Here is a 72089-nt window from a genome sequence, read left to right as displayed (position 1 = left end):
AAAGATGCTTGTAATGATTTCAATTTTTTTTGAATTTTACCAAGGCTAGATTTTTGGCCCAGAATGTGATCTATTCTGGAGAAGGTTCCGTGTGCACTTGAGAAAAGGGTGAAATTCATTGTTTTGGTGTGAATTGTCCTATAGATATCATTTAGGTCTAACTGGTCTATTGTATCAGTTAAAATTTGTGTTTCCTTGTTAATTTTCTGTTTAGTTGATCTATTCATAGGTGTGAGTTCGGTATTAAAGTCTCCCACTATTGTTGTGTTATTGTTAATTTCCCCTTTCATACTTGTTAGTATTTGTCATACATATTGTGGTGCTCCTATTTTGGGTGCACATATATTTATAATTGTTATATCTTTTTCTTGGATTGTTGTGTTGATCATTATGTAGTGTCCATCTTTGTCTCTTTTCACAGCCTTTGTTTTAAAGTCTATTTTGTCTGATATGAGTATTGCTACTCCTGTTTTCTTTTGGTCTCTATTTTCATGGAATAACTTTTTCCAGTGCTTCACTTTCAGTCTGTATGTGTCCCTTGTTTCGAGGTGGGTCTCTTGTAGACAACGTATATAGTGGTCTTGTTTTTATATCCATTCAGCCAGTCTTTGTCTTTTGGTTGGGGCATTCAACCCATTTACATTTAAGGTAATTATTGATAAGTATGATCCCGTTGCCATTTACTTTATTGTTTTGGGTTTGAGTTTATACACCCTTTCTGTGTTTCCTGTCTGGAGAAGATCCTTTAGCTTTTGTAGGAGAGCTGGTTTGGTGGTGCTGAATTCTCTCAGCCTTTGTTTGTCTGTAAAGGTTTTGATTTCTCCTTCATATTTGAATGATATCCTTGCTGCGTACAGTAATCTGGGCCATAGGTTTTTCTGTTTCATCACTTTAAGTATGTCCTGCCATTCTCTTCTGGCCTGAAGAGTTTCTATTGAAAGATCAGCTGTTATCCTAATGGAAATCCCCTTGTGTGTTATTTGTTGTTTTTCACTTGCTGCTTTTAATATTTGTTCTTTGTGTTTGATCTTTGTTAATGTGATTAATATGTGTCTTGGGGTGTTTTGCCTTGGGTTTATCCTGTTTGGGACTCTCTGGGTTTCTTGGACTTGGGTGGCTATTTCCTTCCCCATTTTAGGCAAGTTTTCAACTATTATCTCCTCAAGTATTTTCTCATAGTCTTTCTTTTTGTCTTCTTTTTCTGGGACTCCTGTGATTCAAATGTTGGGGCATTTAACATTGTCCCAGAGGTCTCTGAGTTTGTCCTCATTTCTTTTAATTCTTTTTTCTTTTTTCCTCTCTGTTCCATTTATTTCTACCATTCTATCTTCTACCTCCCTTATCCTATCTTTTGCCTCCATTATTCTACTGTTGGTTCCCTCCAGAGTGTTTTTTATCTCATTTATTGCTTTATTCATTATGCATTTATTCTTTTTTATTTCTTCTAGGTCCTTGTTAAACCTTTCTTGCATATTCTCAGTTCTTGTCTCCAGACTATTTATCTGTAACTCCTATTTGTTTTCAAGGTTTTGGATCATTTTCACTATCATTATTTGGAATTCTTTATCAGGTAGATTCCCTATCTCTTCCTCTTTTGTTTGGTTTGGTGGGCATTTATCCTGTTCCTTTACCTGCTGGGTATTTCTCTCCCTTTTCATCTTGTTTATATTGCTGTGTTTGGGGTGGCCTTTCTGTATTCTGGCAGTTTGAGGTTCCTCTTTATTGTGGAGGTTCCTCGCTGTGGGTGGGGTTGGACGGGTGGCTTGTCAAGGTTTCCTGGTTAGGGAAGCTTGTGTCAGTGTTCTGGTGGGTGGAGCTGGATTTCCTCTTTTTGGAGTGCAATGGAGTGTCCAATAATGACTTATGAGATGCCAATGGGTTTGGTGTGACTTTGGGCAGCCTGTATATTGAAGCTCAGGTCTATGTTCCTGTGTTGCTGGAGAATTTGTGTGGTATGTCTTGCTCTGGAACTTGTTGGCCCTTGGGTGGTACTTGGTTTCAGTGTAGGTATAGAGGTGTTTGATGAGGTCCTATCAATTAATGTTCCCTGGGTTCAGGAATTCTCAGATGTCTCATTATTTGGACTAAGCCTCCTGCTTCTGGTTTTCAGTCTTATTCTTACAGCAGCCTCAAGACTTCTCCATCTATACAGCACCAATGATAAAACATCTAGGTTAAAGACGAAAAGTTTCTCCACAGTGAGGGACACCCGGAGAGGTGCACAGAGTTACATGGAGAAGAGAAGAGGGAAGAGGGAGATAGAGGTGACCAGGAGGAGAAGAGGGGGAATCAAAAGGGATGAGAGCAAGCTAGCCAGTAATCACTTCCCTAGGTGTTCTCCACATTCTGAGTCCCTCAGAGATGTTCAAGGAGTTACACAGAAAAGAGAAGAGGTATAAAGGAGACAGAGGTAGCCAGGAGGATAAGAAGGGAAATCAAAAGAGAGAGACAGTTCCAGCCAGTGATCAGTTCCCTAAGTGTTCTCCACAGCCAGGAACACACAAAGAGATTCACAGAGTTGGGTAGAGAAGAAAAGGGGGTGGGGGGAGATAGAGGTGACCTGGTGGAGAAAAAGGAGAGTCCAAAGGGGGAGAGAGCAATCAGGCCAGTGATGTCGCTCCCAAGTAAAAATGGGTATTGAAGATTGGGTTCTTAAAGGTACAAAGTTGATAACAAATACCAAAAAGCAAAGATTAAAAATCTACAGTAGAGGTCAGATTTTCAAAAATACAATATTAAAAAAACAAAACAAAGTCAAAAATTATAAAATATTTATATATATATATATGAAGTTTGCTTTAAAAAGGGCATCTTTTTTGTAAGGTAATAGTAGGTTATAAAAATAAAGATTAAAGGAGTAATAGGGGACTTAAAAGTAAAAAATATTAAATTTAAAAAATGATAACAATAAAAATATATCTAGGATTTTCTCTGGAGCTGTTGCAGACAGTGTGGGATCAATTCATTTTCAGATAGTTCCTTGGTCCAGCTTTTACTTCTCAAGTTCTATAGTCCCCTTCCTATGTAGTCGGTGCTAACTTCAGGGTTTTAATCTATTGCACCTGTCACTTCCAAAGTGGTTCCCTCTGTTTATTTTAGCTTCTTCTGTTTGCTGGTCTCTTCAGTGTCTAATTTCTGCCCTGACACAAGGGGGGCTGTGGTGGTCACTTTTTTTAGGCTCACTTGTTCAGTCGTGTTGTGGGGAGGGAGGAACACAGCAGACAAATATCACTGGCGTGTGATTACAGTGATTCAGCCACACTGGGTTTGCCCCCGCTCATGGCATGTGTGCTTTCCCAGTCTACACTGCTCAGACTCTAGGTTGCTCTGCAGGGAACTGTCTGATGCGGTCCCTGGTTTGCATGCACTTCCTAGGTCTATAAGCCATTCAGGTTCAGGTTCTCGGGTACTCCACAAAGGCGCAGACTTGGTTGGGCCTGCATTTGTGCCCGTCCCCAGTCTGAGCAGCTCAGGTGACCAGGTTCTTGGCTAGCACTGTCGCCCCCAGTTGAAGGCTGCAACTTATCGCCTCCTCTGTCCCAGCTGCTGGGTTTTCTGGGTATACAACGGGCACGCCTTCTCAGGTGTGCCACGTGTCTCTTCTGGGGAGATGATCTCTGGCTGCGACCCTCCTGGTGGATGCCGACTGTCCAGAATCCCAGAAGTCTTGGTTAGCAATGAAGTCTGCTTGCAGTTTGGTATAGGATGTCTCTCTGGGGCCGCTATTGCCCCCTTCCGGCTCTGGCTGTCCTCGCCTGCCTGTCTCCAGTGGGGATGGGCCAGTCCACAGCTGGCTAGCTCTGCTCAGTCCTTTGTTCTGTGAGCGGGCCTGGTGATGTCTTAGGTTAGGGCTTTTCGTGGGATAGCTATCCCACAGTCTGGGTTGCTATATCAAGCTAGTTCCCTCAGATGGCCCTCAGAGCATTCAGGCCTGGTCCTTACCCTAAGCAATGCAGCCTGCACCTCCCTGTCCAGACCCCGCTTGCTAGAGGGATATGCGAGTGTCTGGGCTGCTGCTCTGCTGGGAGTTGCTGTTAGGCATGTAATCTGTGGGGTTTAATTATTTATTTATTTTCCCTCCAGGTTATTTTGGCCTCTGAGATTCCAAGGCTCACCACAGACCCGCTGGAAAGAGTGTTTCCTGTTGTTTGGAAACTTCTCTGTTTTTTAAGACTCCCTTCCCTGGATGGATCTCCATCCCTACCTCTTTTGTGTCTCTTTTTATCTTTTATACTTTGTCCTATCTCCTTTTGAAGTCTGCCTTTCTGGGTGCATGATGTCCTCAATCAGCATTCAGAAGATGTTTTGTGGAATTTGCTCGGTGTTCAAATGTACTTTCGATGAATTTGTTGGGGAGAAAGTGGTCTCCCCATCCTATTCCTCCATCATCTTAGGACCGCCCCCTCCCATTTATTTATTTTTGTTTTTGTTCTGTGTGCTTTTGATTTCATATGCAAGAACTCATTGCTAAAAACATTGTGAAGGTTTTTCTTTATTACTTTTTTCAAGGAGTTTTATGGTTTCTGATCTTATGTTAAGTCTTTAATCCATTTGAGTTGGCTTTTGTATATGATGCCAATGAGACCATCCAATTTCAATTTTTTTTTTTTTTTTGGCTGTGGATATCCAATTTTTCTAATACTATTTGTGGAAGTGACTGTTCTTTTCCCATTGTGTATTCTTAAAACCCTCATCAAAGATAAATTGAATGTATATATGTGAGTTTATTTCTGCTCTCTCTTTCCTGTTCCACTGGTGTATAAATCTGTCTTTATGCCAGTAGCATACTGTTCTAATTATTGTAGTGTCATATAATTTGAAATCAGGAAGTGTGATGCCTCCAGCCTTATTCTTTTTCAAGATTGATTTTCTGTTTGTGGTATTATGTGGGTTCATGTTAATTGTAGAATTATTTTTTTTCAATTTCTGTAAAAATATGCCATTGGGATTTTGTTAAGAATTGCAATAATCTGTAAATTGCTTAGGGCAGTATGAACATTTTAACGATATTAAGTCTTTCAATTCATGAACATGATATGTCTTCCCATTTGTTTGGTCATCTTTTCCTTGCTCCTGATGTTTGAAGAAAATCAAACCTTTCATCTTTTCACCATTGTGTATGATGTTAGTTGTGGGCTTTTTGTATATCATCTTTTTGATGTTGGGGTGCTTTCCAGTTCTAGTTTTTTGAGAGTTTTTTCACAAAATGGTGTTAAATTTTATCAAAAGTTTTACTGGCATCCATCAAGATGATCATGTGATATTTATCCTTTATTCTGTAAATGTGATGCATTGCATCAGTTAATTTGCATTTGTTGAGGATTTTGCATCTCTAATCATCAGGAATATTGGCCTGTATTTTTTTCGTGTAATGTTTTTTGCTGTGCTTTGGAGCAGGATAATGCTGCTGTCATAAAATGAGTTTGAAAGTGTTTTTTCTTCAATTTTTTGAGAAAGAGTTCGAGAAGGGTAGGTGATGATTTCTCTGTATTGTGCATTAAAATTAACTAATGAAGTCATGTGGTCCTGGCCCTTTCTTTGTTGGGGAGCTTTTGATTACTGATTCAACTCCCGTACTAGTTATAGGTGTGTTCAGACTTTCTATTTCTTAGTCTTTTATTCAGACTTGATTCATGTTGATTTTGGCAGAAAACAACAAAATTCTGTAAAGCAATTATCTTTCCATTAAAAACTAAATTAATTAAAAAATAAAAATAAAAAACTGATGTGGAAAAAAAAAGATCCAGTCTTGGAAGATTGTTTTTAGGAATTTCCCCATTTTTCTAGAGTATTCAGTTTGTTGGTATATAACTGTTTATAGCAGTTTCATAATTTTTTGAAACTATGTGTTTTTTTGTGGTACCAGTTGTAATGTCTCTTCTTTTATTTCTTGTTTATTTGAGTCTTCTTTTTTTCTTAGTTGACCAAAGTTTTATCAATTTGTTAATATTTTTAAAAACCAACTCAATTTCATTGATTTTTTTCTTGCTGTTTTTCTATTTTATATTTTATTTCTGCTCTAATATTTATTATTTCCTTCCTTCTGCTAATTTTGGTCTTTGTTCTTTTTCTAGCTCATTGAGATGTAAAGTTAGGTTGTGTATTTAGGATGTCTCTTTTTTTAATGTAGGTGCTTATCATTATGAATTTCACTTCTGGTGCTGTCTTTACTGCACCTCAAAAGTATCAGTATGTTTCATTTTCTTTTGTCTTATGTTTTAATTTCTTCTTTGACTTTTTCTTTGACTTAATTTTTGTTCAAGACTGTGTTGGTTAAATTCCACATACTTTGAATTTTCGAGTTTTATTTCTTTTAAAAATTTATTCCAATTTTATTGAGATATAAGAGATATAACACATTGTGTAATTTTAAGGTATTATAGCATAATGACTTGATTTTAATATATTGTGAAATGATTACCACAATAGGTTAAGTTAATGTCCAACATTTCATGTAGAAACAAAAATATGAAAAATACAATATTTTTTCCTTGGGATGAAAAGTCTTAGTGTCTACTCTGCAAGCAGTTTTAAATTATGCTATATATCACTATTACCTTTAGTCATCATGTTGTAGATTGCATGCCAGTACTCATTTATTAACTAGAAGTTTGTTAATTTGGGACCTCCTTAGCCCAGTTCTTCCACTCTGCCAATTTCTATTTCTGGTAACCACAAATCTAACTTCTTTCTATGAGTTGTTGTTGTTGTTGTTGTTTTTCTTAGATTCTACTTATAAGAGAGATCATAAAGTATTTGTATTTCTCTTTTCCTAATTGTTTTACTTAGCAAAATCCCCTCAACGTCCATTCACGTTGCCATGAATAGTAGGATTTCTTTCCTTTTGATGGCTAAATATTATTCCATTATATATAGATACACCAAAACTTTTTTATATCTTCATTCATCAGTGAACACTTAGGTTGCTTTCATATCCTTGTTATTATAAGCAATGCTGCTACTACTATGGGAGTCTAGATATCTTTAGTTCAGTTCAGTTCAGTCGCTCAGTCATGTTCAACTCTTTGTGACCTTATGGACTACAAAAGGTCAGGCCACCCTATCCATACAAACTCCTGGAGTTTAATCTAACTCATGCCCATTGAGTCAGTGATGCCATCCAACCATCTCATCCTCTGTCGTCCCCTTCTCCTCTCGCCCTTAATCTTTCCCAGCATCAGGGTCTTTTCAAATGAGTCATTTCTTCACATCAGGTGGTCAAAGTATTGGAGTTTCAGCTTCAGCATCAGTCCTTCCAATGAATATTCAGGACTGATTTCTTTAGGATAGACTGGTTGTATCTCCTTGCAGTCCAAGGAACTCTCAAGAGTCTTCTCCAACAGCACAGATCAAAAGCATCAATTCTTAGGCTCTAAGCTTTCTTTATAGTCCAACTCTCATATCTGTACATGACTACTGGAAAAACCATAGCTTTGACTAGATGGACCTTTATTGGCAAAGTAGTGTCTCTGCTTTTTAATATGTTGTCTACATTGGTCATAACTTTTCTTCCAAGGAACACCCATCTTTTAATTTCCTGGCTGCACTCACCATCTACAGTGATATTGGAGCCCAAGAAAATAAAGTCTGACACTGTTTCCATTGTTTCCCATCTATTTGTCATGAAGTGATGGGACTAGATGCCATGATCTTAGTTTTCTGAATGTTGAGCTTTAAGCCAAATTTTTCACACTCCTCTTTCAATTTCATCAAGACACTCCTTAGTTCTTGCTTTCTGACATAAGGGTGGTGTCATCTGCATATCTGAGGTTATTGATATTTCTCCCGGCAATCTTGATTTCAGCTTGTGCTTCATCCAGTCCAGCATTTCTCATGATGTAATCTTCATATAAGTTAAATAAGCAGAGTGACAATATACAGCCTTGACGTACTTCTTTTCCTATTTGGAACCAGTCTGTTGTTCCATGTCCAGTTCTAACTGTTGCTTCCTGACCTGCATACAGAATTCTCAAGAGGCAGGCCAGGTGGTCTGGTATGCCCATCTCTTTCAGAATTTTCCACAGTTTATTGTGATCCACACAGTCAAAGGCTTTGGCATAGTCAATAAAGCAGAAATAGATGTTTTTCTGGAACTCTCTTGCTTTTTTGATGATCCAGCGGATATTGGCAATTTGATCTCTGGTTCTATGCCTTTTCTAAGGCCACCTTGAACATCTGTAAGCTCACGGTTCATGTACTATTGAAGTCTGGCTTGGAAAATTTTGAGCATTACTTTACTAGCATGTGAGATGAGTGCAATTGTGTGGTAGTTTGAGCATTTTTTGGCATTGCCTTTCTTTGGGATTGGAATGAAAACTGACATTTTCCAGTCCTGTGGCCACTTCTGAGTTTTCCAAATTTGCTGGCATATTTGAGTGCAGCATTTTCACAGCATCATCTTTTCGGATTTGGAATAGCTGAACTGGAATTCCATCACCTCCACTACAATTTTTCCTAATAGCCATCACATTTCTACTCTTTGACCTAGAGATTGTACTCCTTCTACCACTACCCTGAGCCTCACAATCAACCAACCTAAACACAATACTCACCATAGCCCTCTTCCTGATCCTTCTACTGGCTGTAAGCCTAGCCTATGAATGAACTCAAAAATGACTACACTGAACCGAGTATGGTATGTAGTTTAAAACAAAATAAATGATTTTGACTCATTAGATTATGATTAAACTCATAATTACCAAATGTCCTTAGTATACATAAACATTATAATAGCATTCACAGTATCTCTTTAAGGACTATTAATATACCGATCCCACCTAATATCATCTGTGCCTAGAAGGAATAATATCCCTATTCGTTATAGCCACCCTAATAATCTTAAACTCACATTTTACCCTAGCTAGTATAATACCTATTATCTTGCTAGTCTTTGTGGCCTGTGAAGCATCACTAGGCTTATCCCTACTAGTTATAGTATCATACACATATGGTGCTGATTATGTACAAAACCTTAATCTACTCCAATGTTAAAATATATTATTCCCACAGTAATACTCATACCCCTAACCTGATTATCAAAAGGCAATATAATCTGCATTAATTCTACAACCCATAGCCTGCTAATCAGCTTCACAAGCCTATTCCTCATAAATCAATTTAGCGATAACAGCTTCAACTTTTCACTAGTTTTCTTCTCCGATTCTTTATCAACACCACTATTAATCCTAACCATGTGACTTCTTCCCCAAATATTAATAGTTAGCCAACATCACCTATCAAAAGAAAATTTAGCCTGAAAAAAACTATTTATCACTATACTAATCTTACTACAATTATTCCTAATCATAACCCTCACCACCATAGAGCCGATCCTCTTTTATATTCTATTTGAAGCAACGCTAGTCCCAACACTTATTATTATCACCTGATGAGGAAACCAAACAGAGCACCTAAACGCTGGCCTCTACTTATTTTATACACTAGCAGGTTCCCTCCCACTGCTGGTTACATTAGTCTACATCCAAAACATGGTAGTTTACATCCTAAACTTCTTAATACTTCAATACTGAGTACAACCAATATCTAATTCCTGGTCAAATGTCTTTATGTGATTAGCATGAATAATAGCTTTCATAGTAAAAATACCACTGTATGGCCTCCACCTTTGACTACCCAAAGCTCATGTAGAAGCCCCCATTGCAGGCTCTATAGTTCTTGCAGCAGTCCTACTAAAACTAGGGGGATATGGCATACTATGAATTACATTACTCCTAAACCCAGTAACCGACTTTATAGCATACCCATTTATCATACTTTCCCTATGGGGTATAATCATAACTAGCTCAACTTGTCTTTGCCAAATGGACCTAAAGTCACTCATTGCATACTCCTCTGTCAGCCACATAGCACTTTTTATTGTAGTCATTCTTATCCAAACACCTTGAAGCTATATAGGAGCTACAGCCCTAATAATTGCCCACGGTCTTACATCCTCCATACTTTTCTGCCTAGCAAACTCTAACTACGATCGAATTTACAGCCGAACAATAATCCTAGCCCGAGGCCTACAGACATTCCTCCCACTAATGGCCACCTGATGACTCTTAGCAAGCTTAACTAATCTGGCTTTACCCAACAATTAACCTGACCGGGAGCTATTTGTAGTGATATCAACTTTTTCATGATCCAACATCACATTTATTCTAATAGGAGCAAATACAGTAATTATTGCCCTATACTCCCTGTACATGCTAATCACAACACAACGAGACAAATACACTCACCATATCAACAATATTACACCCTCCTTCACGCGAGAAAATGCTCTCATGTCACTACACATTTTACCCCTATAACTACTATCCCTAAATCCAAAAATTATTCTAGGACCGTTGTACTGTAAATATAGTTTAAAAAAAATAGATTGTGAATCTAATAATAGAAGTAAAATAAGAATACCTTCTTATTTACCAAAAAAGTATGCAAGAACTGCTAATTCTATGCCCCTATGTCTAACAACATGGCTTTTTCAAACTTTTAAAGGATGGTGGTTATCCATTGGTCTTAGGAACCAAAAAATTGGTGCAACTCCAGATAAAAGTAATAGACCTATTCTCTTCCTTTACATTGACCACCCTATATTTACTAACCATACCCATTATAATAACAAGCTCTGACACCTACAAAACCTCCAATTACCCACTTTATGTAAAAACAACCATCTCATGCACCTTCATTACTAGTATAATTCCCACAATAATATTTATCCACACAGGCCAAGAGATAATCATTTCAAACTGACACTGACTAACTATCCAAACCCTTAAACTATCACTTAGCTTCAAAATAGATTATTGCTCAATAATATTTGTCCCAGTAGCATTATTCGTTACATGATCTATTATAGAGTTCTCAATATGATATATACACTCAGACCCCAACATTAACCAATTCTTTAAATACCTACTCTTATTCCTCATCACCATACTTGTTACCGCAAACAACCTATTTCAATTATTCATTGGCTGAGAAGGCATCGGAATTATAGCATTCTTACTCATCGGATGATATGGAAAAGCAGATGCAAACACAGCAGCCCTACAAGCAATCCTGTATAACTGCATTGGTGACATTGGATTTATTCTAGCAATAGCATGATTCCTAACTAAACTTAACACCTTGGGACCTCCAACAAATTTTCATATTAAACCCAGACAACTCCAATCTGCCTCTAACAGGCCTTGTACTGGCTGCACCCAGAAAATCCGCCCAATTTGGCTTACATCCATGACTATCTTCCACAATAGAAGGCCCCACCCCCCGTCTCAGCACTACTCCACTCAAGCACGATAGTATAGTAGCAGGCATTTTCTTACTAATCCGCTTTTACGCACTAACAGAGAACAACAAATTTGCCCAGTCCATTATACTATGCCTAGGGGCTATCACCACGCTATTCACAGCAATATGTGCCCTCACCCAAAATGACAACAAGAAAATTGTTGCTTTCTCTACATCCAGCCAACGAGGCCTTATAATAGTAACAATTGGCATTAACCAGCCCTACCTAGCATTTCTCCATATTTGTACCCATGCCTTCTTCAAAGCCATGTTATTTATATGCTCTGGTTCTATTATTCACAGTCTAAATGACAAACAAGATATCCGAAAAATAGGAGGCCTGTTCAAAGCTATACCATTCACCACAACAGCCCTCATCATCGGCAGTCTCGCACTAACAGGAATATCTTTCCTTACTAGATTTTACTCCAAAGGTCTAATAATCAAAGCTGCCAACATGTCACATACCAATGCCTAAGCCCTTTTAGTAGTAACACTAATCGCCACATCTTTCACAGCCATCTACAGTACTTGTATTATCTTCTTTGCACTTCTAGGACAACCCCAATTCCCAACCCTAGTCATTATCAATGAAAACAGTCCCCTTCTAATTAACTCCATCAAACACCTACTAATTGGAAGCCTTTTCACAGGATTTATTATCTCTAACAATATTCCTCCAACAACAATCCCCCAAATAAACATATCTTACTATCTAAAATTAATAGCTCTAGCAGTAACAATCCTAGGCTTTATTCTAGCACTAGAAATTAGCAACACAACCCAAAACCTAAAATTTAATTATCCATCAAGTGCCTTCAAATTCTTCAACCTATTGGGATATTTTCCCACAATTATACACCACCTGACCCCTTACATAAACCTAACAATAAGCCAAAAATCAGCATCCTCCCTTCTAGACCTAATCTGATTAGAAAATATTTTACCAAAAACTACCTCGCTAATTCAAATAAAAACATCAACCATGTAACATTGGCATGGTTACAAGCCAAAAGGGCCTAATCAAACTATATTTCTTCTTCTTCCTAGTTACGATCTTCACCAGCATAATCCTATTTAATTTCCATGAGTAATTTCCATAATAACCACAACACCAATTAACAAAGATCAACCAGTTACAATAACTAGCCAAGTACCATAACTATATAAAGCTGCAATTACCATGGCCTCCTCACTAAAAACCCCAGAATCCCATGTATCATAAATTACTCAATCTCCTAAACCATTAAATTTGAATACAATTTCCACCTCTTCGTCTTTCAACACATAATAAACTATCAAAAATTCCATTAACAAACCAGTAATAAATGCCCCTAAAACAGTCTTATTAGAGACCCAAATCTCAGGATACTGTTCGGTAACCATAGCCCGTTGTATAACCAAAAACCACTATTATGCCCCCCAAATAAATTAAGAAAACCATTAAACCCAAGAAAGACCCACCAAAATTTAATATGATACTACAACCAACTTTACCACTCACAATCAACCTTAGCCCCCCATAAATAGGTGAAGGTTTTGAAGAAAACCTTACAAAACCAATCACAAAAATAATACTCAAAATAAATAAAATGTATGTTATCATTATTCTTGCATGGAATCTGACCATGACTAATGATATGAAAAACCATTGTTGTCATTCAACTACAAGAACACTAATGACCAACATTCGAAAATCCCACCCATTAATAAAAATTGTAAACAATGCATTTGTTGATCTCCCAGCCCCATCAAACATCTCATCATGATGAAATTTTGGCTCCCTGCTAGGTATCTGCCTAGTCCTAGAAATCCTAACAGGCTTATTCTTAGCAATGCACTACACATCTGACACAATAACATCTGACACAATAACAGCATTCTCTTCTGTCACCCACATTTGCCGAGACGTCAATACGGCTGAATTATCCGATATATACACGCAATGGAGCATCAATGTTTTTTATCTGCCTATTTATACATGTAGGACGAGACCTATACTACGGATCATATACCTTCCTAGAAACATGAAACATCGGAATAATTATCCTATTAGCAGTGATAGCCACAGCATTTATAGGATACATCCTATTGTGAGGACAATTATCATTTTGAGGAGCAAGAGTCATCAACAACCTCCTCTCAGCAATTCCATATATTGGTACAAGCTTAGTTGAATGGATCTGAGGGGGATTTTCAGTAGACAAAGCAACCCTTACCTGATTCTTTGCCTTCCACTTCATCCTCCCATTCATCATTGCAGCACTCACCATAGTCCACCTACTCTTTCTCCACGAAACAGGATCTAACAACCCAATGGGAATTTCATCAGATGCAGACAAAATCCCATTCCACCCCTACTATACCATTAAAGATATCCTAGGTGCCTTACTACTGAACTGAGGCACCTTACTACAATCTTAGCCCTAATACTATTAGTATTATTTGCACCTGACATACTTGGAGACCTACTTGGAGACCCAGACAACTGCACCCCAGCAAATCCACTTAACACACCCCCACACATCAAACCCGAATGATACTTCCTATTCACATATGCAATTCTACCATCAATCCATAACAAACTAGGAGGGGTCTTAGCCCTAGTTCTCTCCATCCTAATTTTAATCCTTATACCCCTACTCCACATATCTAAACAATGAAGTATGATATTCCGACCATTTAGTCAATGTTTATTCTGAATTTTAGTGGCAGACTTACTAACAATCACATGAATTGGAGGACAGCCAGTCGAACACCCATACATCATCATTGGACAACTAGCATCTATTATATATTTCCTCCTTATCCTAGTACTAATACCAGTAGCTAACATAATCGAAAACAATCTCTTAAAATGAAGACAAGTCTTTGTAGTATACTAAATACACTGGTCTTGTAAACCAGGAAAGGAGAACTAACCTCCCTAAGACTCAAGGAAGAAGCTATAGCCCCACTATCAACAACCAAAGCTGAAGTTCTATTTAAACTATTTCCTGAAACACTATTAGTATAACCCCACAAATACCAAGAATCACATTAGTATTAAAATTCCAAAACCTTCAACAACTCAACACAAATTTCGCACTTCACAGCCACACATGTTATAGTCCTGCTACCATTAATAGTACGTACATATTTTCATGCATGTTAGTGCATGAAATGCCACTTTGCACATGAGCAGGTACATAATATTAATGTAATAGCACATAACTATACATATAGTACATTATATTATATGCCCCATTAGTATAAGCAAGTGCACTCTACTATTAATAGTACATGGTACATATAGTCATTGATCATACATAGCACGTTAAGTCAAATCCGTCCTTGTCAGCATGCGTATCCTGCCCCCTAGATCACGAGCTTGGTCACCACGCCGCGTGAAACCAGCAACCTGCTTGGCAGGGATCCCTCTTCTTGCTCCGTTCCATGAATTGTGGGGGTCGCTATTTAATGAACTTTATCAGACATCTGGTTCTTTCTTCAGGGCCATCTCACCTAGAATAGCCCGTTCTTTCCCCTTAAATAAGACATCTCTATGGACTAATGGCTAATCAGCCCATGCTCACACATAACTGTGATGTCATGCATTTGGTATTTTTTAATTTTAGGGGATGCTTGGACTCAGCTATGGCCCTCTGAGGCCCTGACCTGAAGCATATATTGTAGCTGGACTTTGTTTGTAATGATGCTTCCTAAGGCCCACTTGACTTTGCATTTCAGGATGTCTGGCTCTTGGTGAGTGATCATACCATTGTGATTATCTGGATCGTGAAGATATTTTTTGCATAGTTCTTCTGTGTATTCTTGCTACCTCTTCCTAATATCTTCTGCTTTTTTTTTTTTTTTAGGTCCATACCATTTCTGTCCTTTATTGTGCCCGTCTTTGCATGAAATGTTCCCTTGGTATCTCTAATTTTCTTCAAGAGATCTCTAGTCTTTCCTATTCTATTGTTTTTCTCTATTTCTTTGCATTGATCACTAAGGAAGGCTCTCTTATCTCTCCTTGCTATTCTTTAAAATTCTGCATTCAAATGGGTATATCTTTCCTTTTCTCCTTTGCCTTTTGCTTCTCTTCTTTTCACAGCTATTTGTTAGGGCTCCTCAGAAAACCATTTTGCCTTTATTTTTCTTGGGAATAGTCTTGATACCTGCCTCCTGTACAATATCACAGACCTCCATCCATAGTTCTTCAGGTACTCTGTGTATCAGATCTAATCCCTGGAGTCTGTCACTTCCACTGTATAATCATAAGGTATTTGATTTAGGTCATGCCTGAATGGTCTAGTGGTTTTGCCTACTTCAATTTAAGTCTGAATTTGGCAATAAGAATTCATTATCTGAGCCACAGTCAGCTCCTGGTCTTATTTTGCTGACTGTATTGAGCTTCTCCATCTTTGGCTGCAAAGAATATAATCAATCTGATTTTGGTATTGACCATCTGGTAATGTCCATATGTAGAGCCTTCTCTTGTGTTTTTGGAAGAGGGTGTTTGATATGACCAGTCTGTTTTCTTGGCAAAACTCTATTAGCCTTTGCCCTGCTTCATTATGTACTTCAAGGCCAAATTTGCCTGTTACTCCAGGTATCTCTACTTCCTACATTTGCATTCCAGTCCTCTATAATGAAAGGGACATCTTTTTTGGGTGTTAGTTCTAGAAGGTCTTGTAGGTCTTCAGCTTCTTCAGCATTATTGGTCAGGACATAAACTTGGATTACTGTGATATTGAATGGTTTGCCTTGGAAATGAACAGAGATCATTCTGTCATTTTTGAGATTGCATCCAAGTACTGCATTTTGGACTCTTGTTGACTATGGTGGCCACTCCATTTCTTCTAATGGATTCTTGCCCACAGTAGTAGGTATAATGGTCATCTGAATTAAATTCACCCATTCTAGTCCATTTTAGTTCACTGATTCCTAGAATGTCGACGTTCATTCTTGCCATCTCCTGTTTGACCACTTCCAATTTGCCTTGATTCATGGACCTAACATTCCAGGTTCCTATGCAATATTGGTCTTCACAGCATTGGACCTTGCTTCCATCACCAGTCACATCCACAACTGGGTGTTGTTTTTGGTTTGGCTCCATCTCTTCATTCTTTCTGGAGTTATTTCCCCACTGATCTCCAGTAACACATTGGGCCCCTACCGACCTGGTGAGTTCATCTTTCAGTATCCTATCATTTTACCTTTTCATACTGTTCATGGTTTTCTCAAGGCAAGAATACTGAAGTGGTTTGCCATTCCCTTCTCCAGTGGACCACATTTTGTCAGAACTCTCTACCATGACCCATCCGTCTTGGGTTGCTCTACATGGCATGGCTCATAATTTCGTTGATTTGGACAAGGCTGTGGTCTATGTGATCAGATTGGCTAGTTTTCTGTGACTGTGGTTTTCAGTCTGTCTGCCCTCTGATGGAGAAGGATAAGCGGCTTGTGGAAGTTTCCTGATGGGAGAGACTGACTTGAGGGGAAAACTGGGTCTTGTTCTGATGGGCAGGTCTGTGCTCAGTAAATCTTTAATCCAATTTTCTTTTGATGGGTGGGGCTGTGCTCCCTCCCTGTTATTTACCTGGGACCAAACTGGTGGATCCTTCCCTGGTGGCTCAGATAGTAAAGCCTCTGCCTGCAATGCAGGAGACCAGGGTTCAATCCTCTGGAGAAGGAAATGGCAACCCATTCCAGTACTCATGCTTGGAAAACTCCATGGACTGAGGAGCCTGGTAGACTATAGTCCATGGGGTTGCAAAGAGTCAGACACGACTGAGCAACTTCACTTCAAACTATGGTGGAAGTGATGAAGATATTTGCAACCTCCTTCTAAAGGTCCCATGTATGCCCTGCTGTGTGCCCCCAGCCCTGCAGCATGCCACCACTGACTCACACCTCTGCTGGAGACTCCTGGACATTCTCGAGCAAGTCTGGGTCACTCTCTTGTGGGGTCACTGGTCCTTTCTCCTGGGTCCTGGTGCGCACAAGGGTCTGTGCCCTGTGCTGTGTAAGTTCTGGTGGCTCTGCTGCTGCTGCTAAGTCGCTTCAGTCATGTCCGACTCTGTGCGACCCCATAGACGGCAACCCACCAGGCTCCCCCATCCCTGGGATTCTCCAGGCAAGAACACTGGAGTGGATTGCCATTTCCTTCTCCAATGCATAAAAGTGAAAAGTGAAAGTGAAGTCGCTCAGTCGTGTCTGACTCTTCGCGACGCCATGGACTGTAGCCCACCAGGCTCCTCTGTCCATGGGATTCTCCAGGCAAGAGTACTGGAGTGGGGTGCCATTGCCTTCTCCGTCTGGTGGTTTTATGGTGGGGTTAATGGAGACCTCCTCCTAAAGGGCTTATACTGTATCCAGGTCTGCTTCAGCCAGAGCCCCGGCCCCTAAGGCAGTCCACTGCTCACCTAAACCTCTGTAGGTGACAGCCAAATACAGTTTTGTCTCATTCTCTGTGGGGTCTCTGGGTCCTGGTGCACACAGGTTTGTTTGAGTCCGCTGAGCATCTCTGGTGGTTATGGGGTTTGATTCTAAAAGCGATTTTGCCCCTTCTCCATCTTGCTAGGGCTCCTCCTTTGCCCTTGAACGTTGGGTATCTCCTCAAAGTCTCTTCAGCACCTCACAGCCACTGCTGCAGCACCTACCATCTTGTTGGAGCTTCTCTGCCCTTGGACGTGGGGTATCTCCTCATAGCCACTCCAGCACATTTTCTCCAGTCCTATGAATCTTTCCAACATCAAATACCTTTCCAGGCACTGATAGGAGTGGCAGGGTTAGGGCATTCAATGTAATTGCCCAAACCACAAGGACATTCAGTATTCTGGTTCTGAATTTCCTCTCCAAGTTTTCAGTGTCATTCCTGGTATGGTATTATTTGATTCAAGGCTGTTCTTGCTTCATTTTGGTAGGTTCTCTTGAGTTGAGCTATCTTGGCAGTTTGGGGTTCCCCAGATATCTTTTAGAAAAAGTGTTTTCATTTTCTTTTACTGTATTATCAGAAGTGGAGTTTCTGGATCATATGGCAATTCCATTTTTAATTTTTTTAAGAACCTCCACACTATTTTCCATATCGGCTGTAACAGTTCTACCAGTAATGCACAAGTGTTTTCTTCACATTCTCACCAATAATTGTTTTCATTATTTTAAGTAAAAAAAAAATCATCATTCTTACAGGTGTTAGATAATATTGGATTGTGGTTTTGACTTGCATTTCTCTTATGATTAATGACATTGAGTATCTTTTCATCTACTTTTAGACATTTATGTATCTTAGGAAAAATATCTATACAGGTCTTTTGGCCAGATTTCACAGTGGGCAAATCCTAGAATATGTGTATATATATTTTTTGCTATTTTGCATGGGTTTTAAAATAAGTTTTGAACATTAACCTCTGTCATATATGTGGTTTACAAATATTTCTTCCCATTCCTTAGGTTGTTTTTTCATTTTGTTGATCCTTTTTAACAATTGAAGTATAGTTGATTTATAATATTATGTTAGTTTCAGGTATACAGTGTAGTGATTCTGTATTTTTTACAAATTATATAGCTACTTAATATAGGCAAGGCATAAAACTATTATCTGACCTTCAACATACAACAGTGCTATTCCTAAAGAGGTCAAAATTGACAAACACAATTCTTTATGAACAAAGTCCACTATGTCCTGCCAGAAACCAGGTGTCTAAAACTGAATGCAGATGGTGTCTTCAACATAGCCACTGTGCTGAAAAGTAATGTGAAGCAAATTTAAGTTAAATTGCTTCAAAGCTTTCATACCTTGTTCCAGTCACCTTTCCCTTGATTCAGCATTCATTTATTTGCTTCAAGCCTCTAAATATTTTCCAGAGTTCTGACCAAGTTGATACTAAGAATTTGTAATTTTTTGTTTCTTTGAAGTGTTGGGACCTTGGAACTCCCTTCTATGACATTTTCACTAATGTCACCTCTTCTGATGCAGTTTTACTTACAGCATTCAAGACTCTCAAACATTGACTGTAATTTCTTATTTCTAAAACTTAAATTTTTTATTGGATAATTTACAATGGTTTGTAAAATTTACAATATTGTGTTAATTTCATGTGTACAGCAAGGTGGGTCAGTTACTCATATACATATATCCACTCTTTTTTTTTTTTTTTTTAAAGAGTCTTTTCCCATATAGGCCATTTCAGAATATTGAGTAGAGTTCCCTGTGCTATACAGCAGGTTCTTATTAGTTATCTATTTTATACATAGTAGTGTGTATATGTCAATTCTAATCTCCCAATTTAGTCTTCCCTCCTGTATCCCTGGTAAACATATTTGTTTACTACATCCATGACTCTACTTCTGTTTTGATAAATAAGTTCATTTGTATCTTTTAAAAACTCCACATATAAGCAATGTCATATGATATTTATCTTTCTGTGTCTGACTTACTTCACTTATTATGACAATCTCTAGGTCCATTCAAGTTACTGCAAATGGCTTTATTTTGTTCTTTATTATGACTAAGTAATATTACATTGCACACACACACACACACACACACACACATATATAATATATATATATATATACACACACACACCACATCTTCTTTATCCATTCCTCTGTTGATGGACATTAAGGTTGCTTCCATGTTCTGGCTGCTGTAAAGAGTGCTACCATAAGCATTGGGGTGTATGTATCTTTTTTAAATTGGAGGATAATTGCTTTACAATATTGTGTTGGTTTCTGCCATACAACAAGGTGAGTCAGTCATAACTATATATACACCCCTCCTCTTGATTCTCGTTCCCACTTCCCCCTCATCCCACCCCTCTATGTTATCACAGAGCACCAAGTTGGGTTCCCTGTGTCATACAGCAACTTCCCACCAGCTTTCCACTGTACACATGGTAGTGTACACACATCAATGCCACTCCCTCAATTTGTCCCACCCTCTCTTTCCCTCACTGTGTCCACAAGTCCATTATCTACCTCTGCATCTCTATTCCTTCTCTGCAAATAGGTTCAACAGTACCATTTTTCTAGATTGCATGTATATGCATTAATATATGATACTTGCTTTACTCTTTCTGACTTACTTTAGTCTGTATAACAGGCTCTAGGTTTATGCACATCAGTTCAATTAATTTACATTTGTTTCTTTTTATAGTTGAGTAATATTCCATTGTGTATATGTACCACAATTTCTTTATCCATTCTTCTGTTGATAGACATCTAGGTTGCTTCCATGTCCTGGATATTGTAAACAGTGCTGGAATGAACATTGGGGTACATGTGTCTTTTTGAATCGTGGTTTTCTCAGGTTATATGCCCAGTAGTGGAATTGCTGGGTCATATTGCCAACATCTGCTGGATCATCGAAAAAGCAAGAGAGTTCCAGAAAAACATTTATTTCTGTACTGACTATGCCAAAGCCTTTGACTATGTCGATCACAATAAACTGTGGAAAATTCTGAAATAGATGGGAATACCAGACCACCTGACCTGCCTCTTGAGAAACTGATATGCAGGTCAGGAGGCAACAGTTAGAACTGGACATGGAACAACAGACTGGTTCCAAATAGGAAAAGGAGTACGTCAAGGCTGTATATTGTCACCTGGCTTATTTAACTTATATGCAGAGTACATCATGAGAAGCACTGGGCTGGAAGAAGCACAAGCTGGAATCAAGATTGCCAGAAGAAATATCAATAAACTCAGATATGCAGATGACACCACCCTTGTGGCAGAAAGTGAAGAGGAACTAAAAAGCCTCTTGATGAAAGTGAAAGAGGAGAGTGAAAAAGTTGGCTTAAAGCTCAACATTCAGAAAATGAAGATCATGGCATCTGGTCTCATCACTTCATGGGAAATAGGTGGGCAAACAGTGGAAACAGTGTCAGACTTTATTTTGGGGGGCTCCAAAATCACTGCAGTGGTGATTGCAGCCATGAAAATAAAAGACGCTTACTCCTTGGAAGGAAAGTTATGACCAACCTGATAGCATATTGAAAAGCAGAGACATTACTTTGCCAACAAAGGTCCGTCTAGCCAAGGCTATGATTTTTCCAGTAGTCATGTATGGATGCGAGATTTGGACTGGGAAGAAAGCTGAGCACCAAAGAATTGATGCTTTTGAACTGTGGTGTTGGAGAAGACTCCTGAGTGTCCCTTGGACTGCAAGGAGATCCAACCAGTCCATTCTAAAGGAGATCAGCCCTGGGTGTTCTTTGGAAGGAATGATGCTAAAGCTGAAACTCCAGTACTCTGGCCACCTCATGTGAAGAGTTGACTCATTGGAAAAGACTCTGATGCTGGGAGGGATTGGGGGCAAGAGGAGAAGGGGACGACAGAGGATGAGATGGCTGGATGGCATCACTGATTGATGGAGGTGATTTTGCGTGAACTACGGGAGATGGTGATGGACAGGGAGGCCTGGTGTGCTGCGATTCATGGGGTCGCAAAGAGTCGGACACGACTGAGCGACTGAACTGAACTGAAATAATGGTAATTTTATTCCTAGTTTTTAAAGGAATCTCCATACTGTTCTCCATAGTGACTGTACCAATTTACATTCCCACCTACAGTGCAAGAAGGTTCTCTTTTCTCTACACTCTCTTCAGTATTTATTGTTTGTAGATTTTTTGATGATGGCCATTCTGAGTGGTGTGAGATGGTAGCTCATTGTAGTTTTGATATGCATTTCTCTAATAATTAGTGATGTCGAGCATCTTTTCAGGTGCTTTTTGGCCACCTGAATCTTCTTTGGAAAAATGCTTATTTAGATCTATTTGTTTTATTTTGATATTCAGCTGCGTGAGCTGTTTGTTTATTTTGGAGATTAATACCTTGCCTGTTGCTTCATTTGCAAATATTTTCTCCCATTCTGAGGGTTGTCTTTTCATTTTGTTAATGATTTTCTTTGCTGTGCAAAAGCTTTTAAGATTAATTAGGTCCCATTTGTTTAGCTTTGTCTTTATTTTCATTACTCTAGATGGTGGATCAAAAAAGATATTGCTGCAATTTATGTCAAAGTGTGTTCTGCCTATGTTTTCCTCTAAGTGTTTAATAACATCCAGTTTTACCTTTAAATCTTTAATCCATTATGAGTTTATTTCTGTGATCATGTTATGAAGTGTTCTAATTTCATTCTTTTACATATAGAGAGAGGTCCAGATTTCCCAGCACCACTTATTGAAGAAACTGTTTTTCCCTCCATTGCATATTCTTGCATCCTTCGTGATAGATTAGATGACCATAGATGTGTTAGTTTATCTCTGGGCTCTCTATCTTATTTCATTGATTTATATTTCTGTTTCTGTGCCAGTACCATAATGTTTTAACTTAGTCACTTTGTAGTGCAGTCTGAAGTCAGGGAACCTGATTGCTCCAGCTCTATTTTTCTTCCTCAAGATTGCTTTGAGTACTTGGAGTCTTTAGTGTTTCTATTTGAATTGTAAAATGCTTTCTTCTAATTCTGTGAAAAATGTCATTGGTAATTTGATAGGGATTGCATTGAATCTGTAGATTGTTTTGGATAGTATAGTCAGTTTCATAATATTGATTCTTCCAATTTAAGAACATGGCATATCTCTCCATCAGTTTGTGTCATCTTTGATTTCTTCAGTCAATGTCTTATGGTTTTCTGAGTACAGGTCTTTTGCCTCCTTAGGTAGGTTTATTCCTAAGTATTTTATTCTTTTTGATGCAATGGTAAATGGGATTGTTTCCTCACTTTCTTTCTGATCTTTCATTGTTAGTGTATAGCAATGCAAGAGATTTCTGTGCATTAATTTTGCATTCTGCAACTTTATCAAATTAATTGATGAGCTCTTGTAGAATTCTGATAGAATCTTTAGGATTTTCTATGTATAGTAACATGTCATCTGCAAACAGTGACAGTTTTACTTCTTTTTTTCCAATTCAGTTTCCTTTTATTTCCTTTTATTCTGATTGCCATGGCTAACACTTCCAAAATTATGTTGAATAATAATGACTAGAGTGGACATCCTTGTCTTGCTCCTGATCTTAGAGGAAATGCTTTCAGCTTTTAACCACTAAGAATAATATTTTTTTCTGGGTTTGTCATATATGATCTCCACTATATTGATGTAAGTTCCCTCTATGCTGATTTTCTGGAGAGGTTTTATTATAAATGGGTGTTGAATCTTGTCAAAAGCTTTTTCTGCATCTATTGAGATGATCATATGGTTTTAATTCTTCAATCTGTTAATGTGGTATATCATATTGATTGAATTGCATATATATCCTTGGGGTAAATCTTACTTACTCCTAGGGAAAGATCCTTTTAATGTATTGTTGGATTTGGTTTGCTGTATTTTGTTTACAAATTTTGCATTTATGTTTGTCAGAAATATTGGCTTGTAATTTTCTTGTGTGTGTGTGTGTGTGTGTGTGTGTGTGTGTGTGTGTGTGTGAGATGTCTTTGTTTGGTTTTGGTATCAGGGTGATGGTGGCTTTGTAGAACAAACTTGATTGTGTTTCTTCCTCCGCAAATTTTTTGGAAGAATTTGAGAGGGATAGGTGTTAGTTCTTTGCCTAATGTTTGATAGGACTCACCTGTGAAACTAGCTAGTCCTAGAATTTTCTTTGTTGGGAGCTTTTAAACCACACTTTCATTATTTGTGATTGGTTTGTTCATATTTTCTATTTCTTCCTGGTTCAGTGTTGGAAGGTTGCACTTTTCTAAGAATTTGGCCATTTCTTCTGGGTTGTCCATTTTATTGGCCTATGGTTGCTTATAGTAGTGTCTTATGGTCCTTTGTGGGCTTCCCTGGTGACTCAGTGGTAAAGAATGTGTCTGCAATGCAGGAGACACTGGTTTGATCCCTGGGTTGGGAAGATCCTCTGGGGGAGGAAATGGCAATACACTCCAGAATTCTTGTCTGGAGAATCCCATGGACAGAGGAGCCTAGTGGGCTACAGTCCATAGGGTTGCAAAGAGTTGGACGTGACTGAAGCAACTGAGCACACATGCATTATCTTTTGTATTTCTGTGTTATCAGTTGCAACTTCTCCTTTTTTATTTCTAGTTTTATTGATTTGAGTTCTTTCCAGTTTTTTACTTGCTGGGTCTGGCTAAAAGTTTATCAGTTTTGTTTATCTTCTCAAAGAACAAGTTTTCAGTTTCATATATCTTTGCTATTATTTTCTTCATCTCCATTTCATTTATTTCTGCCCAGATTTTTATGATTTCTTTCCTTCTGTTAAGTTTGAGTTTTGTTTGTTCTTCTTTCTCTAGTTGTTTTAGGTTGTTCATTCCCAAATAAATTTGTTTTGTGAGGTAAGATTTTATTGCTATAAACTTCCCTCTTGCTGCACCCCATAGGTTTTGGATCATCATGTTTTCACTGTCACTTGTCTGCAGCTACTGTTTAATTTCCTCTTTGGTGTCTTCAGTGATCCATCCATTAATTAGCAACATGTTCTTTAGCTTACATGTGCTTGTGATTTTCAGAGTTTTTTTTTTTTTTTTTTTTATTCCTGTAATTGATGTTTAATCCAATAGTATTTTGGTCAAAAAAGATGCTTGATATGATTTCAATTTTCTTAACTTTGCTAAGACTTGATTTGTGACCATGATGTGTTCTATCCTGGAGAATGTTCCATGTGCATTTGGGAAGAAAATGTATTCTGTTGCTTCTGTATGGAATGTCCTAAAAATATCAATTGAGTATATTTGTTCTAATGTGTCATTTAAGGCTTGTGTTTTCTTATTAATTTTCTCTCTGAATGATCTGCCCAGTGGTGTAAATGGGGTGTTAAAGTCCACCAGTATTATTGTGTTACTGCCAATTTCCCCTTTTGTGACTATTAGTATTTGCCTTATGTATTGAGATTCTCCTATGTTGGATGCATATATATTTACAATTGTTGTATTTTCTTCTTGGATTGATCTCTTGATCATTATGAAGTGTCCTTCACTATCTCTTATAATAATCTTTTTTAAATATAAATTTATTTAATTGGAGGCTAATTACTTTAAAATATTGTATTGGTTTTGCCATTAAATCACATGAGTCCACCACAGGTGTACATGTGTTCCCCATCCTGGACCCCCCTCCCCGCTCCCTCCCCATACCATCCCTCAGGGTCATCCCAGTGCACCAGCCCAGAGCATCCTGTATCATGCATCAAATCTGGACTGGTGATTCATTTCACATATAATAATATACATGTTTCAATGCTATTCTCCCAAATCATCCCACCCTCGCCCTCTCCCACAGAGTCCAAAAGACTGTTCTATACATCTGTGTCTCTTTTGCTGTCTCGCATACAGGGTTATCATTACCTTCTTTCTAAGTTCCATATATATGCGTTAGTATACTGTATTGGTGTTTTTCTTTCTGGCTTACTTCACTCTGCATAATAGTCTCCAGTTTCAACCACCTCATTAGAACTGATTCAAATGTATTCTTTTTAATGGCTGAGTAATACTCCATTGTGTATATGTACCACAGCTTTCTTATCCATTCATATGCTGAAAGAGACGTGTACCCCAATGTTCATCACAGCTCTGTTTACAATAGTCTTTATTTTAACATCTATCTTATCTGATATGAGTGTATATTGTCACCCTGCTTATTTAACTTATATGCAGAGTACATCATGTGAAATGCTGGGCTGGATGAAGCACAAATTGGAATCAAGATTGCTGGGAGAAATATCAATAACCTCAGACATGCAGATGATACCACCTTATGGCAGAAAGCAAAGAAGGACTAAAGATAAAGTGAAAGAGGAGAGTGAAAAAGCTGGCTTAAAATCCAACATTCAAAAAACGAAGATCATGGCATCTGGTCCCATCATGTCATGGGAAATAGATGGGGAAACAATGGAAACAGTGACAGACTTTATTTTTGAGGCTCCAAAATCACTGCAGATGGTGTCTGCAGCCATAAAATTAAAAGACGCTTGCTCCTTGGAAGAAAGCTATGACCAACCTAGACAGCATATTAAAAAGCAGAGACATTACTTTGCCAACAAAGGTCTGTCTTGTAAAAGCTATGGTTTTTCCAGTATCATGCATGTATGTGAGAGTTGGACTATGAGGAAAGCTGAGTGCCAAAGAATTGAAGCTTGTGAACTGTGGTGTTGGGGAAGACTCTTGAAAGTCTTCTTTGGACTGCAAGGGGATCAAACCAGTGAATCCCAAAGGAAATTAATCCTGGATGTTCATTGGAAGGACTAATGCTGAAGCTGAAACTCCAATATTTTGGCCACCTGATGTGAAGACTCATTGGAAAAGACTCTGATGTTGGGAAAGATTGAAGGTGTGAGGAGAAGGGGATGAAATGGTTGGATGGCATTATTGACTCGATGGACATGAATTTGAGCAAGCTCCAGGAGTTGGTGATGGATGGGGAGGCCTGGCCTGCTGCAGTCCATGGGGTCACAAAGAGTCAGACACGACTGAGCAACTGAACTTAACTGATTCCAGGTTTCTTTTCATTTCCATTCGCATGGAATATCTTCCCCCATTGCCTTACTTTCAGTCTGTATGTATCCCTATGTTTGAGATGGATCTCTTGTAAACAGCATATATACAGGTCTTATTTTTATATCCATTCAGCCAGCCTATGTGTTTTGACTTACATTTTAGGTAATTATTGGTATGTATATTCCTATTGCCATTTTCTCATTGTTTTGGATTTGTTTTTGTAGTTTTTATTTCTTCCTTTCCTTTTTTTTCCTTCTCTTTTTTAGATTTTCTTCCCTTGAGCTGTTGCTTTACTATTTATGGTAAAGCTGGTTTGGTGGTGCTGAATTCCTTTAGCTTTTCCTTGTCTGTAAAGGTTTTGATTTCTCCATTGAATCTGAATGAGAGCCTTGCTGGGTAGAGCAGTCTTGATTGTAGGTTTTTCCCCGTTATTACTTTTAATATATCCTGCCAGTCCCTTCTGGCCTTCATAGCTTCTGCTGAAATATCAGCTGATAACTTTATGGATGTTACCTTGTATGTTATTTGTTGCTTTTTCTTTGATGATTTTAGTGTTTTTTCTTATTTAATTTTTGTTTGTTTGATTAACATGTGTCTCAGTGTGTTCCTCTTGGGTTTATCCTGTAATTTCTTTCTGCACTTCCTGGAATTAGGTGAGTGTTTTATTTTCCATGTTAAGGATGTTTTTGCCTATAATTTCTTAATACATTTTTTCAAGTCCTTTCTCTTATTTTTCTTCTTCTATGACCCATGTCACTTGCATGTTGTCCCAGAGATCTCTGAAACTGTCTTCATTTCTTGTCATTTTTTTTTGTTGTTGTTCTGTCGCAGAGATTTCTGCCATTGTCTTCCTAGTCACTTGTTCATTCTTTGGCTCAGGTAATGTGCTATTGATTCCTTCTAATGTATTTTTCATTTCAGTTACAGTCTTTTTCAGCTCTTTTTTTTGTTTGCTTTTTAGCTCTTCTAGATCTTTGCTAAATTTTTTTGTATCTTTTGATCTGTGCCTGCATTCTTTTTCTCAGATCTTAGATCATCTTTTCTATTATTACTCTGAACTCTTTTTCAGATAGATTACTTTTCATCTTGCTCCTTCATCTGCTACATATTTCTCTGTCATCCCGTTTTGTCTAACTTACTGTATTTGTGGTCTCCTTTCCATCGGCCTCATGATCATAGCTCCCCCTGCTTCTGGTGTCTGCCCCATGGTAGGTGAGATTGGTCCAGAGGCTTGTATCTTTATCCCCTTGAGAGGAAATTTGATTAACATTGTGGTGATAAACTCCTGCCCTAGATATTCAGCAAGGTCTCCTCTTTGCTCTATGGTTGTCACTGCCTCATCGGGGGCCAGGCCTGCTCCCTAGTTGTTAGAGTAGAGGCCCCAGATATGTTTCTTTTTTTAAAAAATCTTTTTATTTTGTATTGGAGTATAGCCTATTAACAATTTTGTGATGGTTTCAGGTGAACAGCGAAGGGACTCAGCATTATATATATACATGTATCCATTCTTTCTCAAACTCCCTTCTCTTCCAGGCTGCCACATAACCTTGAACAGAGTTCCATTTGCTATACAGTAGGTCTTTGTTGGCTATTTATTTTAAATATAGCACTGTGTTCATCCCAAACTCCCTAACTATCCCTTACCCCCATCCTTCGCCCTGGTAACCATAAGTTTGATCTCAAGTCTGTGAGTCTCTTTCTGTTTTGTAAAGTAAGATCATATGTATCATTACTTTTTAGATTTCAAATATAAAGGATAGCATATGATATTTCTCCTTCTCAGTCTGATTTACTTCAGTCAGTATGACAATCTCTAGTTCCATCCATGTTGCTATAAATGGCATTATTTCATTTTTTAATGGCTAATATTCTATTGTGTACATGTATGACATCTTCTTTATCCATTCCTCTGTTGATGGGCATTTAGGTTGCTTCCATGTCTTGGCTATTGCAAACAGTGCTGCAATGAACATTGGGGTGCATGTATCCTTTTGGATCATGTTTCTCTCCAGATATATGCCCAGGAGTGGAATTACAGGGTCATACGGTAGGTTTATTTTTAGTTTTTAAAGGAACCTCCATACTGTTCTCCTTAGAGACTGTACCAATTTACATTCCCTCCAATAGTGTAGGAGAGTTCTCTTCTCTTCATCCCCTCTCCAGCATTTATTGTTTGTGTATATTTTGATGATAGCCATTTTGGCAGGTGTGAGGTGATATCTCATTGTAGTTTTGATATGCATTTCTCTAATAATTAGTGATGTTGAACATCTTTTCATGTGCTTCTAGGCCATCTATGTGTCTTCTTTGGAGAAATGTCTATTTAGGTCTTCTGACCATTTGACAACTGGGATATTTGTGTTTTTTTTTTTAATTAATTTATTTATTAGTTAAAGGATAATTGCTTTACAGAATTTTGCTGGTTTCTGCCAAACATCAACATGAACCAGCCATAGGCATACATATGTCCCCTCCCTCTTGAACTTCCCTTACATCTCCCTGCTTATCTCGCCCCTCTATGTTGTTACAAATCCCCTATTTGAGTTCCCTGAGTCATACAGCAAATTAATATTGGTTCTCTATTGTATATATGGTAATGTAAGTTTCCATGTTACTCTCTCCATATATCTCACCCTCTCCTTTCCCCCCACCCTGTGTCCATAAGTTTTTTTTTCTATGTCTGTGTCTCTATTGCCATCCTGAAGAAAATTTCATCAGTACCATCTTTCTAGATCCCATATATGGGGGCTTGTCTGGGGGCTCAGACGAGGAGATCCAGGTTTGACTCTTGGGTCAGGAAGATTCCCTGGAGAAGGGAATGGCAACCCACTCCAGTATTCTTGCCTGGAGAATTCCATGGACAGAGAAGCCTGGTGGGCTATAGTCCATGGGGTCACCAGTACCATCCTTCTAGATTCCGTATATATGCGTTAATATACCCTATTTATCTTTCTCTTTCTGACTTGCTTCATTCTGTATAATAGGCTCTAGGTTCATCCACATCATTGGAAATGACTCAAATACATTCCTTTTTAGGCTGAGTAATATTCCATTGTATATATGTACCACAGCTTCTTTATCCATTCATCTGTCAATGGACATCTAGGTTGCTTCCATGTTCTAGCTACTGTAAATAGTGCTGCAATGAACATTGGGGTACATGTGTCTTTTTCAATTTTGGTTTCCTCAGGGTATATGCCTAGTAGTGGGATTGCTGGATCATATGGTAGTTTTATTCCTAGTTTTTAAAGGAATCTCCACAGTGTCTTCCATAGTGGCTGTATCAATTTACATTCCCACCAATAGTGCAAGAGGATTTCCTTTTCTCCACACCCTCTCCAGCATTTATTATTTGTAGACTTTTTGAGGATGGTCATTCTGACTGCTGTGAGGTGATATCTCATTGTAATTTTGATTTGCATTTCTCTAATAATGAGTGATGTTGATCATTTTTTATGTGTTTTTTAGCCATCTGTATGTCTTCTTTGGAGAAATGTCTGTTTAGGTCCTTTTCCCACTTTTTAATTGGGTTGTTTGTTTTTCTGGTATTGACTTGTATGAGCTGCTTGTATATTTTGGAAATGAACCCTTTGTCAGATGTTTCATTTGCTATTATTTTCTCCCATTCTAAGGGTTGTCTTTTCATCTTGAATATGGTTTCCTTTGCTGTGCAAAAACTTTTAAATTTAATTAGACCCCACTTGTTTATTTTTGCTTTTGTTTCCATTACTCTGGGAGGTGAGTTATAGAGGATCTTGCTTTGATTTATGTCATTGAGTGCTCTGCCTATGTTTTCCTCTATGAGTTTTTATAGATTCTGGTCTTACATTTAGGTCTTTAATCCATTTTATCTTTGTGAATGGTGTTAAGAAGTGTTCTAATTTCACTCTTTCATACATAGGTGTCCAGTTTTCCCAGAACCACTTATTGAAGAGGCTATCTTTGCCCAATTGTATATTATTGCCTCCTTTGTCAAAAATAAGGTGCCCTAGGTGTGTGGGTTTATGTCTGGACTTTCTATCTTGTTCCATTTTTTTATATTTCTGTTTTTGTGCTTGTACCATACTGTCTTGATGACTGTAGCTTTGTAATATAGTCTGAAGTCAGAAAGCTTGATTCCTCAAGATCCATTATTCTTCCTCAAGATTGCTTTGGTTATTCAGGGTCTTTTTTGTTTCCATATAAGTTGTGAAATTTTTTGTTCTAGTTCTGTGACAAATGCCATTGGTAATTTGATAGGGGTCACATTGAATCTGTAGATTGCATTTAGTAGTATAGTCATTTTCACAAAATTGATTCTTCCAACCCAGGAACATGGAATATCTCTTCATCTGTTTATGCCATCTTTGATTTCTTTCATTAGTGTCTTGTAATTTTCTGGATACAGTTCTTTTGTCTCCTTATATAGGTTTATTCCCAGGTATTTTATTCTTTTTGTTGCAATGCTGAATGGGATTGATTCCTTAATTTCTCTTTGTGATTTTTCATTGCCAGTATATAGGAATGCAAGTGATTTCTATGTATTGATTTTGTATTCTATGACTTTGCTAAATTCATTGATTAGCTCTAGTAAATTTCTGATAGTATATTTAGGGTTTTCTATGTATAGTGTCATGTAATCTGCAAACAGTGATGATTTTACTTCTTTTCTGATCTGGATTTATTTTATTTCTTTTTCTTCTCTGATTGCCATAGCTAAGACTTCCAGAACTATGTCGAATAATAGGGATTAGAGTGGGGACCCTTGTCTTATTCCTGATCTTAGAGGGAATGCTTGCAGTTTTTCACCATTGAAAATAATGATTGCTGTGGGTTTACCATATGTGACCTTTACTATGTTGAGGTAGGTTCCTTCTTTGCCCATTTTTAAAAGAGCTTTTATCATAAATGGATGTTGAATTTTGTCAAAGGCTTTTTCTGCATCTATTGAGATTGTCATATGGGTTTTAGTTTTCAATTTGTTAATATGGTATATCACATTGATTGATTTGCTTATACTGAAGAATCCTTGCATCCTAGGGTTAAACCCAATTTGATCATGGTGTATGAGCTTTTTAATGTGTTATTGAATTCTATTTGCTAGAATTTTGTTGAGGATTTTTGCATCTATGTTCATCAATGATATTGGCCTGACATTTTCTATTTGTGTATTGTCTTTGCCTGGTTTTGGGTTGTTTTGATGCTGTTAAGCATCATGAGCTGCTTGTAAAATTTGGAGACTAATCTCTCGTTGGTCACTTCATTTGCAAATATTTTCTCCCAATCTGTGGATTGTTTCTTCATTTTGTTTATTTGTTATTTTCTTTTCTGTGCAAAAGCTTTTGAATTTAAGTATGTCCCGTTTGTTTATTTTTTTTTCCAGGTGAGTGTAAAAAGATATTGCTGCCATTTGTATCAGAGTGTGTTCCGCCTATGTTTTCCTCTAGGAGTTTTATACTGTTCAGTGTCACATTTAGTTTTTTAATCTATTTTGAGTTCATTTTTGTGTATAACATTGAAGAATGATCTAATTTCATTTTTTTGCACATAGCAGTTCAGTTTTCCCAGCACCATTTGTTGACAAGACTGTCTTTCCAACATTGTATAGTCTTACCTCTTTTGTAACAGATTAATTGACCAGAGGTTCCTGAGCTTATTTCTGGGCTTTCTACCCAGATTTGTTTCTTAGCTGTGATTCTTATTTTCATTGTGAGGTAGAAGGGATTGAAGCACTCCCATTGGGAGAGAAACCTCTCTCCTCCTTTGGAGCTGTTCACCTGTGAATGTGCTCTGTTGTGTCCCCTTTCACCCTTTGTGTGGACTCACAAAGTATACTCTTGTTGGCACTTCTCTTGGTCTTGCCATAACTGTGGATATGCTGGAAATTGGCCCTGTTGACTGTCATACATAGATTTCATCTGGATACTGGGGCAGATCCACTGAAAACAGGTCCCAGTACTGCAGTAGTCATGCAGCTGGACCCAAGGCAGGATCTATGGAGGCAGTTTGGACTCTGATCTTGCCCAATCCCTGCATGTAAGTGCCCATAGAGCCCACAACTGCTGAAGTGAGACCTGTCCTAGCTGTAAGAGCTCTTGTCCTTTTGGATGTTTCACAGGTGCTGGATTCAGGAAGCCACTAGCAGAGGTGTCATTCTGCAGTTGTGCAGCTGTGAAGAGTGATTTCAGCTCAGCTTTCTTAGTCTCACAGCCTCTGGGGTTCAGCCATGGTTTCAGCCCCTCCTCTGGGTGTATTTCCTAGTCCTTCCTGGCACAGGGGGATAAGTCTGACACATGCCAAGTGAGAAATTTCCTAGTGGAGTTATTTCCTAGTGGAGTCTGCATCATTCTGGGACAGAAGGATGGGTTTTGGAACCCACTGATGGATTTTCTAGTTGCTGAAGCAATTCGCACCCTTTTTAGGACAGCAGGGCTCATCCTGGCACCCACAGGTGGAGTTCCTATATGCAGAAGCTATTCACACCCTGCCAGGACAGTGTGGGCAGGTCCTGTGGGCTGCTGGTGGAATTCCTAGTGGCTGGATCTGTCTGTACTCTTCCGCATCAGCAGGGGTGGGTCCTGTGAGTGACTGGTGGGATTCTTCATGTGGGGAACTGTCCACGCCCTTCCAGGTCAGCAGGGGCAGGGCCTGGCCTCTGCCCATAGGTCTCAAAGAGGTGCCCAGTGCCTGCCTATGGAATCCAAGATGGTGACAGTGACTTGTTTCTGCCCCTGGAGTTCCCATGGGCAGTGTCCTGTTGCTTGGGAGCACAGATAGGGAAAGTAGTTATTATGTTGGTCCCACCCCTCTTTTAGTGCACCTCCCAATAATGGTGCCTTTCTTCTCTGGTGTGCCAAAGCTTCTTACTAGTACACTCTCAGTTGCCACGACCCAACCTCCCCAATGCAGTTTCTGCACCTAATCCTTGTCCTCTTCCTGGGACTAAACTTTAGAGCCTGAGCTTCAGCACCCAATCCCCACTCTCACTAACAGAGGAGTGTCTCAGGTTGGTCAGCACAGATGTGGTGGTGCCAATCTTCTGTGCAGGTTACTCTGCATTTGCCTTACAAAACTGGGTCCTGCTCTCTACTCTGACACTCCAAAATTCCACCTTCCATCCAGTCTAATTTCTCCACTGATGACAAGCCTTCCCAAAGATGTGGGAACCTTTCCTTCTTCACAGCTCCTTCTCCAGGGCTCAGGCCCTGTCCTGATACCTTCTTTTTCTTTTTCCCTTTATTCTATCTGGTTATGTGAAGGTTTTCTTGTCTTTTTTGACCTCTGAGATCCTCTGTTGGTACTCAGTAGCAGTTCTGTGTGAACCTTCCACTTGTAGATATGTTTTCAATGTTTCTTGAAGGGAGGCGAACTCTGTTTCCTACTCCTCTTCTGTCTTGATCTATTTCTACTAGTTTTATTTAAGGAGCCGCTTTCATTTAAGCAACCTATGCTTCAGCCAAACTCTATTTACTGTTTCATCTATATGCCCTATACTTTCCCATCTTAGTGATTTGCTTCATATTGCTTCTTTTGTTTAGAATCTGTCAATCAATAGAATCTATACATTAATGGAAGAGTTTCAAGTGGACTATGAACATATAAAAATTATACACAAAACTCTGTGAATCTGGGAATATGTGACATTCTTTTTTTTTCCGGAGGAGAGGGTCCTTAGGTTCTCAAAAGAGCCTGTGACTAAAAAAACAACAAAAGGTAGCAATTACTTGCTAAGTATCTCTGCTTTCCTCTCCCCCTTTAAATAAACAAATCCTATTCATTTTTATTGCCCAGTTTAAATTCTATCTTCTTCATAAGACCTCCCTCTTTGTATGTAAATAATCTCTTCTTTGCTTTAATTATCAAACTCAATTTATGTTTAACTTCTTAAAGTGCTTTTCAATTTCCATCATGTATTACAGTTACAAATATATTTTTAATGGAAAGAGTTTTAGAGTTGGACATATATACATTTGACTCGGTTATATAGCTTGATAATTTTGTGGACTTGAACAAGACCCTGAACATCTCTTAAGCTTTATTGGTAAGTAGTGATGATAATATCTAGGCTGTGGTATTGCTGTGAGGATTAAATTAAATATGATAAAATATGTTAAGCATCATGTTTTCCTGACAGATAGTAGATGCTCAATAAATATGAAATGTGGTATTAGCAATACATTCATCTGCAAGTAACAAAAACTTTAATAATTATAAAAATGATAGGATATTTTTGTTTACTTATCAAGAAGTTTTGAAAAGGTGGTTCTATGCTTCATTCAGTGGCTCAATGATGTCAGTCAGTTCCAACTCTTTGTGACCACATGGACTGTAGCACACCAGACTTCCCCGTCCATCACCAACTCCTGGAGTTTGCTCAAACTCATGTTCGTAGAGTCGGTGATGCCATCCAACCATCTCATCTTCTGTCGTCCCTGTCTCCTCCTGCCTTACATCTTTCCCAGGATCAGGGTTTTTTGTTTTTTTTTTTCCAATTGAGTCAATTCTTCATATCAGGTGGCCAAAGTATTGGAGCTTCAGCTTCAGCATCAGTCCTTCCAATGAACATTCAGGTCTGATTTCCTTTAGGATTGACTGGTTTGATCTCCTTGCAGTCCAAGGGACTCTCAAGAGTCTTCTCCAACACCACAGTTTGAAAGTATCAATTCTTTGGTGCTCAGCCTTCTTTATGGTCCATCTCTCACATCTGTATACGACTACTGGGAAAACCATAGCTTTGACTAGACGGACCTTTGTTGGAAAAGTGATGTCTCTGCTTTTTAATACTCTGTCTAGGTTTGTCATCAGTTCAGTTCAGTTCAGTCGCTCAGTCATGTCTGGCTCTTTGCGACCCCATGAATCGCAGCACGCCAGGCCTCCCTGTCCATCACCAACTCCCGGAGTTCACTCAGACTCACGTCCATCGAGTCAGTGATGCCATCCAGCCATCTCATCCTCTGTCATCCCCTTCTCCTTTGCCCCCAATCCCTCCCAGCATCAGAGTCTTTTCCAATGAGTCAACTCTTCACATGAGGTGGCCAAAATACTGGAGTTTCAGCTTTAGCATTATTCCTTCCAAAGAAATCCCAGGGCTGATCTCCTTCAGGATGGACTGTCACAGCTTTATATAAAAGCTTGCAGTCCTTAGTTCCTGAAGAAATCTTTCAGAATATTAAGTTCTGGACAGAGAAGTCAACTGCATTGCTGTGCTAGGTTATTTTGTGTGTGATTTCCAAAGCTTGTTTGGACTTGGTAAAAGGTCTTTGTTTTGGTCTTGATCATTGACATTTTGTACCCTTGGTTATTCTAAATGATTTATTGATGTATTTGTAGGTATTTGATCTCATGTCTTGATGAGGTCAGAATTCCCTTTTTCCTGAATGGCTCCAAATGTTGAGTACACAACTCATTTGAGCACCAGAAGTGGGATAAGCAAAAGTTGCAACTTATTTACCCACTGGAAAAAGGAAGACATGCTTTGCAAATGCAAGGAGATAGTACTTTTGGGGACACAGGTAGAGAGCCAGGGAGAGCAGCATTTCTTTGTTTTTCAAACTTTTCAAAGATTAAAAATAAAATCTTCATCAATGAAAAAACTTATTTCACCTGAGAAGCCTTCTATTATCATTCATCTCTTTGAGTTTCTATTCCTTCATATGTTAAAAAGGACCAAAGTTATTACTTACTTCATATATTGTGATGATCAGATGAGACAATGCATGTGAAAGTTATTTTAGACCACATAGTAGACTGTACAAACATTTTACATTAATTTTCTCAGCTTTAGGCCCACTACCTCTATGAAACTAATCTCAATGCAAAGTGACCTTACCCTTGTAGAGTAAGAGTGGCTTACACCACATCTTAAAATTTCTAATATCTCTTCAGAAATCCAGTGGCTCTGAGAGTAGGATAAAAAGACTGGTGTGAGTTGAAGTGTTTTCCTTTGAAATATTCATGGTGGTAGTCATCTGGAGTATAAACTTTATTCACGCAGGGCTGGTCTTCACTGGTGGGCCAGGCCTTCAGGAGATTTGTTTTATTTTTGCTGTTTAGAGAAGAATAAGGAAACAGCTTTATGCCAGCACCTAGCATTTGGGAAAAAAACAGTTAGCCCCATGTACCATGTATAGCCCCACAGGCAGTTACAGGCAAAAGAGCAGATTAATCATGAGAGTCTGAGAGGCACTGGGGCACAAGGCAGAGTTGTTTACAGCTGAATTCTGCATGAGAGTGAAGGGAGATATTCTCCCTTTGTAGAACAAAGTATAATTTTGCTGCTCTGAGAGTGCTAAGGAATCCAGAAATCCAGTGTCTTGTGGTACCTGAAAATAACTCATTTACTTATGCTGAGTCCTGGCAGTAGTGGCAGTGGGGAGGTGTTGCTTGCAAATAGCTTTAAGAGTAGTGGGCTTTACTTGTGGGTAAGGGCACTTACAAATCATCATAGGCCCTAGGCTGTGGAGTTCCCAACCACCATTACATCAAATATAATAAAATATACCCACAGTACACATGAAAGATAATTTTATTGCTTCAAAAATTATCAATGATATTTTAAATGTTACTTTTAAAGTTATTTGGCTACAATGAACTCCTTTAATTTACAATTGGCTAAGATTTCTAAGAAAACATGATGCATGAGGGCTTCCCTTGTGGCTCAATGGTAAAGAATCTGCCTGCCAATGCAGGAGATGCAGGAGACCTAGGTTCAATTCCTGGGTCAGGAAGTTCCCCTGGAGAAAGAAGTGGCAACCCACTCCAGTATTCTTGCCTGGGAAAATCCCATAGACAGAGGAGCCTGGCAGGCTACAGTCCATGGGGTCACAAAAGAATCAGACATGACTTAGCGACTAAACAGCAAGATTTCTCAGTAAACATGATGTATACTTGGGAATTCTTATAAAGTGAGAAAATATAACCTACAAATTATTTTCAAATGTAATGCAAGTTTTTATGAATATTAAAAGTAACAGTGATTGAAGTTTGCATATATTAAGTGTTTATTTCCACATTGCAGTTTTTTTCATATTTCAGAGCCAGCAAGAATAAAATGACCCTATTATGGAACTAGATACCTAAGCTGTGTGGGCACTGGTGGTGAACACATGTGAGACACTACCAAGGACTCCCAGAAGTACTTGGGAGAAATTTTCAAAGACCTGCAGTCTTGCATTATGCAGGTGTAGAAAGAGCTGATGAAAGTCAGAATGGCTGCGATCCAAAAGTCTACAAGCAATAAATGCTGAAGAGGGTGTGGAGAAAAGGGAACACTCTTACACTGTTGGTGGGAATGCAAACTAGTACAGCCACTATGGAGAACAGTGTGGAGATTCCTTAAAAAACTGGAAATAGAACTGCCTTATGATCCAGCAATCCCACTACTGGGCATACACACTGAGGAAACCAGAAGGGAAAGAGACACGTGTACCCCAATGTTCATCGCAGCACTGTTTATAATAGCCAGGACATGGAAGCAACCTAGATGTCCATCAGCAGATGAATGGGTAAGAAAGCTGTGGTACATATACACAATGGAGTATTACTCAGCCATTAAAACGAATACATTTGAATCAGCTCTAATGAGGTGGATGAAACTGGAGCCTATTATACAGAGTGAAGTAAGCCAGAAAGAAAAACACCAATACAGTATACTAACGCATATATATGGAATTTAGAAAGATGGTAACAATAACCCGGTGTACGAGACAGCAAAAGAGACACTGATGTATAGAACAGTCTTATGGACTCTGTGGGAGAGGGAGAGGGTGGGAAGATTTGGGAGAATGGCATTGAAACATGTATAATATCATGTATGAAACGAGTTGCCAGTCCAGGTTCAATGCATGATACTGGATGCTTGGGGCTGGTGCACTGGGACAACCCAGAGGGATGGTATGGGGAGGGAGGAGGGAGGAGGGTTCAGGATGGGGAACACATGTATACCTGTGGCAGATTAATTTCGATATTTGGCAAAACTAATACAATATTGTAAAGTTTAAAAATAAAATAAAAAAAAAAAAAAGAAACTTGGCTTTTTATTATATCAGGTGACCCATACTAGTACCTGTAATCAGGTGAGACTGAGAGAAACTCAAGTTAGAGATCAAAAATGTGTGCCAATGGAGTGACCTAGGAGTAAGAAGTTACCAATCAGCTCAAAAGAAACTGGGAGAGTGAAAAAAAAAAAAAAAAAAGACCAACAGATTGTGGCCTCTTATTGAAGCCTACAGTAACTTATTGCTTTTTCTCTTGGTTAGATTGGCTGCCTCAGGGAGGATTCTGGGCTAAAATTTCTCAAACCAAAAACCTAAGAGTGATCCTTGACTTCTTCACCTTCCCTTAAATCCTATATCTCATTTCTCATTAAGTTTTCTGGATTTTACCTCTAAAACATCCTGAATCCACTAACTTTTTTCCTACCTCCTCTACCAGCACTCTGGTCCAAGACACCATCATTTCTCTCCTGCACTATTTCAATAGTTTCCTAAACTGTATCCTGCTTCCAGACTTATCTACTTACATGTATATAGAAATACACATGCACATTATCAACTGTCCATCTACCACACAGCATCCACAATTATCTTTTAAAAATGTAAGCCAGTTCATGTCATTTCCTTCTTAAAATGCTCCAATGGCTTTCTATGTCGCTTGGAATAAAATCCAAATAGCCCATATATAATTTGGTCTCTGTCTATCTTACTAGCTTCATGTCCCACCACTCTCCTTGAGATCCACTATGCTCTAGCTACTGCAGTCTTCTCTTAAACCATCAAGATATTTCTTATTAAAGAGCCTCTGCACATAATCTCTCTGCCTGGAATAGTCAATCTTCCATTTACCCATGCCTGACTCTTATACTTTTGAGTCTTATACTCTTGACTCTTATACTTTGAGTCTCAGTACAACGGTCACCTCCCTCAATCTCTCTCTGATCACACTCTTTAATGTAACTCCCACATTATTCTCCTGGTACTATATTTAATTTGTAGAACTTACTATTATTATTTATAAATATTATTTACAAATATTTACTTTTATTTATAAATTTATTTATAAATATGTTCCTCATATGTTGCTTTGCTCTTTTTAATTTAATTTTATTTTTTTAAAATATAAATTTATTTATTTTAATTGGAGGTTAATTTCTTTACAATATTGTGTTGGTTTTGCCATACATCAACATGAATCTGCCACGGGTATACACGTGTTCCCCATGCTGAACCCCCCTCCACCTTAGTCACCTGAAGTAAGCTTCATGAGAGCAGAGACTGTGACTTTCTTGTCCACTCTGTTCTTAAAGCAGGTGCTCAATAAATATTTGATGAATGAATTAGTACAACATATTACATCAGGCTTGTTTACTAGTTATTTTAATTTGCATGTCTTAGCTTCACTCCCTGCATTAGAATACAAGCAGTAAAAAATTGACCCAGGCAATGTGTGAGATAGTAAAGAAGGAAGGAGACAGCTTCTGGGAAACCAATTGTCTTGCAGATGGAGTGGATGACTAGGACATCATCAAATGGCTCAGTAGGTAGCTCACAGAAGGCATACGTTTTGCCTGATTCTTCTGTGAAATTATGCTGAGGATAGGACAGAATAATGAAAAATTTTCAGGTCTCAAACAGGGTATCATCTCTATGGAAAGTTTTGACACTCACTTACATGCCCATCTAGGGAAATAAAGACTTTCTCTCTCTGCTTGATTGTTGACACACTCATTTTTGTCTTGTATTTCCAACTTGTATCTGATTCTGCCTGGTTTGGAAGTAGAAAATGAATATGATTATTGTTGTGTTTAGAACTGCTTGAAATATGCATTTCAAAACTAAATAATGACCCCACATCCTCTTCTCTGCATAGAAAGTTAAAGCCACAATGTATTTCAGCTAGTCGGGCTATTTATGGAGTTCCCAGTGCACCCCCTTTTGTGTTATTGATGAAGAAACTGAGATCCAAGGAAGAAAAGTGATTTGACCAAATCCATGTCTGTTGACTACCAAGCCAACTACATTATAAGCTCTTTAAGGAAATTTACTATTTCTATATTTTATTTTCTCAAGTGCAGAGTGTTAGGTACACAGTAGACCTTTATGTGGCCTTCCCTGGTGACTCTGTGAAAAAGAATCCCCTGCCAATGCAGGAGACTCGGGTTCGATCCTTGGGCCAGGAGTATCCCCTGGAGAAGGAAATGGCAAACCACTTCAGTATTCTTGCCTGGGAAATCCCATGGACAGAGAAGCCTGGTGGCTACAGTCCATGAGATCACAAAGAATTGGAAACAACTTAGCAACTAAACAACAACAACAGATCCTTAAGTATTTATTGGCTATCGTATGGTATGCAGTGGGCCATATTGTGAATATTTTTTTGCCCTTCAAGAAATTAGTCATGTCTTTCATTCTCTGTCTAATGTTTTTTCCTTATGAATTAAAACTATAGCCAATAAGTTAAGATAAGTGATATTGCATTTCATAAAAAGCAATATTAGGGAATTAAAATTTGTACTCGTCCTTTCATTCTGTCTTAGGATGTCTTCTCTCTTTATATCTATAACCAAAATATATTTTTTTCTTAACATAGATTACTCTAGAAAAGACAGTTGCAAAATACTATTTGTTCATTCATTTATTCATGCACTAATTCAACACATAGGTCCCAATGACATGTTGTGTATGGAAGAGAGAGATACAAATACACAATACAAGGATGTTAGGAGTGTTATAATGGAAAGGCAGGCAAATCACTATGGTAACTGTATGATCCAGTTAGGAAAACAGAAGATATTATGCGTTTTAAGAAAAAGGGAATTCATAAAGATGCTTAGTTACACTGATGTTGGAAATATGAAAGAACAAAATGAGAAAACCAGAGAACCCAGAGAATGATAACCACGAAGTCACTAGGGCTGGGGAAATAAAAGATCTATGGAGGGAAGTTATGAACAACTGTTTTTTAAATCTTTGAGAAAGAGACATGGCACACTGGACCTCTGAAGAGTAAGTGCAATTTAAAGGGTCCTAGGACTCCTGGTGGGGATGTGGCTCAGTGGGTATTGGTCCAAAGGTTGCAGCCTAATTGATGAGAAATTGATTCTGATTGTCAAGGGAAAATGACTTAGTTGCTGCTTTGAAGGTACGCAGTGAGACTGGGTGCTGGCAGTTCAGAGAGAAGCTGCTGGATGTGTTGATAGGAAATGGAAAAGAGGGGAAGGATGTTCCTTTCCCTTTTTTCTATTTCCAGGTATCACTCTAGTTGCCTTCTATCGGCACAGCCTAACTAGAGATCATTTGGCAAGGGTGTCTGGGAAGTGTGGTTTGTAGAATTTATTACAGATCAGTCTATAGAAGAGTGGGGTTGAAGCTGAGAGAAATAAATAAATAGCCAGCATAATAGTGAAGGACTAATTAAATCTGAATGAAGGAAGATAAAATTAGGCAGTATTAGAAATCAGTAATTCAGTGTGAATCACTATGAATAGGATTTTAAGAGAAAAGGAGATGGTAGGGATTGAGATGGGAAAGTATTCCAGGTGAGAGAACAGGAAGAAAAATATGCATGACTGCTGACAAGTACAAGGAATGCCAGAAGAATAGTCTGGAGGGTATGTATGTGGAGGATGAAGTGGGAGATGAATTCTAGAAAAGTTGGCAGGGGCCATGTTATTGAGGATCATGTGAGTTTAAGGTGTTCAAACCTCAGTTTTTAGGCGGTGGTTAGCTGCTCAATCATGTTCGACTCTTTGCAACCGCATGGACTGGAGCTTGCCAGGCTCCTCGGTCCATGGGGATTCTCCAGGCAAGAATACTAGAGTGGGTTGACATGCCCTACTCCAGGGGATCTTCCCAACCTAGGGATCGAACCCCGGTCTCCAGCATAGCAGGAGGATTCTTTACCCTCTGAGCCACCAGAGCAATAGTAAACTATCGAAATGCTATAAGTAAAAGATGAAAATGGGTCTGATTTGTGTTCAGTAAGATCATTCTGGTGGCAGTGTAGGAAACAGATGACATGTTATAGGGGAAAAACTGGAGGCAGATGTACTATTTTGAAGGCTGGTTGTAGTAGAGGAAAGAGAGAGGGTTAAGGAATCCAGTGGAACAGTAACACTGGGATGGAGAGCCACTATGGAAAAGCTAAGGAGAGTTTGCAAGTATTTCATGATAGAAGCAATTTTGTTCAACTTTCATCTGCCCAAATGGTTCTGAAGGTTAGAAAGTTCTTTGTTTTTCTGTGCTGAAATCTATCATTTAAGCTTCTAGCTATTGGTCCTGGTTCTATCCTTTAGACATCAAAGAATAAGTATGCTCCTTTTACATGAGTGCCCTCCATTAACTTTAAGATAGTGACATATCTAATATCTTCTGATGTGGCCAGGAACTTTAATAATCTCAAGTTTCTTGGTTACCTTGATACTGGCTTTTTGTTTGTTTTTATTCCAATTAATTTATTTTAATTGGAAGGTAATTACTTTACAATATTGTCATGACTTTTGCCATATGTCAACATGAATCGGCCACAGGTATACATGTGTCCCCACCCTCATTCTCAAACACCCTCCCACCTCCCTCCCCAACCTATCCCTCTGGGTTGTCCCAGAGCACTGGCTTTGGGTGCCTTGCTTCATGTACTGAACTCACACTGGCCATCTATTTTACATATTGTGGCTTAGCTGGTAAAGAATCTGCCTAGGTTTCTTTACCAATGTGGGAGACCTGGGTTCAATCTGTGAGTTGGGAAGATCCCCTGGAGAAGGGAAAGTCTACCCACTCAAGTATTCTGGCCTAGAGAACTCCATGGACTGTATAGTCCATGGGGGTCACAAAGAGTCAGACACGACTGAGCGACTTTCACTTCATTTCACTAATGTACATTTTGAACTAGTTATAGGCTTACAGGAAATTGGAGGTATAGTACAGAGAGGCACTGTGTACCCCTTCATCCGTCTTCCCCTAATGATTACTTCTTTCATAACTACAGTACAACATCAAAACCAAGAAATTGACATGGTACAATGTGTATATACAATTCTGTGTCATTTTGTCATAGTAGATTCCTATGACCACCATTCCAGTCAACACAGAGAACTGTTCCATCACCACAAAGATCTCCCTTGTGTTACCCTTTTAGTCATATACTCCCCCTTCCCTGCTATCCCTAAACCTTGACAATCACTAATCTGTTCTCCCACTCTAAAAGTTTGCCATTTCAAGAATATTATATAAATGGATTCATAAAATATGTACTCTTTTGAGATTGTTTTTCCACCTAGCACTGTACTCTTGAAATACATCTGAGTTGTTACATGTGTAAATAGCTTATTCCTTCTTATTGGTGAACAGTATTCCAATATTTGGGTGTAATACAATTTATTTAACCAGTCACTTATTAAAAGGTATTATGGTTGCTTCCAGCTAGCTATTGTAAGCAAAGATGCTATGATTAGGAATAAAAATGCTACAGGTTTTTCTGGGGATATAATTTTCATTTCTCTGGGATAAATCAGCAAGAATGCAATTGCTAGTGAAAGGTTGTTGTTGAATCACGCGAATACACCGGGATTCTTGGCCCCCGGAGGAGAAGAATTCAATCCGGGGCCAGAGACGAGGCTTGATCGCTCAGAGCTTTTGTGTAGTAAAGTTTTATTAAAGTATAAAGGAGATAGAGAAAGCTTCTGACATAGGCATCAGAAGGGGGCAGAAAGAGTACCCGCTTGCTAGTGTTAATAATGAGGTTATATAATCCAAAGAATGTCTGGAGGTTGTAAAGACCTCCTCCGACCTACTCCCATAATTTACATTTTAAGATAACACTGTCCTCAGGCAAGATACATCCTTGTAAAGACCAGATATGCTCCCATAATTAACTTTTTAAAATAACAGAAGGTTGAATCCAAAGACTGTCCGTAGGCAGGATACATTATTGGTATATAATCCTAAGGAATGTGGAGAAAGAAAAAAAGTTTGTCCTTTTTTCCTCCTTGAGAATTCCAGACCCCTCTCTCTTTGGGGACCCCTAGACTCCCTATCAACCTGCCTAGGAACTGACTCTCTCATTCCCCCCTTTTCTTTTAGGAGAATTATGTTGCCTAGGGAAGAGGGGCGTCGTTCTCGTTCCATAACTGCTTCCAAGCTGATAAGGGGCGCTGTCCCTAAATTGGTGAGGCAACATATTCTCCTAATCCTCATATTGAGGATATCTGATCCAGGGGCCCCAAATAGTAGCTGGAGGAAGCTACAGCAGTAGCAGGAGTTTGAGCAACCATTTGTAACTTAAAAGCTTTCATGCGGCTAGAAACAAATCCAGTTATACAATTACAGATGCAGGGAGCAAACAGGAAGAACAAAACAACCAGAATCAAAATTAAAAGTCACATTATGTCCATAGTTAGAGTACAAAGTGTTGCACCAGTCCATTTTAGGGTTGGTAGATGTCATCAGATGAAGAAGAGGCATCGCATGTGATTGTTGTCGAAGGTATTCACAGACTTGGAGAAAGTCTTTTCCTTGAAGTGGGGATGTCCACCACAGGAAGCCTTCCACTGATGAAGAGGGGAGCTCTCCGCAGACCCAGCAGTTAGACCGATTGTGGAATGCAGCATAAGAGTGAGCCCAGGACAGGAAGACATTGTCTTGAGGATCAAACTGCAGACTCAGGATTTTTGGAGTCAGCAGAAGTAGACTCACATAGATTATCAGGCCCATCCGCTGCCCTTTGTTTAACTCTAGAGCTCGGGTCAGAGCCACAAGCTCCGCTAACAGAGCACTGGTTCCCTAGGGGAGAGATTTTGCTTTCAAAACCTGTTCAGCAGTCACCACGGCGTAACCTGCTTTACGCTTTCCATCCTGAACAAAAGAACTGCCATCTGTAAATATTTCCATGTCAGGATTGTCTAATGGGGTATCCTTTAGATCCTCCCGAGCTGCATAGTTTAAAGTTAGGAATTGAGAACAATCGTGATCAGGTGTTTCATTTTCCTTCTCAGGAAGGAAAGTGGCAGGATTTAAATTTCCACAAACTTTAAGCTTAGTTACTGGTCCTTCTAACAACAATGACTGATACTTAAGAAGCCTACTGTCTGTCATCCAAATATTAACCTTAGAGTTTAAGATTCCACTCACATCATGAGAAGTCAGTACAGTAAGGTTTCGTCCATTAATTATTTTTAAAGCTTCAGGTGCTAATAAAGCCGCTGCCCCAATTACTCTTAGGCAGTGGGGCCACCCACATGAAACTACATCTAATTCTCTGCTTAGATAAGCAATAGGTTGCTGGTGAGGCCCTCGGGGTTATGTCAAAACTCCCAATGCCACACCTTTTCTTTCAGTGACAAACAAATTAAATTCTGACCCTGTGGGCAAGCTCAGAGCTGGAGCTTGCAGGAGAGCAGTCTGAAGAACCTTAAAAGCCTTTTGAGTTTCTGGAGACCAAACCAGTTTGTCGGTTTGGGCCTGCTGAGTTTCAGCTATAAGTTGATATAAAGGCCGGGCAAGTTCCCCATAACCCGGAATTCAAATGCGACAGTAACCTGTGATTCCCAAAAATCCTCTCAATTGTCTTAAAGTCATAGGTAGGGGGTGATTTAGTATAGGTTTAATTCTCTCAGGGCCTATGGCCCTAGTCCCTTCTGATATGATTAGGCCCAGATATCTAACCGATTGTTGACAAAGCTGAGCCTTTTCTCTTGATGCCTTGTAACCACAGCCTGCCAGAAAGTTTAAGAAATCTTCTGAGGCTCGCGAACAAGCTTCCTCTGTCTCAGCACAGAGCAAAATATCATCTACATATTGTAACACCACTGCTTCAGAGCTATTAAAGTTTTGTAAATCTCGTGACAAACTTTGTCCGAATAAGTGAGGACTGTCACGAAATCCCTGGGGCAAAACTGTCCAGGTTAACTGAGAAGCTGGCTGCGTAGGGTCTTCAAAGGCAAATAGGAATTGACTTTCTTCCGCCAAAGGCACTGAATAGAAGGCATCCTTTAAATCAATTACTGAGAAATATTTGGCCCGTTCAGGAATTTCAGACAATAGAGTATAAGGATTAGGCACCACGGGGTGTAAAGGAACTACAGCCTCATTTATTATTCGTAAATCTTGAACTAGTCTCCATTTACCATTTGATTTCTTTATACCCAAAATAGGAGTGTTGCAAGGACTGTTACAGGGAATTAATAGTCCCTGTTCCTTTAAATTTTCGATGATGGGTTTTAATCCTTTCTTAACTTCAGGTTTCAGTGGATACTGCTTCTTATGTGGAAATACGTGTGGGTCTTTGAGCTTAACAACTACAGGAATAGCATTTTGTGCTCGACCCACAGATTTTCCATCAGCCCATACTCTAGGATTTACATTTTGTTCAACTAAAGGGAGAGAAAGGGAGGGCTCCATATTCATGAAAACAGAGGCATGGACCTTGCTCAGTATATCCCTTCCCAAAAGGGGTGAGGGAGATTCTGGCACAATCAGAAACTCGTGTGAAAACAGCACAGAATCCCAGTTGCAAGATAAAGAATAACTGAAATAATACCTTTTGGCTCGTCCAGACAGTCCCATTACGGAAGCGGATCGGGAAGAAAGTGGGCCAGGGGCTTCAGTAAGCACAGAATAAGTTGCCCCAGTATCTAAAAGGAAATCGACGGATTGGCCCCCCACAACTATTAATACCCGGGGTTCCTCAGGTGTAATTAGGACGGGAGCTTGTGTGGGGACCCCCGGGCACCTTCAGTCCTGATTGTCTTGAGAGTCCGACCCCGGAGACCTACGCCTCTGGGGACAGTCTCTCTTCCAGTGTGGTCCTTTGCAGACCGGACATGGAGCCGGGGGCGGCTTAGATGCCTGAGGGCAATCCCGCTTGAGGTGCCCCTCCTTTCCACAGCAGTAGCAAGCCCATCCCTTTTCACCTGGGCCCCTCTGGGCATTTTTCTCAGGCTGTTTAAGAACGTTTTTCATAGCCATGGGGAAGGCTTCCGCCTTTTCCTTTGTCTTTTTTTGCCTTTCTTTCTTTTCCTCATATTCCCTACCATAATAGACTGTCTGAGCCAGTTGTAACAGAGTATCTAAAGACTGATTTGGTCCATACGCCTGTTTTAATAGCTTACGGCGGATATCTGGAGCCGACTGAGTGAGAAATCTATCCTTTAAGATCACTTTTCCCTCTTCACTTTCGGGATCAATCTCAGTGAATCTGCGAAGGCCTTCTCTCAGTCTATCTAGGAATTTACCAGGAGCTTCTTTCTCCTCCTGTTCTATATCTGCCAATTTGCCATAGTTTAAAGGCTTAGAACGCGCCTGCCTAAGTCCTTCAAGAATACATCTAACAAAATGACTCTGATCCCATCTTCCTTTAGCTGTGTTGTAGTCCCAGTCTGGTTCTATAGTTGGGACCGCCTGATTCCCAGTGGGGAGGGCCGCTATCTCGTTCTCCCTCTTCCCTACTGATTCATTACCAAGCCACTCATCTCCATAAGCAACCGCTTTTCCCAAAACTCGAGTCTTTGACTCAGGAGTCAGCGTTTGTCCCAAGATATACATCACATCCTTCCAAGTGAGGTCATAAAGCAGAGTAACACCTTTAAAAATTCTAATATATTTTCTGGGTCCTCTAAATAGTCTCCCAGATCCTCCTTGATTCTTTGTATTTTTTTGATAATAGAAAGGCTTATTAAGCTGGCATTACCAAAGAAAAAAAACCCATCGCAGTCGCAATCTGAGTAACCTTTAACCTCAGAGATGTTCTGGGAGCTAGAGCTCCATCTAGCTTCCGAACTTTCGATTCCTAGCGAGGCTAGACACTTTCTTGACTACGAATCCAAGTTTGGGACCTAAGCCACAGTACACAATAACAGTATAGATCACAAGTCCCTTGAAAGTCTATGATCCGATAGATTAGGTTAGTACTTCTAATTCCCAAGGAGTTATGAAATGGTCAAAGAGACCAAAAAGTTTGACCGAGAAAGGAGAGTTCGGTCCACACGCTTTGCCCATTTCTGGTCGGTTCCCGAAGGAGACATTGGGTGCCTCTTGGCATTGGCAGGTCGGTATAACGCCCCGACAGGTTTCTGCCATAAGCCCTATGAGATCACCGTGGAACCGCAGAGCAGAGCTCCTTACTTGTTTCACGCAGGGCATGCCATTCATTCACACAAGCACACGGTAGAGTTAGTAAAGCACAGCAGAAAACGTGTTCGCCAAGAGAACAAAGAACTAAAGCTCCAAGCATCCTTACCTTGTCCTGAAGGATCCTGGACGAGCCCCCAAGATGAAAGGTTGTTGTTGAATCACGCGAATACACCGGGATTCTTGGCCCCCGGAGGAGAAGAATTCAATCCGGGGCCAGAGACGAGGCTTGATCGCTCAGAGCTTTTGTGTAGTAAAGTTTTATTAAAGTATAAAGGAGATAGAGAAAGCTTCTGACATAGGCATCAGAAGGGGGCAGAAAGAGTACCCGCTTGCTAGTGTTAATAATGAGGTTATATAATCCAAAGAATGTCTGGAGGTTGTAAAGACCTCCTCCGACCTACTCCCATAATTTACATTTTAAGATAACACTGTCCTCAGGCAAGATACATCCTTGTAAAGACCAGGTATGCTCCCATAATTAACTTTTTAAAATAACAGAAGGTTGAATCCAAAGACTGTCCGTAGGCAGGATACATTATTGGTATATAATCCTAAGGAATGTGGAGAAAGAAAAAAAGTTTGTCCTTTTTTCCTCCTTGAGAATTCCAGACCCCTCTCTCTTTGGGGACCCCTAGACTCCCTATCAACCTGCCTAGGAACTGATTCTCTCACTAGGTTGTATGGTACTTGCACATTTAGTTTTAAAAGAAACTATCAAATTTTCACATATTGTACTATTTTATATTCACGTCAGCACTGTATACATGATCCAGTTTCTCTATATCCTTGCCAGCATTTGGTGTCATCACTATTTTTTAGTTTAGCCATTCTGATAGATATAAAGTGATATCTCATGACGGTCTTAATTTGCATTTTTGGATATGGAACAACAGACTGGTTCCAAATAGGGAAAGGAGTACGTCAAGGCTGTATATTGTCACCCTGCTTATATAACTTATATGCAGAGCACATCATGAGAAACGCTGGGCTGGATGAAGCACAAGCTGGAATCAAGATTGCTGGGAGAAACATCAATAACCTCAGATATGCAGATGACACCACCCTTATGGCAGAAAGTGAAGAGGAACTAAAAAGCTTCTTGATGAAAGTGAAAGAGGAGAGTGAAAAAGTTGGCTTAAAGCTCAACATTCAGAAAATGAAGATCATGGCATCCGGTCCCATCACTTCATGGCAAATAGACGGGGAAACAGTGGAAACAGTGTCAGACTTTATTTTTCTGGGCTCCAAAATCACTGCAGATGGTGATTGCAGCCATGAAATTAAAAGATGCTTACTCCTTGGAAGGAAAGTTATGACCAACCTAGATAACGTATTCAAAAGCAGAGACATTACTTTGCCAACAAAGGTTTGTCTAGTCAAGGCTATGGTTCTTCCTATGGTCATGTATGGATGTCAGAGTTGGACTGTGAAGAAAGCTGAGTGCCGAAGAATTGATGCTTTTGAACTGTGGTGTTGGAGAAGACTCTTGAGAGTCCCTTGGACTGCAAGGAGATTCAACCAGTCCATCCTGAAGGAGATCAGTCCTGGGTGTTCATTGGAGGGACTGTTGCTGAAGCTGAAACTCCAATACTCTGGCCACCTGATGTGAAGAGCTGACTCATTGGAAAAGACCCTGATGCTGGGAAGGATTGGGGGCAGGAGGAGAAGGGGACGACAGAGGACGAAATGGCTGGATGGCATCACTGACTCGATGGACATGAGTTTGGGTAAACTCCAGGAGTTGGTGATGGACAGGGAGGCCTGGTGTGCTGCGATTCAGGGGGTCACAGAGTCGGACACGACTGAGTGACTGAACTGAACTGATCCCACAGTTTGGGTTTCTATCTCAGGTTAGCTCCCTCAGATTATTCCTCAGGGCATGCAGGCCCGGTCCCCACACTAAGCATGCATTCCATGCCTCCCTGTTCAGGCCCTGCTTGCTGCTGGCGGACTCAAGCGTCCAGGCTACCTCTCCACTGGAAGTCGTGGCTAGGCGCATAATCTGTGGGTTCTTTTTTTTTTCCCTCCCAGTTACGTTGCTTTCCGAAATTCCAAAACTTCCCACAGACCCGCGGGTGAGAGGGTTTCCTGGTGTTTGGAAACTTCTCCTTCATGACTCCCTCCCCAGGATGGGTCTCTGTCCCTAACTCTTTTGTCTCTCTTTATATCTTTTATATTTTGTCCTACTTCCTTTTGAAGAGAATGGGCTGCCTTTCTGGGTACCTGGTGTCCTCTGCCAGCATTCAGAATTTGTTTTGTGGAATTTTCTCAGTGCTGAAATGATCTTTCAATGATTTTGTGGGGGAGAAAATGGTCTCCCCATCCTATTCCTCCACCATCTTCTGCACTCCCCCCAAAAGTCTGTTCTTTACATCTGTGTTTCTTCTTTTGCCCTGGTTGATTCTATCCTCAGCCACTGTGAGCTGGGTGACCTCCAGTCCCTTGTCTCCAGGCTTGAGAGTCTTTGGGCAGACCAAATGGAACATTCATGTACAAGGTTGCTGATATAAATCACGTAGGGGAAAAAAATTCATTTTGGTGTGGTCATCGTGTCAACTCCTAGTATTTCAGTTCAGCATGACCACATATATAAATCTCCTTTAAGGAACCAGAAAAGGGATATATGAAATAACATTTCTAAGAGGCATGGTCACTTGCTTTTATTAATAATTACTACTTGCAAAGCCTGGAAGTGCTTAAGATGTTCATATTTTTTGAACGATTGACTGGCTCCTTTATTTATACATATAAGAAAAAAAGCCAAGTGGGGAGAGGAAATCGTCTGTTGCTGCAGAAACGTGAAAGTCACATTTTTGGCACTGTTCCTTGGTTGATGTCATTCTGAGGAATGTGCTAAAGGCCATGATTTTCCAGAGGGAGCAGATATTCTTTTCATAGAAGGCTGTTTGTGGGCACTTATTGCCCTCTCTGAAGTCAGGCGAAAACCAAGTTAGGCCTTTTTCTACCATGTTTGGCAGTACCAGGTCAGGCCCACTTTGAAACAAAAGTCCAAAATCTTTGCTGGTCACTGTGCCCAGCCACTCCCTGAACCTTCTTATACCTTCTGACTATTCTCTTTAGGGGCCTCTTAGCTGCTTGGCCTTTGTTCAGGCTGCTGGTAAGGTTGATTTTCCCCTGCTGTGTGAAAGCACTAAGGGCTGCCAGGGGTGTTGTGTGTATTTAAGGGCCGTCCCTGAGCTGACTCCTGAGGTAGATCACAATGCCGCAGGTGGTGTGTTGGCTTGGGACTTGAATCCAGCTGTTTTCATTCCCTCTTACCTCCTAAATGGTCTCAAAGCAAGATGGGTTTACAGACACTACCCCTTCCTTCCTTGCTGAACCTGATCTTCATCATCTGATATGAAGCCACCCAGAGACCCTTTAGAAACTACTTGTCATGGTCTAGAAGACTTTGTTTGGGTCCATCTATCATCAAAGAAAGATTTTTGCATTACAAAATTGGTTAGAAGTTTATTGTGAGCCACACAAGGTCAGACCTCAGTTCTTATTATTTCTATCACCCCCTTAGCACATAGGCAGACATTTAAACTTCAGGATCATTCCCATCTTCTTACCTATGTTCCTACCTTAATTAAAATATGTTTTACTATATGCCTTGCACAAAACTACTCATACCTAGCTCACTTTTGTAGTCTCATCTGGTTCAGGCCCCTCTGCTTAGCTCTTAAGGTCCTCTAACATTTAACTCCAACTTTTATTTCCTGTCCCCCAGCACTCATTCTTTACAATATTTGTAGCCATTTATTCCTTTCACAAAGGAAAAGCTAATTAAGAAAAATTAATGCTCTAATGGAGACATTAAAACAAAGCACAGGGATAGCCCCCAAACAGCTGAGATCAGTTCTGTTCGAGGAAGTCAGAAAGAAAGTCTCACAGATGAGATGATGCTTAAAGGTGGATCTCTAACATTCAGAAAGAGCCCACCAAGAAAATACACTTCAGTGAGAAGTAAAAGAACAGTTTTCCAGGAGTCTGTGGGGCCCTGATCCTTTTCTTGGAAGAGGTAGCTAGAGTTTTTCTCACAGCCTTATCCTTGCAACCTGCTATAAGCTTCCTTGGAGCCAAGGAATCATATCTTATAGAGTATCAACAGTAGGGTATAGGTTCTTAGGTAATGTCTAGCTCAATCAATTTATTTTACTGATGAGGAATCTAAAAACAAACAAAAAAAAGGAAAGGTTAGTTACCTTTTAACACACAGCTAGTTAGTGGCAGAGGTAGAACTAGAGGTAGAAGGACTCCTGGACTCTCACTACAGGGCTCTTTCCACTAGATTGCTTTGTGGTGTTAGCATGTCCCAGTTGCCCCTTTGATCTCCCCTTCTGAGAGCTCCCATCAGCCTCAGTTCACTCAAGGCTGGTTCCCTTTCAAGACCAGACAGAAATGTTTGTTGCCACTAACTCTCTATATAACTTTAGAAAAACTACATTCCTTCTTTTGACCTTAGTCTTTAGTTTCCACATCTAAACATGAATGATGGTTAACTAATAGATTTCTATAGCTAGGTCTTATTTAGAGCAGCACAGAGCCAGTAGTTTGTACAGGAGCCTGACCTTTTTCGTGTATTTGCTGGAGTGGAGTATAGGGATCTGAATGGAGCTGAATGAAAGGAGTGAAAAAATGTAGTGGGGACTGAGACATTGAAGGCTTCCCATTGGCTTAAAAACAGATACATAATCCAAGTTTAGTTCTCTTATTTTTAATGTGGTAAACATGAGGCCCGAGTTGGAGTAGGGGAAGTTCTCATAGGAATTAATGAGGATATGGGCCTGGAATCCAGGTCTTCTGACTCCAGATACAATACTTTCTACCAGCCCATTCTGCCCCATTGACCTGATTATGTCCTGTCCAGTGAAGGGTTTCCCTGGTGGCCTAAACAATAAAGAATCTGCCCGCAATACGGGAGGCCCAGGTTCAATCCCGGGGTCAGGAAGATCCCCTGGAGAAAGGAATGACAATCTACTCCAGTATTCTTCCCTGGAGAATTCCATGGACAGAGGAGCCTGGCAGGCTACAGTTCATGGGGTTGCAGAGTCGGACATGACTGATCAACTAACAAGAAATCAAGCGTCTGTTACAGGGTTTAGTTTCAATGTGTACAGACTGTTCACAGATGGCCATTGTGAAGGGAGATAGTTCAGAGTTCGAGGGTGGGGAATGGTGTACTTACCTCTTCAGACCCCATTTGGGGGTTTTGAAGACTTCATTGGACTTAAACCCCAAGATGTATAAGGCTCAGGGCTTGCTTATCCCTTTTCCCCTCTCTTCTAATTGCTTCCTGTTCACTGTCTCTCCTCTCATCTCCTTTAGTTTCCATATGACTACACTCTTCTAGTCATAAACAGAAATTATCAATCACTGGGTTAGTTTACCTCTATTTTCCCACTATCCCTCAAAGGAGCAGAATATCCCACAAACCACTTTTGCCTTTGTTTTTAATTTCATGTTGCTTAAGATTAATTGATTTTCTGTTCTAGAATGCTCTGGTAGAAAAAGGAGACAAGCTGAGGCTTCTTCCTTTTTTGAAAAGAACTTGGCTTATATTATATAGGTAATGTCTCATTCATCACAATACTTCCCAGCACTTTTATTCTTTGGATTGTTTCAAGTGGTCTCCAAGCCATTAGTACTTTTTCCTGGTAGGTGAAGCATGTGCATCTGCTTTTGCTTTTTTTTGGTAGATGGGGGAGATCAGGAGTTTAGTTCTGAACATGTTGAATTTGAGAGGTCTATTTTGACATCTGAGTAGATATGTTGAATAAGCAAATGGATTTATGAGTCTGGAATTTGATAAACACTTTTGGTTGGAGATATAATTTAGGAGTCATTGGCAAACAGGTGACATTTTAAGCCATTAGAACTGATGAGATAAACTAGGGAGAGAAATGTAGAGAGAAAAAGAGTTGCATGAAAGTTCTCAGCCCATCATTTATCAAGGAACTGGGAAGCAATGGAAGCTAATCCCCTCGGAGGAAGTAGTTTTTATTTTCCCCAGATTGGTAATATTTGATTTCTAAGTGTGGTGCCATAGAAAGAATGAGGCCACTGGTTTAATGTATACCTTGGGTAAGTAACCCACATGTTCTGGATCTCAGTTTTCTCACCTGTATGAGAGGGTTAAATGTGATGATCTGATGTTCTAGACTGGTTTATCATTTCTAGTAATGGAATTGGCAAATGACTCTCAACATGTGCTATCTGTTGAGGTGACAAGCATGTGAAGGAACTGTGTAAAATGACAAATTCTATGCAAATGATGACTGCCATTGTAATTATTATGTCTTCCATATTTATTTATTTTTGGCTGCCCTAGGTCTTCATTGCTGTGCACAGGCTTCCTCTAGTTGTGGTGAGAAGGGGATACTCTCTAGTTGCAGTCCAGGGGTTTCTTGTGGTGACGGCTTCTTTTGCAGTAAAGCAAGGGCTCTAGGCTGCTTGGGCTCAGTAGTTGCAATGCATGCTCTTCAGTAGTTGCAACACATGGGCTTAGTAGTTGTGGCTACTGGGCTCTAGAGTGTGGTCTGTGTTGTGGTGCATGGGCTTAGTTGCCCCACGGCATGTGGAATCTTCCCAGACCAGGAATCAAATCTATGACCCTTGCATTGGCAGGCAGATCTTTAACCACTGGACCACCAGGGAAGTCTGTTATGTTCTCTCTCATCTGCGAGATGTTGATGTGTAAAGGGGCTTCCCAGGTGGCGTTAGTGGTAAAGAACCCATTTGCCAATGCAAGAGATACAAGAGATGCAGGTTCGATCCCTGGTTCAGGAAGATCCCCTGGAGGAGGGAATGGCAATCCACTCCAATAGCCTGGAGGGCTCCTCAGGGCGACCATGGGGTGGCCAAAAGCCAGACACAATGGAAGTGATGGAGCACACATGATCTGTAAAGATCACTGACCTAGAGTGTCTGCACACCTGAAATTTCTCTTCCAGCTCTGGCTCTAAGTCATTATGTGATCTTGAATATGATCCTTTCCTTCTCTGGTCCTCAGTTTTCACATCTATAAAATGAAGGTTTTGTTTTCTGCCAGTGATTTTTAATATTTCAAAAAACAGAGATATATTTTTCAAATGAAGTTGACATAACTTCTCTCATTGAAGAGTAGGTTGAGTGGGGGTCAAGGTTCAGGTTCACCTCAGAGGAATCTCTTGAGCCACTTCTAGAACCCCAGAACACAAAGGAGTGTAGTTTGATATTCGACAGAGTTCTCAAAGCCCTAGTTGAATTGGAAATTCTGACATTCTGTAGTTTGAGGGTACCCTTGTCGTTAGTATAAAGTTCAGAGGTTAGTGAACTTTTTCTGTAAAGGGTCAGATAGTATTTTAGGCTTTGTGAACCACTACAGTCTGTCTTCTCCTCTTCTACCTTCTCCTTTCTTTTCCTCCCTCTTCCCTCCATCTCCTATTTCCCCTCCCCTTCCTCCTCCTCCTCCCTCTTCTCCTTTTCTTTCTTCTTCAAATCCATTTAAAATATAAAAGCCATTCTTAGCTCATGGACACTAAAAAAACAAGCCATGGACAAAATCTAGCATGTGGGCCACAGGTTGACAACCCCTGGATAATCTATGGTGTGACTGCAGCACTGAGCCCCAGTGACCAGATGTACAATGGTAAGACTGTAAACTATCCTCCATCCCCAATAGGACCTACATATCTATCTATCTATCTATCTATCTTGCAATTTTCAGACTGTTCTTGGTTGGACATGCGGAAGGTGGTGGAAGGTGTAGGTCACAGGTGGAACCTGAACCTCAGGCCCATCTGGGGCCCTACTTGAAGCAAACCAGCTCCCCTCCCCTACAATCCCGTTGCCTGAGCTGGGCCCTTCCATGTGCACACAGCCTTGGGGAAGGCAGAGCTAGTAATAGTGGCCCAAGCTGGCTTTGGGCCAAGAAGTTTGGCTATTTGTTGCAGACACAGCTGGGAGGGTGTGGGGCAAAGGGGATCATCCAAATATCAAAGTCCAGGCTGAGAGGAGGAGAGGCCTAATTGAGATCAGATGTCTCTGTAGAGCAATAACACTGCCACCTGGTTATGAGCACCTTAGCTTTGCAGAACCCAAAGGGGTTTTCCAGACAGTATTTAATTTTATCTTCACTGGACTCTTGGGAAGGAGAAAAAAGGGAAGGTGGTTTAGCTGTGGTGATGAAGAAAGAATTCTGGCTTAAGAATCAGGAGCCACAGCTTGGTCACTGACCTGTGAGGTAACCTTGGACAAGTCTCTTTCTTTCCCTGGGCCTCATTTTCCTCATTTGTGAAGTGGTGGGATTGGACCAAGTCAGTGATTCTTGAAATGTGATCCCTGGATGAGCAGCAGCTGTATCACCTGGGAACTTGTTAGAAATGCCAATTCTCAGGCTCCATCCCAGACCAGAAAATCAGACACTCTCTGGGTGGGGCCAGGAAATGTGTGTTTTAACAAGCACCATTCCTCCAGGCAAGAACCACTGGACTGGAATCATCTAAGGACATTCCAGTTTAGATTATCTAATTGTGTAAGACAATGGATGTAAAAATACATTTTAAACTGTACCCCATACCTTTCAGGGATGATGGTAGTGATGATGATAAGGATGATGTTCCTGTTGACTTTATACTTCAGCAGCCAAGTTTATTCCCTAAGGCAAAACCCTATTACCCCACACCTCATCCCCTATGGAGTTTCTCTCAAGTCCTGTAAGACAGAGATGCCCTAAGGAGCTTATACACTGTGTGAGTAGGTAAATTAGACAAGGCAAACTGTTTCAGATGGTTGACAGAGATGAAGTCACAAGACAACTATTTTGAAGAGCCAGAGAATAGGCACAGCCAGTATTAGAGATCATGTGTATGTGTAGTTGGGGGAGAAATTCACTGCAATCTGGGGAGCTGTAACATTGGAGAGAACTCGTATAATGAGTAGTGAGGTCTTAAAGAATGGGGAAGATTTAAACAATTTCCACAAAGGTGGGAGGACTTTATAAGGGATGAACATGAAGGTGAGGCACACCAAAGGAAAAAAAAAGCATGTGACCTCAGCTTCTTATAGCATTAGAACTAGAAGGATCCTTATATTTATTCAGGATTCAAGGTGATTCCCTAGGTGCTGGATGTAACACCAGGTATTTCCTTATCATTCTGGAAAACATATTGAAAAAACAGTGAATATGGGTAATCTTATATGGAGGACCTAAACTCTATTCTAGAATATAAAAATTAAGTCATTCACAAACATTTATATGTTAATTTAGTAACAAATTGATTTTAACACACTTTCTAAGTGATTCAAAACTTCAGACATTCTGGTTGAATAAATGACTCACACAATTTCACTCAGAAAGTTAATGGGACTGGAAGCAATTTCTCCTAATTTTTAGTCCAGTGTGTTGCCCTTGTAATCTGTATTTGGTCTGAAATTTCTGGAATGGAGCAGTTTGCCCAAAATCCAGAGTTTAGAAGGCATATGTCTGAGGTACAGTTGGAGGGAGCTAGGGAAGTGCTAGGGAGAACCTGAAATGCCAGGCTGAGGCTTCTTAAATTTTCTCCCATAGCTAATGGGATATTTATAAAGGTTCTGGATCTGTGGCGTGGCATAACCTACAATTTAGGGATGTTACTCAAATGATGTAGTACAGCAGTACCTGCTGGATTGCAGTGGGAGTGTACTTGAAAGGAGCAATTCAACTTGTAGCCCCCAAAGTAGGCTGGAAATGCCACAGACCCACTGTCCTTCCCATTCCATCAGTACATTTTTATTTTTAACAGAAGAAACAATGTGCTGCAAAACATGGATTTTCTTCTGGTATTTCAGCCATTAATAATGGGAATATTTGGGAGCTGGAGCTTTCCTGGTCCTGGAACATAATGCTGTGGATACCTCTTCCCTAAATTGCACTCACACCAACCCTTACTAAAGCTCAGTGCTCTTCTCTGCACTCTGGTGTTGTTTTGCACTCAGATTTCTATGTATTATAAGCCAGGGTTCCAGAGTTTAGGGGATACTTCAGGCTTTCTTTCATTCCGCTCACAATTATGTAAGCCCAGAGAAGTTACTTATACATATTACTGTGCTAGTTGCATCACCCAGTCAGCTTCAGAGATACTAGCTCTAAGTTTCACAATTGACAGCTTTCAAAGCTCACTCATACCCATTATCTCATTTGGTTCTCATAAAGCCTTGTGATGTGGGCTGAGCTTATTCAACTTATAATTTAATGGGATGAAACTGAAGACCCGAGTAGGGGAAGTAACTTGTCATGCAGCCAGTAAGTAGCACAGCTCACTTATTCTGCCTTCCAAGCAATACTCTGTGCTTCCACTTGTGCTGTTGGAATTGTGGTGATCATTTTTATGAGCATTTTTAGTAAAAAACCCTAAAGAGATCAATCAGGTCCCAAGCTGTGGTATAGAAGGAAACAGAAAGTCAGGAAAACAAATTTCTCATTTCCAGTTGTGAGCCCTTCCCTCAATACCATAATCTCTCCTTTGAGTATACTGAAAAACCTTGTGGGAAAATCCATGGCTCTACCTGCTCATAGCCCTGTACTACGGTTTCTCTGGATTAGAATGTATTACAATACATAGTACTCTGGGTAATAGTACTCTGGGTTAGAATGTATTACATTTGCCTTCAGCCTGCCATGTTTCCTTCCTGCCGTTTTCTCTCCTCACCATGGGTCACTGCAACAAAAGTATGGCCAAGGGACTCCTCTTCTCTGGCCTACTGCAAGTGGTGAGGCTCACAGCCCCAGATCTTCCTTGCACAGTACAAAAAGCTAATCACTGACCAAGAGACCTGGTCACCACTAAATGTAGACAGCTTTTAAAATATGGATGGCACAGGGTCTTTGGCTGAAGTTGCGTTGGCCTGATCTTTCTGAGAGTCTGACTTGGCCCTCAGTGTGAGCCAAAGGCAACACCAACCAGAGTAGCATCAGCCTGGCTTTCAGAGTTCATACAATGTCATGCTGTCTAGATTTTCATCATGAATGTTCCCAAGACTCAGATGCAAAGAGAAATGGTTGATTTCAACTGGAAAATATTCCTGCCATCTCAACATTCTCTGGAATAACCTGCTTGCAGCTGTCATGGGGCGGCACCCTTCCTGTAAAGTGTGGCTTTTCCAAGGCTCAAACTCCAGGGATCTGGAGGGGAAGAAGAAGAGGGAGCCAGATTCTGTATACCTATGCCCCCAGCCTGGATAGTGCATGCATTTTTCAGGCCTGAAATTTGGTGGTTGTGCTTGGGGTTGGGGGTGAGGTAGAGAGGTTCATGGAACTGCCTCCTATGGGGTGGATCTCTACTTGCAGCTTGCTGCATTTCTTTAACTCACTGGCTTCCAAAAGGAAGAAGTCATTTTCTGATGGAGAGGCAGATTCCCTTGGATAGAAACTAGTTGTCTTGGGGGCAACAGACCTGGGATTAGTTCTTGGGTCTGCCATCAACTTGCATTGTGACTTTATGCAATCAGTCATCACCTCTCTGTGTTTTAGCTTCTTCCATTTAAAGTGGAGCTACCAATACAAATTCTAAATATATGGAAAGAGAACAAGAGATGAATGTGCTAGGGGAGATGAAGAAATGCTAGGAATTTGTTCATACCTCCTCCAGACCCATGGAACTAAACTAGTTGCTCTTTTTTCCTTTCCCCCTCTCCCATGGTGTTGGTAGAATGGCGGGTTATGGGAACATCTCCAAGGATTTAGATAGTCATAAGGCAAAGGGAAGAATGGTGTTATAAGCGGTGGCATAACCCAATATGAAAGTGGGGATACCCTAAAATCTTATCAAGGAGATGTTGACAGTCAGTTGGAAACAAAGTCCTATGATAATGGGAAACAAAATGTTGGGATCAGGGTAACACACAGGATGCCAGGAAGATAGAGAGTTGTTGTTATTTAGTAACTAAGTAATGTCTGACTCTTTGCGACCCCATGGACTGCAGTGCACCAGGTTTCTCTGTCCTTCACTATCTCCTGGGGTTTGCTCAAATTCATGTCCATTAAGTCAGTGACCCTATCTAACTATCTCATCCTCTGTCACTCCCTCCTCCTTTGCCTTCAGTGTTTCCCCAAAAGGTAAAGTGTAACAAAGACAAACTTTATTGCCTCTTGCCATTATGCCATGGACTTGCACTAATGCTACTCTAGAAATTGCCTTCATTAGCCGCCTGGATTGTCAGAACCTAGGCTTAGCTTTGATGTCTTTCAAGTCTATTATTTCCTTTGGACCAGAGTAGTATTTGGTTGCATATACCTGAGAGTGGGTGTCAAAGAGTAGAGAACAAACAGCTCCCGCCCTAGCATCAGGGCTTGCTTTGGGTCTACCTGTGCTCTGGTGCTCTTATCTCTGAATTACTGGCCTCCTGAGATCTACATAAGTGCCAGTATGGTAGCCACTAGCCATATGAACAGCCCTGAATTGCTTATGAGAAGGCTTGGAGAACAGTACAGATGGTTTAGGGGCAAGCAGCCCAGTACTGCTATGAGACCTCAGGGTTCATATCCTCCTGAGAGTAAAGTAAGATTTTTTTTTTCTTTACAAGGGCCCTTACATAGAGCATTTTAAAAAAGAAAGAAAGAAACCTGAAAAAATATTATTGGATTAGGCATCTTATCACCTGTTGATCACTCATTTGTGCTTGCAGTGAGTCTAAACCCATGAGTTATTCTCAGTCCTCCTGTTTCATAGCTCTTTGTACCTTAGAAAAAAGCACTCACAGCCATTGTTTCATTTGAGTCTCCCTAATATGACAGAAGCAAGTACACTAGCAGTTGTTATATCCATCTGACCCACTAAGAAACTGTGGCTTAACAATGAAGTGATGGCCAAGGGCCTCTAGTTATTAAGTGATAGTGCCAGACTGAGAATGGAAAAAACTCCAGCAGCATCCTTGAGTACTTTCTTTCTATTTCTAGTCAACTGTCAAATCTGAGCGATTTTCTTCAATACCTCATTCTCAATCAATCCACTTTTCTCCATCATGATTGTCACCACTGTGGCCCAAACCCTTCAGTCTACCTTCCACATAGTAATCAGAGTGGTCTTTTTAACATGTTAAGCTGATTGTGCACTCTCTTGTTTAAAACTTTTTGCAATTACTCAGGATAAAAACAAACCTCTTGTATAATTCGGCAACACATATTCTAAAGTTGGAATGATACAGAGAAAATTAACATGGTCCCTGTGTAAGGATGACACACAAATTCATGAACTGTTCCATAATTTTTAAGGCTTCCCTGTTGGTTCAGACAGTAAAAAATCTGCCCACAGTGCAGGAGACCTGGATTCAATCCCTGGGTTGGGAAGACCCCCTGGAGAAGAAAATGGCAACCCAATACAATATTCTTGCCTGGAGAGTTCTGTGGACAGAGGAACCTGGTGGGCTACAGTTCATGGGGTCACAAAGAGTCAGACACGACTGAGTGACTAACACTTCCACTGCACACTTGTATATATGAACCACAATTTTTTTTACCTCTTCATCTGCCGATGGACATCTGGGTTGCTTCTAAGTCCTGGCTATTGTAAATAGTGTTGGAATGGACACTGGGTTAAAAGAAAGTGAAGATGTTAGTCGCTCAGTTGTGTCCAACTCTTTGTAACCCCATGGACTGTAGTCCACCAGGCTCCTCTGTCTATGGAATTCTCCAGGCAAGAATACTGGAGTGGGTTGCCATTTCCTTCTCCAGGAGATCTTCTTAATTCAAGGATCGAACCTGAATCTCCTGCGTTGCAGGCAGATTCATTCATTACTGTCTGAGCCACCAGGGAAGCCCCTGAAAGTGAAAGTGTAAGTGGCTCAGTTGTGTCTGACTCTTTGTGACCCCATGGACTGTAGCCCACTAGGCTCCTCTTTCCACAGAATTCTCCAGGCAAGAATACTGGAGTGAGTTGCCTTTCCCTTCTCCAGGGGATCTTCCCAATCCAGGGGTCAAACCTGGATCTCCTGCCTTGAAGGCAAATTCTTTACCAGACAACTGAGCCACCAGGGAAGCCCATTGGATATGTCGATAGTTATGGCTAATTTGCATTGTTGTATGGCAGAAACCAAAACAACATTGCAAAGCAATTATCCTTCAATTAAAAAAAAAGCAACATCTTGAATCTGGGCTACTTAGCTGTGAATGGTAGAGAGTCACTATCTCTAGCTCTTCCCACTCCTTTGCATTCTTTCCTGCAATAAGTTTGAAATTTTTCAGGTTTTTGAAAATTCTGCCTCTTGTGTGTGTACATGCTATTTCCTCTGCTTTCTACACTCTGTTCCCCCATCCTTTTCACTTGGTAAGCTCCAAGAACTCATGTTATTCAAGCTCTAACTTCAACTTTGTATCCTCTAGGAACTTCCTCTTGCCTGCCTCCCTACTCAGAATGGGTTAGTTGCCTCTTTGCACTCCTGTGTCACCCAAGACTTGCTTATTAATATGCTGTTATTATTCTTTACTATAATAATTATAGGGGCTTCCCAGGTGGCTCAGTGGTAAAGAATCTGCCTGCCAAGCAGGAGACCTGGGTTGGATCCCTGGGTTGGGAAGATCACCTGAAGAAGGGACCGGCTACCCACTCCAGTATTCTGGCCTGGAGAATTCCATGGACTGTATAGTCCATGGGGTAGCAAAGAGTCGGACATGACTAACTTTAACTTTCATAATAATTATAATTATATATTATAATAATATATTAGCTATCTGTGTCTTCTGGTAGATTGTGAGTGCCATAAGATCAAGTTCATGTCAATTTTAACTCTCTACCATGTCCCTAGAATGTAGCACAGGGCCTGGCGTGGAATGGGTCTTTCAGTTATTTCCTGATTAATTGAATGAATTAATGAATGGAGGAATGATGAATCTCAGGTAATTCACCTTGCTACCCAGTGTTCTTTCTAGTTGAAAGTAACTTATTTGCATACAAAGATAGTCATTTAATCTTCAGACTACCATTTTCAGTGAATATTTAGGACGTTTACTAATCATAGGACCTTAATCTTGGAGCAAAAAGCCAAGCACCTGCTGTGTTCCAGGCATATTTTTAAATGATTTACATTCAATGTATTCATTCATTACTTCATCAGTTATATCTTGAGTATACCTTATAACAGTAGAAACTATTGTCCTAATTTTACTGTTTAGGAAACTAAAGATGGAAGAGGCTTATTTGTTCAAGACTACACAGCCCCAAGTGGTGAAATGAGATTTAAAACGAAGCCTGTATGACTGTAAAAGATATTTTCGATATTATACTGACCCACACAAAGGTTCTGCTTTATTGACTATGCCAAAGCCTTTGACTGTGTGGATCACAATAAACTGTGGAAAATTCTGAAAGAGATGGGAGTACCAGAACATCTGGCCTGCCTCTTGAGAAACCTATATGCAGGTCAGGAAGCAACAGTTAGAACTGGACATGGAACAACAGACTGGTTCCAAATAGGAAAAGGAGTACGTCAAGGCTGTATATTGTCACCCTGCTTATTTAACTTATATGCAGAGTACATCATGAGAAATGCTGGGCTGGAAGAAGCACAAGCTGGAATCAAGATTGCCAGGAGAAACATCAATAACCTCAGATATGCAGATGACACCACCCTTATAGCAGAAAGTGAAGAGGAACTAAAAAGCCTCTTGATGAAAGTGAAAGAGGAGAGTGAAAAAGTTGGCTTAAAGCTCAACATTCAGAAAATGAAGATCATGGCATCTGGTCCCATCACTTCATGGCAAAAAAAAATGGGGAAACAGTGGAAACAGTGTCAGACTTTATTTTTCTGGGCTCCATAATCACTGCAGATGGTGATTTCAGCCAAGAAATTAAAAGACACTTACTCCTTGCAAGGAAAGTTATGACCAACGTAGATAGCATATTGAAAAGAAGAGACATTACTTTGCCAACAAAGGTCCGTCTAGTCAAGGCTATGATTTTTCCAGTGGTCATGTATGGATGTGAGAGTTGGACTGTGAAGAAAGCTGAGCGCTGAAGAATTGATGCTTTTGAACTGTGGTGCTGGAGAAGACTCTTGAGAGTCCCTTGGACTGCAAGGAGATCCAACCAGTCCATCCTGAAGGAGATCAGTCCTGGGTGTTCATTGGAAGATCAGATCAGATCAGATCAGTCGCTCAGTCGTGTCCAACTCTTTGTGACCCCATGAATTGCAGCACGCCTGGCCTCCCTGTCCATCACCAGCTCCCGGAGTTCACTCAGACTCACGTCCATCGAGTCAGTGATGCCATCCAGCCACCTCATCCTCTGTCGTCCCCTTCTCCTCTTGCTCCCAATCCCTCCCAGCATCAGAGTCTTTTCCAATGAGTCAACTCTTCACATGAGGTGGCCAGAGTACTGGAGTTTCAGCTTTGGCATCATTCCTTCCAAAGAAATCCCAGGGCTGATCTTCAGAATGGACTGGTTGGATCTCCTTGCAGTCCAAGGGACTTGCGAGAGTCTTCTCCAACACCACAGTTCAAAAGCATCAATTCTTTGGTGCTCAGCCTTCTTCACAGTCCAACTGTCACATCCATACATGACCACAGGAAGAACCATAGCCTTGACTAGATGAACCTTTGTTGGCAAAGTAATGTCTCTGCTTTTGAATATGCTATCTAGGTTGGTCATAACTTTCCTTCCAAGGAGTAAGCGGCTTTTAATTTCATAGCTGCAGTCACCATCTGCAGTGATTTTGGAGCCCCCAAAAATAAAGTCTGACACTGTTTCCCCATCTATATCCCATGAAGTGGTGGGACCAGATGCCATGATCTTCATTTTCTGAATGTTGAGCTTTAAGCCAACTTTTTCACTCTCCTCTTTCACTTTCAACAAGAGGCTTTTTAGTTCCTCTTCACTTTCTGTCATAAGGGTGGTGTCATCTGCATATCTGAGGTTATTTATATTTCTCCCGGCAATCTTGATTCCAGCTTGTGCTTCTTCCAGCCCAGCATTTCTCATGATGTACTCTGACAATATACAGCCTTGACGTACTCCTTTTCTTATTTGGAACCAGTCTGTTGTTCCATGTCCAGTTCTAACTGTTGCTTCCTGACCTGCATACAAATTTCTCAAGAGGCAGGTCAGGTGGTATGGTATTCCCATCTCTTGAAGAATTGTCCACAGTTTATTGTGATCCACACAGTCAAAGGCTTTGGCATAGTCAATAAAGCAGAAATAGATGCTTTTCTGGATCTCTCTTGCTTTTTCCATGATCAGTGGATGTTGGCAATTTGATTTCTGGTTCCTCTGCCTTTTCTAAAACCAGCTTGAACATCAGGATGTTCACGGTTCACATATTGCTGAAGCCTGTCTTGGAGAATTTTGAGCATTACTTTACTAGCGTGTGAGATGAGTGCAATTGTGCAGTAGTTTGCACATTCTTTGGCATTGCCTTTCTTTGGGATTGGAATGAAAACTGATCTTTTCCAGCCTTGTGGCCACTGCTGAGTCTTCCAAATTTGCTGGCATAGTGAGTGCAGCACTTTCACAGCATCATCTTTCAAGATTTGGAATAGCTCAACTGGAATTCTATCACCTCCACTAGCTTTGTTCATAGTGATGCTTTCTAAGGCCCACTTGACTTCACATTCCAGGATGTCTGGCTCTAGGTCAGTGATCACACCATCGTGATTATCTGGGTCGTGAAGACCTTTTTTGTACAGTTCTTCTGTGTATTCTTTCCATCTCTTCTTTATATCTTTTGCTTCTGTTAGGTCCATACCATTTCTGTCCTTTATCGAGCCCATCTTTGCATGAAATGTTGCTTTGGTATCTCTGATTTTCTTGAAGAGATCCCTAGTCTTTCCCATTCTATTGTTTTCCTCTATTTCTTTGCATTGATCGCTGAAGAAGGCTTTCTTATCTCTTCTTGCTATTCTTTGGAACTCTGCATTCAGATATTTATATCTTTCCTTTTCTCCTTTGCTTTTCATTTCTCTTCTTTTCACAGCTATTTGTAGGGCCTCCCCAGACAGCCATTTTGCTTTTTTGCATTTCTTTTCCATGGGGATGGTCTTGATCCCTGTCTCCTATACAATGTCACGAACCTCAGTCCATAGTTCATCAGGCACTCTATCTATCAGTTCATCAGGCAGATCTAAGCCCTTAAATCTATTTCTCACTTCCACTGTATAATTATAAGGGATTTGATTCAGGTCATACCTGAATGGTCTAGTGGTTTTCCCTACTTTCTTCAATTTCAGTCTGAATTTGGCAATAAGGAGTTCATGGTCTGAGCCACAGTCAGCTCCTGCTCTTGTTTTTGGAAGGACTGTTGCTAAAGCTGAAACTCCAATACTTTGGTCACCTCATGCGAAGAGCTGACTCATTGGAAAAGACTCTGATGCTGGGAGGAATTATGGGCAGGAAAAGAAGGGGATGACAGAGGATGAGATGGATGGATGGCATCACCGATTTGATGGACATGAGTTTGAGTGAACTCCGGGAGTTGGTGATGGACAGGGAGGCCTGGTGTGGTGCAGTTCATGGGGTCCCAGAGAGTCAGACACAACTGAGTGACTGAACTGAACTGAGATAATGGTTTCTTGAGAACAGGACCTGCTCTCTTTCTTCCATATTATAGGGTACACAAGAGCTGATTAACCCTATTAAATAATGATGTTATAAATGGCTCATTAAGGCAATAGTTTTTCAAGGGCTGATAGATTTCTTTTTTCTGTTTTAAATTATGAAAATATGATAACACATTTACATGAAACTTGGAAAACAAGAACAAAGAACATATAGTAAAGATGTTCTTTGTTCTTTGTAAAGAACAAAGCTACATAGAGTTCCACATATATGTATAATATATGTGGGAACATATGTGGAATATAATATAAAATTATATTATATACAACATAATATAAAATATATATTATATTTTAAAGTAGATAAATTAAGATTTTTAGTTGGAGTTTCAATATCAAGCTCTCAAAAATTAACAGAATGACTATACAGAGAAGTACAAGGATATAGTAGACCCAAAAAGCACTATGAACCAAGTCAGCATAACTTAGATTTATACAATTCTCACACAGGAGTAGGATACAAATTCAAGTTCCCATAGACTAGAAACTAGGGGACACTGGAATATATTTAGGGACATAAGAGCAGGTGCAAAAATTTTATGATCTAAAGGTACTGAAATCATATAAAGTCTGTTCTCTTATCACTTTGGAATTATATTAGAGATCAATATAAAAAGATATTTGAAAGTAACCCATATGATTTCAAGTGCAATGTGACATTTATCAAGAGAGATCTTTGATTTAGCCACTGAAAGTCTCAATAAAGTTAAGGGACTGAAAAACCACAGAGGCTGATTGCAGAGAAGAAACATTTAAATGAGAAACTAATATCAAAATGAGAAATTAGCATCAGAGATACTTTAAAAATCCCATATATTTGGAAGGTGAATTTTCACTTTTAAATGACGTGTGTATCCAAAAAGCCATAACAAAGAAAATTAGAAACTATTTATAATAGAATAAAAGGAGAGTTTACCAGAATTTGTTGTATGCTGAAGCTGCTCAATGCAGTTAAATACTATGTGTAGTCTTGAATAAGGTATGAAAACAAATAATGGATGCTAGCACAAAATATTGTGAAATTCAAACAAACTCTATAGTTAATAATACTATATTACATGTTAATTTCCTAGTTTTTGCAACATAGTATTTCTTTATAGTCTCAGAATTGGATTAGAAGTTTCAAGCTTGACTCAAATTTCTTTAAAAAAATAATCACTAAGATAATAAACTTTCTAGACTTTTAGGAGTAATACTAGATGCCAGAATACATGGAACCATATCAAAGTTGTGAGTGAATATAAATAAGAAATCTAGCATTCTATTCATACTATATCAAACAAGTGGAATCAAAATATCAAATATTTTTCTAGGCAAAAATCCAACTTTCCTGAAACTTGGACATATGTATTATATTGTACATTATATATATATATATATATATATATATATATATATATATATATATATGTACTATGTTTTTCTACTATGCTTTATAAAGGCTTGAGACAGAACATCTGAAAAAAGAGAGAAATTAGAAAACATAAACTAAATGAAATGGAAGCCTTAAATATGAAATAGAAAAAGTGAAACAAACTAAATAAAAGTAAAAGATCATTATATAGTCCAGTTTTTCTTAAACATGGCTGTTCATTAGAAACACATTTGGAGCTTTGGATAAAAAATGCAACACTTGGGCATTTGCATTTTTCAAAAATTCCAAGATAATTCTGATATGCATCTGAATTTTAAAAAGTGATTACAGGTTTTTCTATTAAATAGGAGTTTTAGTGATATACAAGTCTAGTATTTTCTGTTAACCAATCATGATACAATGGTATTAAATGAATAATAGTTACATAATCACACAGTAAAAGATGTTTGTTAGTTATCAAAAACCATAGCCAGACAAAAAATAAATGATAATTACAATTGCAAGCCATAATGATTAACATAATGAGAAACATGATTAACCTAACAATATAAAATTATTGAATGTAATTTGGAAGGTTAAATAGAGTGATGTGGTAAGGGGACACACAAACATGCACATATTTTCTTCCACTCAGCCAATGTCTTTTGGTTGGTGCATTTAACGTATTTACATTTAAGGTAATTATTGGTATGTATGATCCTAAAACCATTTTCTTAAATGTTTTGGGTTTGTTTTGTGTAGGCTTTTTCCTTCTCTTGCGTTTCCTGCCTAGAGTAGCTCCTTTAGTATTTGTTGGAAGACTGGTTTGGTGGTGCTGAATTCTCTTAACTTTTGCTTGTCTGGAAAGCTTTTTATTTCTCTGTCAAATTTGGACAAGAGTCTTGCTGGGTAGAATATTCTTGATTATAGGTTGTTCCTTTTCATCACTTTAAATATATTATGCCATTCCCCTCTGGCTTGTACAGTTTCTGTTGAGAAATCAGCTGATAGCCTTATGGAAGTTCCCTTGTATGTTATTTATTATTTTTCCCTTGTTGCTTTTAATATTTTATCTTTGTCTTTAATTTTTGTCAGTTTGATTACTATGTGTCTTGATGTGTTCCTCCTTGTGTTTATCCTGCCTGGGACTCTCTGTGCTTCCTGGACTTGGTTTACTATTTCTTTTTCCATGTTAGGGAAGTTTTCAGCTCTTATCTCTTTAAATATTTTCTCAGGTCCTTTCTCTCTCCTCCTTCTGGGACCCCTATAATGCAAATGTTGGTGCATTTGTTGTTGTCCCAGAGATCTCTTAGACTGTCTTCATTTTTTTCCATTCTTTTTTCTATATTCTGTTCTGTAGTAGTGCTTTCCACAATTTTGTCCTCCAGGTCACTTATCCATTCTTTTGCCTCAATTATTCTGATATTGATTCTTTCTAGTGTATTCATCTCTGTTTGTTCTTTAGTTCTTGTAGATCTTTGGTAAACATTTCTTGCATCTTCTCCATTCTGTTTCTGAGATCCTGGATCATCTTCCCTATTGTTATTCTAAATTCTTTTTCTGGAAGATTGCCTATTTCCATTTCATTTAGTTGTTTTTCTGGGGTTTTATATTTTGTCCCTTCATCTGGGTTGGAATTCTCTGCTTTTTCATCTCGATTAACATTCTGTAATGTGGTTTTCATTCTGCTGCTGCTACTGCTGCTGCTAAGTCGCTTCAGTTGTGTCTGACTCTGTGCGACCCCATAGACGGTAGCCCACCAGGCTCCCCCGTCCTTGGGATTCTCCAGGCAAGAACACTGGAGTGGGTTGCCATTTCCTTCTCCAATGCATGAAAGGGAGAAGTAAAAGTGAAGTTGCTCAGTCGTATCTGACTCTTAGTGACCCCATGGACTGCAGCCCACCAGGCTCCTCCGTCCATGGGATTTTCCAGGCAAGAGTACTGGAGTGAGGTGCCATTGCCTTCTCCAGGTTTTCATTCTAGCTGCTGTGAAATTGTGGTTGTTCTTGCTTCTTATGTCTGCCCTCTGGTGGTTGAGGCTGAGAGGTTTGTGTCATCTTCCTGATGGGAGGGACTAGTAGTGGGGAAAACTGGGTCTTGCTCTGATGGGCAAGGCCTTGCTCAGTAAAGTTTTAATCCAACTATCTGCTGATGGGTGGAGTGTCACTCTCTCCTTGTTAATTGTTTGGCCTGAGGCTACCCAGTCCTGAGGTCTACAGGCTCTATGGTAAGTTTAATGGCAACCCCCAAGAGAACTTACACATGAGACCACCTCCAGGACTGCTGCTGCCAGTACCCCCATCCTTGTGCCAGCCACTGCTGACCCATACTTCCACAGGAGACCCTCCAACAGCAGGTAGTTTTGGTTCAGTCTCCTGTGGAGTCACTGATCCTTTCCCCTGGATCTTGGAGCATACAAGATTTTGTTTGTGTGCTCCAAGACTGGAGTCTCTGTTTCCCCCAGTCCTGTGGAAATTCTGTAATCAAATTCGGCTGGCCTTCACAGATTGCCTGGGGATTCCCAGTAACTTTTGCCAAATCCCCAGTCTAAGAAGTCTGACCTGGGGCTTAGAACCTTCACAACAGTTGGAGAACTTTGCTATTATTGTTCTCCAGATTGTGCATCACACACCTGGTGGGTATGGGATTTGATTTTATCGTGATTGCCCTCTGCTGCCATTTGTTCTGGATTCTTCTTTGTCTTTGGAGGTGGCATATTTTTTTTTTATGGCAGGTTCCAGCATCCTCCTACTGATGGTTGTTTAACAGCTAGTTTCGATTTTGGTGCTCTTGCAGGACGAGATGAGCGCATATCCTTCTACTCTACCACCTTGAACTGGAAGCTCAAGGACTATTAAATTTCTAGAATGAGATAAGTTTCTCTGCACTGATTTAGGTCAGTCATCTTCCCTCAGGTCAGATCAGTTTAGTCTCTCATTCATGTCCGACTCTTTGTGACTCCATGGACTGCAGCACGCCAGGCCTCCCTATCCATCACCAACTCCCAGAGTTTACTCAAACTCATGTCCATTGAGTCAGTGATGCCATCCAACCATTTCATCCTCTGTCGTCCCCTTCTCCTCACACCTTCAATCTTGCCCAGAATCAGGGTCTTTTCAAATGAGTCAGTTCTTCACATTAGGTGGCCAAAGGATTGGAGTTTCAGCTTCAACATCAGTCCTTCCAATGAATATTCAGGATTGATTCCCTTTAGGATGGACTGGTTGGATCTCCTTGCTATCCAAGGGACTCTCAAGAGTCTTCTCCAACACCACAGTTCAAAAGCATCAATTCTTTGGTGCTCAGCTTTCTTTATAGTCCAACTTTTACATT

General features: G+C 39.8%; 1 long non-coding RNA gene and 1 other non-coding gene across 3 annotated transcripts; one reads left to right on the top strand and one right to left on the bottom strand.

Annotated features, from left to right (window-relative positions):
* Positions 1-36230: 36230 nt before the first annotated feature.
* LOC147340658 (uncharacterized) lies at positions 36231-49501 on the bottom strand. Of its 2 annotated transcripts, none has more exons than XR_015159414.1 (3): positions 48944-49501; positions 40378-40474; positions 36231-36758 (listed from the first exon to the last, which is right to left on the bottom strand). It is a non-coding gene; the product is annotated as an uncharacterized LOC147340658 (long non-coding RNA). The 2 variants fall into 2 exon arrangements; XR_015159413.1 differs by having other exon boundaries at positions 40382-40474.
* Positions 49502-61962: 12461 nt separating this feature from the next.
* Positions 61963-62067, top strand: LOC147340657 (U6 spliceosomal RNA). Its single transcript, XR_015160039.1, has one exon. It is a non-coding gene; the product is annotated as a U6 spliceosomal RNA (small nuclear RNA).
* Positions 62068-72089: the final 10022 nt, after the last annotated feature.

Source organism: Bos grunniens, chromosome X (genome assembly GCF_055505025.1).
Source record: "Bos grunniens cultivar Pamir isolate PY7600 chromosome X, Bosgru_T2T1.0, whole genome shotgun sequence".
In the NCBI taxonomy this organism is placed as follows: Eukaryota; Metazoa; Chordata; class Mammalia; order Artiodactyla; family Bovidae; genus Bos; species Bos grunniens.
This window is presented reverse-complemented; position numbering and strand designations above follow the sequence as displayed.